Source organism: Corvus moneduloides, chromosome 2 (genome assembly GCF_009650955.1).
Source record: "Corvus moneduloides isolate bCorMon1 chromosome 2, bCorMon1.pri, whole genome shotgun sequence".
Taxonomy (NCBI): Eukaryota; Metazoa; Chordata; class Aves; order Passeriformes; family Corvidae; genus Corvus; species Corvus moneduloides.
Window position 1 is genome coordinate 98,609,287 of NC_045477.1, and position 71,657 is coordinate 98,680,943.

At 40.8% G+C, this 71,657-nt stretch overlaps 1 protein-coding gene across 2 annotated transcripts; it reads left to right on the forward strand.

Moving 5' to 3' along the window:
- The first annotated feature begins 383 nt into the window (after positions 1-383).
- Positions 384-37,918, forward strand: ANKRD10 (ankyrin repeat domain 10). Of its 2 annotated transcripts, none has more exons than XM_032100551.1 (6): positions 384-699; positions 6,594-6,746; positions 14,924-15,015; positions 29,549-29,784; positions 33,268-33,363; positions 36,267-37,918. In XM_032100551.1, exons 1-6 carry the CDS (start codon positions 499-501, stop codon positions 36,731-36,733), a joined length of 1,245 nt encoding a protein of 414 aa, XP_031956442.1. In that variant the 5' UTR covers positions 384-498; the 3' UTR covers positions 36,734-37,918. The 2 variants fall into 2 exon arrangements, with proteins under 2 accessions (XP_031956442.1, XP_031956441.1); XM_032100550.1 differs by having other exon boundaries at positions 396-699; positions 36,249-37,918.
- The last annotated feature ends 33,739 nt before the right edge of the window (positions 37,919-71,657 follow it).

Below are 71,657 nucleotides of genomic sequence, written 5' to 3' on the forward strand. Positions count from 1 at the left end.
CCCGGGCGCAGAGCGGAAGAGAAGGAGAGCGGAATGGAGGGAGCGGAGGGAGGGAAGGAGGGGAGGAGAGAGAAAGAGGGAGAGGGAGCGAGAAGAAAGAGAGGAGGAAACGGTGAGGGATGGAAAGGGGGTGCGGAGAGAGAAAGGAGAGAGAGAGAAGAACGACCGACAGAGGGAAGAAAAGACAGAACGAGGAGCAGGCGACGGAGGAGGAAGGAGCACGGGAGAGAGGGAGGGGGCGGCCGCACTCTCCCCACCGCGCCCCGCCTGGCGCCGACCCCTCCACCCCGGTCCGGGCTCCCTCAGGGCCCCCCAGCCCCGCCCGCCGGGGGGCGGAGCGTCGCGCGCGGCCCCGCCCGCTCCCTTTGTGCCGGGGCCGCGCGCGCCAGCCGCAGTCGTCGCCGCTTCCCGCCGGGGCAGCGCGCGCCCGCCCGCTCCTTTTCCCCCTTCTCCCTCCCCCATTCCTTCCCATTCCCTCTCGCCGTTCTCCCGCTCGCCATGTCGCTGGGAGCCGGCCCCGAGGCGGGCTTCTCTAGCGAGGAGCTGCTGACCCTGCGCTTCCCCCTGCACCGCGCCTGCCGCGATGGGGACCTGCCCGCCCTGTGCGCGCTGCTCCAGAGCTCGCCCCGCTCCGACCTGGCGGCCGAGGATTCCTTCTATGGCTGGACGCCCATCCACTGGGCCGCGCACTTCGGCAAGGTGGGGCCTGGCTGGGCTCAGCCGGCGGCGGGAGCGGGGGTGGGTACGGGAAGGAGAAGGGGAAGGGAACGCGATTCCCGCTCGCGCGCAACGCGGCGCCATCTTTGCCCTTAGCGCGCGCTGTGCTGGGAGGCGCCGCCGCCCCCCCCCCCCGCCCCCCCCCCCCACTTCCTCGCCGCCTCCTGCCGCTCCTCAGGGAATCGGGCGGGACGGGAGCGGACAGCCGTGGCCCTTGGCTCCGTTCCTGCCCCCGCGGTCAGCGAGGCGTGGGTGGCGCAGGTCACGGGGCTGGCGGCACCTGCTGTCTCCGCATCACTCATGCCATCCCCACTGCCGGCGGCAGCCGCACCTCTCCCTCCCCGCTGCTTTCCTGGGTGACAGCGGCGGCCCCGCGCCTCGCACCGGGGCTGCCAAACGGCGCCCGGGCCGCCGGCACCAGGAGCAAATGACGAGGAGCAGCTGATCCCCTCCGGACACCCCCGGCGGTCGCCGGCCGTGCGAGCTGGAGGCACCGCCGCGGCGCGACCCCTTCCACGCCCCGCGGCTGATCCTCCTTCCCTGCTGACCCTCCCTCCCGGGGCGCTTCTGCTTTGTCTGCGCGGTCTGTCCGCGATCCGTATCGTCCTCAGGCTCCGCACCTGGAGACCGCTGTGTTGTGGTGCCCGTGTTACGACAACCGGCTCGTTAGGAGTTCGGGCAGAAGGTGCTTGTTGTGCCTATAAGGCGCTCTTCTGTTGCCTTCAGTAGGAAAAATAAATTGCGGTTCACACGTATGGAATTTTCTGCTCTGGCGTCGTTGCATTGCAGAAAAGACCGAAACATAAGAGGTAGCTACACTAACTTCACATCTTGAGTGGTATTCTAATTTCTTGATTTTTATATATGCGTTTCCTGCTTCTGATGCAGTGAGTATCTCAGACTATGAAGGATTCCAGCCTAGAGGGTTGGGATCTGGATTTTTTCCTCATTGATTTGTCTGGGTTCAGAATTCGAGGGGCTTTTGTTCTTGTTCTCCCTCCCATTTCCCATATACTTCTATTTGTTTACTGGTTGTGTGCCAGAAGAGGAAGATTGCTGTACTTAGGCAGTTGTCATGGTTTATAAAAGGACATTAAGAGATGGTTTCTATATGTTATGTGATCTTACCTGCGGTTGCTTCTTTGAGAAGCTTTTAGAAGCATAGCTAAGTCGTCTTCAGGCTTAAAACAAACAAACAAAAACCCCTAAACCCACAAAATCTAAAATGTAGAACAGCCTTTTATCTGTTCAGAAAGAAACTAATAATCTGCACTCCGAAAAAAGTGGATTGCCTTTATTTTCCTTGTGAAGTACACTCGTAGAAAATACAAAGATACTAATCAGCCTCACAGTCTTCTGTTTCCTTTCTCTGTCTTGTAAGAATTTCTTTTCAGTATGAGCTTCTGGCAGTCTTGCTTTTGCAAGGTAGTGGATATTGGATTATTTGATAAAGATTTTGGATAGTGTATGTGTTTTGTTTTTTCCTGTAAGCATCTTCAGCCTTCTGCTAACCATCCTAGGTTGTGTGAGCTTTTGTGTGCATTCCAGTTTCTGTTGAAGAGACTGTTGCAGAAACAGCAAACAAAGGGAACAAGTTGGCCTGCAACATGTTGTGCTTGTATTTGCCATATTCCTTCTTAGGTATGGGCAGATTTGATGGGTGGTATTGTTACGTATGGGGGGGAATCTGACAAATGAAATGAGACTTGCAAAGGTGACATAGACCATAAACAGGTTTTAGAGAATTTTGTGTATATGTATTTTCCTGAAAGCCATCAGATCTAGGCAACAACTTATGGAAGTTACCTGCACACTTTATAGTCTAGTTGTGTTCCTTTCTCAGAGCCAAAGACTGCACAACACACTGAAAAAGTTAAGAGTAGTGTAATTGGATCCCAAACCTGGCTGGCTTTGTGTTTATGTGGCATAGTTACACTTTTCCCTTTCACTAGTCAACAGAGTGTTGCCAGCAGTGACACAAGAGCTGCTCAGATGCGTGTCTTACATTCACATTTATGGCTTTTTTGTTTCCCAAATTCACATTCATCTAAACAAAATGGAGAATTCTTCTGTTTCTCAAAGTACCCCAGTTTTCAAATGTTAATTTTTGAACTGTTCATTGACAGTTACTGAACAGGACTCTTCCTCTTCACTTCTTTGTTTTTCTAGATTTTGTGGAATTTTCACTTGTTTGGTTTTTTTCTTTTCCTCAAAGAAATTATGTGATGACAGAACTTCATGTCTGTCTGTCTGATATAGGGCCATTTAGCAACATGGTCCATCAGACATGTATTGGTTCTCGCTGCAGCTCTGTAGGAGGCTGAAAAGACAAAACTGATTTAGTTCCCTTCTGGAAGAAGTCCTTTCTGGAGCTACTCTAAGCTGTGAAGTCTAAGCCAGTTCATACATGTACACATGTGTGTGCCTGTGCACACAGCAAGAGTCCAGGTTTGGTGAACTTCAAAGAGAGGTTTCTTTCCTTTTACCTGTGGCACAGGCTGAACATGGAAGATGGCCCTCCCTGTATCAAAGGGCAGTACAAAAGAATTTTACAGTAAAGCTGTGTAGAACTACATTCTTGCATGCAGTTGTAGATATGCTTCAGTAAGGAAGTAGTAGCAGTGGTCGAGTTGGTTATAAATGAATATGTGAAAGAGGAAAGGTGGCTTATGGGGGGGAATACTGATGTAACACTAGTACCAGTAAAAATGGAGTCTCTTATGACCAAAAGTGAAAACACAGAGTTCTTGAATAACTTACCCCAAAACATACTTCTACAGCTTACAAGTAATACTTAAAATACCAGCAGAGTCAATAGGAGGTGATAGATATTATGGGTTGTGTTTTTGGTTGTAATATCTGGGTGTTTAATGACAGCATGGACCTCCTTTTAGAGATAGTAGCAAGTGCAAATTTACTTGCTATGTTGAGTACCTGTGGTGGAGTTCACGTTTTCAGGACATTCTCTGACTGCAGAAAAGTGCTTGTCTCCTGAGATGTAAATTAATTACCATTAGAGTTTCTGTATTTTAATTGGAGTTAATTATATCATGCCCTAAATTACCCTGGTATTCCATAGATTTCTGAGAAGATGGGTCAGAATATAAAAATGTTAACAATCTGAAAAAGCTACCAGAGAGGTAGAAAATACAGGACTTGCATAAAAAAATTGATTTTGGTCTTAATTTTAATTCACTTTGTTTTGGACTAACCTTAATTATCTTTTTAATCACTTGCATGTGAATTTTTATTTTCTCTGACCACATCTATTTGCTTGTGCTCTTCTCTGGCTTTTGTTTTTTGCTATTTGATTGTTTACGTTATAGGAACCAAAACAGTAGTAAATATAGTCTGTCTCTTTTGGAACAAAAGTAGTAGAGATAAAAATGCCTGTCTCTTCCTTGGTATTTTTGCCAGTGTTGTGGCCTATGTGGCGGCCTGTCTTTCTTTACTAAATCAATTTAACCTCTGCTTTAGGTTGGAAAATATCCACTGTATTAAATTTAGGTTATTTGATGAAAGTGGACTTGTGTGTCCTGATCTCAAGCATAAATGATCAAATGAGATACTGTTTTTTGTCATGTTGACTTTTCCTGTTCATGGATGTAATTCACCTCATTCTCCCATAATGTTGGAAGAAGCAGGTTTTTCTGACAGACATGATACAGAAGATCCATACTCAAGCTTTTAATGGGATGAAATGTTGTATTCATTGTTAAAGCCCTATGACTCTAAAGTCAGAGTATGCAAAGAAAAAGAAAAACCAGTGTTTAAAAATGAAGTTGTAGGGATAATCATAGTGTGTAGCCATCTTATAAAACAGATTTAAACAGTGCAGGATAGTGCTGGTGAATCAGTTTCTGTGTTTTTGTTGATGGGCTGGTAATGCCTGTCTAATTACGGAATTCTTTCAGCCCAGTGCCTGTGCAGGAAATATTATTCTTTCCTGAAGTTGTAATCCTTGTCTGGAAGTGTTTTCAAATTAACTCTATTAAAAGTCTATTGTTCTATAAACTGGCTGAAATTTATATTTGCTTTCAGTTACCACAGATGAACCTCTTGCTGTAGCTGGAGAGGTGGTTTCTTTCACATGACTTATTAATAATTACAATGTTACAATTTAATTAATAATCACTAAAGATTGACAGCAATATTACAGGTGCGAACGTGAACATCAAGGAAAGTCTAATATTGGCAAATACAAAATGTAGTACAGTAGTCTAGTGTTGGAGTTTAAAATAAATTTTAAACTTAAAATTTTTCTTACACCAGTTATTTGATGTAATTCTTTTTTCCAACAAAAGTGTTTGTTTTCTTTTGAAAAGGTGCTTTGGAAATGTTGATGTTTATGGAGCTAGAATCATTAATATGCAACATTCCAGGTGTCCTCACCTTTACTTCATGCAGTTAGTGAGTTCATGGTACAACTGTCTCCAGCCTTAACTCCATTACAGTCCAAAAAAATTACTTCTGCATATCGAGAAGGACAAGGTTCATATATGTTTGTTTGAATTATGTGGGGGAAGGAAACAAATGAAGTTCACAATGTGTTTGCAAAACTAATATAAAATACTTTATTACAGTGGTTGGTACTTTTATCTCATGTGTATAATTCAGCAAGATCAGGAATTTACAGATTGAGAGAGGGAGAAAGAAAGGCTGACATACAGCAGCAGAGAAGAATGTTATAATCCTGGTGTTGATGCTTCTATCTGAGTCAAGCTGCCAGCCTACATTCAGATGATTTTTAATTGTCCCTTTATGGACAGGCTATTCCACAGCTGTGGTGTGGCTGATGTTTTCTGTAACTGAGACACTGAGAGACCCATAGATTTGTTACATGTGGACCAATGCCTGAGCCAGTGTGAGGGTCTTTGTTTCGCTGTTGCATTTGTGTGCAGTGATATTTGTTTTCTACCCGCAATAAATGGATGCCTAGACTAAATTGTTTATTTCAGTGTAGTCAGTTCCTTTTCCTGTGAGCAAGAAGACAATGTTACTGTGTGACAGGAAAGAAGTGTTGTTTTGACTATTTTTGAAAGTTGAGGTCATCGTAGCTGTGGTTTGCCTAGTTTCTACAAATGAGAAGTTATGAACATTTAAAAATAGTATCTGGTTATCTGACACTTCTGGTTAGTATGTTAGAAAAAAAAGGTGGAATATAGTTTGACAAAATAATGCAATTTTTTACAACAAAAAGGGCTTTTATTGCCACAAACATGCAACCTGTTTTGTTTTGATCAGTTCCTCATCAGTAATAACAAGAAAGTGTTGAAATTAATTTATTCCTTTTATAGATTTAGCATATTATAGATATTGTTAAGTATTACTTTTCTTTACCAATCTTCTGTCACTCCAGGAATACATTAATGAAATGAAAAATCTTATGTTCTTCTGATTTAGCTTTCTGTAAACTCTCCTGCGAGTATGAGTGCATCTATGTATCTCCTAAGAACACTTTTTTTTTTTTGCAAATGTTATCTAATAATACCTGGTTAGTATCATGTTTGCTGGATCACAACCCCCTCTCTTTCTTTCCTGCCCTCCCACCCTCTTAACAAAAGTGAATTGGATATCTCTTGTAGTTAGGATTGAAGTACTTATGTCCTGTTTTCCTCTTTCCTGAAAATAAAGGTGAAATTCAGTTTTGGAGGTGAGAATTAAGTGCTTTTCGGGTATAGTCTATGACTAAATGAGGGAAAAGTGAAGGAGGAGGGAGGAAATCCCAGATTTCATATTCTGTCTTGTTTTTCATTTATGTGGTCTTACTAGAAAGTTTAGCTTTTTTAGGTTTTATATATTTATTTAGCACATGCTAATTGTCATAGCACATCTGTGTAACATTTTTGGTTTTATTTTCCCTCATGTCTTTAAAGCTGGAGTGCCTAATGCAGTTAGTAAGAGCTGGAGCTTCAGTAAATGCCAGTACAACACGTTTTGCTCAAACACCAGCCCACATTGCTGCTTTTGGAGGACATCCACAGTGCCTGAATTGGTTGATTCAAGTGGGGGCCAACATAAACAAACAGGTATGGATTCATGTTTATTTCACGTATGCATATAGTTTTGGAAGGAGTGTCTTGATCCCTTTTTATGACATGTATGATCCTTACATTAACATACAGACACTTTCTTTTTGACATCAGCTGAAGTCAGATAACTTAATGATCAGTTATAGACATTTTACATGGCAGTAGAGATAGGACTAATAAATGTTCTTTAAGCCCCTAGGGGTTTTGAGGACATTTGTTTTAGGAATTGACATCTCGCTACTTCTTGAACAAAATGGTAATGTTGCTTTGGTGTTGGCAGCATTAGCAAATACTCTGATATTGTAGTGCTGCTGTAGGGGCACGAAAAAGACTGGTGAGGAGCACAATGCTTACTAAATATGCTAAGAATTGAAAAATTTACAGTTACCCACAGAGCCATGAGACCTTTGTGGTGCTTCATGATTTACTCGTACATATAACTAGTAAGGTCTGCCTTGATTTATTTCAAGGTGCATCTGGTTTTATGTTTTCCTTTTAGATTATTTCTAAAGCTTTTCTAGTAACTTTCTGAAAACAGATCAGAAACATGTACTTTACTAAGAATGGGTGATTAAAAAAAATTTTTTTGCTTTCTTTTTACTATAATTTTCATTAGTTTTACTGTATGTAATTTATTTGGTAGCAGAGAGTGCATTAATATAGCAAAATTCCTGCAAAGGACTGTTGTACTCTGGTACAGTAACAGAATCAATGCTTAAAATCTATCATGTTTTTGAAGAAAATGTTTGAAGTACTGAATGAATCTGTTGTGTATGCTGGGCATACATAACGTCCTTTTTAATGGTAATCAAAAGTATTTTTAATATTCTATGAGAGTAATTAATACTACAGCATATGCTGTTATTAAAAGCTGTGATAAAGCACAGGTTCCATAAAATGTCTGGCCTGTTAAACCTTGCATCATACTTTCCTTAAAATATTTAAGGGCCAGACTGTGTTTTCTATGCAGTAGAGTTAAGCTAAGTCTGCTGAAGAACTTAAACATTTGCATTTCTAGAGTTTGGTTCTTTTTTTTTTTAAGCTGTGCAAAAATAAGAAATGGGGAAGTTTGTGTTGAGTTTTCAGAAAAGAAGTCTGGTGCATTGAGAACAGCTGTGAGACACCAGGAGAATTGTAGAAACAATGAAGGTGACTGGATGCAGAGGCTATAGATCGCATCTTCTCCTTGATACCTGACAAAAGTAACTTATGCAATAAGTTATTGCTGCATAGTGGTAGAATCTTCAGAAGAGAAAATACAAGAACTATAAATGCATCTGGAGACCAGGTAAGAATGTAAAGAAACGGTGATTAGAGAGGAAACATGGCATGCACAGAATAAAGATACACAAATAACTGCTAAATGAGAAGAGAAGAATGAATGAAAGTGAATGAATGAGAAGAATGAAAGTTTCCAGCTATGAGGATAAAGAGAAGAACTGACCAGTGAGGTTGAAATGGAGTTGAAGAACAAGCTTGATGTCCTGGAACATGATGAGGGGGAAAAAATCACATGTAGTAGATGAGGGAGGTTGTAGCAAAGAAGAAAGTAGCAGCTAGCTCCCAGAAGAAGAGGAGAAGAGTGTGGAGAGGTCTCTCCATGGGCTGAGGGCAGCATGCAGATGACTAAAAGAAAGCAGAAGGAGTATAATATGCAGTGTTAAAAATGGGCAGGAGACTCATCCAGCTTAAAGAAGTCACTAAGGCAAGCCAGTGACTCAGGAGTCTATGTTGATGGCTTGTTGCCAGAGCAAATGGTCCTCCACATTGTCAAGTTTTCAGATAGTGGTGATAGTATCCTATAGACTTCTAAGGGCAGGTAATGATAGACCACAGATACAAATATAGATGGGTACACTGAGGGTTGACACTGTGAGTGCTGTGTATGTATTTCATGGTAGGCTCAAGTTACACATGAATGTAGTAACTTTTTTTTGTCCCCACAAAATACTAATTGAACATACTACAAGAGATATTTTAGACTCAGTTCAGTGATAAAATAAGATACCTCTGGTTAATTGAAATGGTAGTGGAAACAAAATAGTCTCTTAAGTTCTTAGGATGCAACTGGTCAGTCACACATCAATTTTCAAATGCACAGGCACTGAAAGCTAGGCAGTGTGCCTTGGTGATAACTAAAGCAGAAAACTTATCCCACAGATAGTTGGAATGTTTCATAAATGGCTATGTAAAGCACAGTGCATGCTTTGCTCTCCCTACTTCCCTCAGCTGTTTATTGAATTGCAGTCAAATTCTACTGTTCTTGTTTGATATGAACTCCTTAAATGACCTCGGTTCCTTATTTAACTTGCCAGCACTTTTAGGTGATCATCTAGGGCTTCCACCCACACTTTTGAGCTTTTGGAGCACTATTTCCTGATGTGTATTTTGTTTATTCCTTCCAGCTCGCTGACTGATGCTGTACTCCAAACAGACATAGTCACTGGCTAATGCTTGTGTGAGGACAAGTGTTCCATGGACACTGGATACAAAACACATGCTGAGAAAGATCTGGGAATGCTTGATATTTAAACTAGTAAACTTTTCCTTCCAAACTGACTTCTGGTCATTGGCTACAGACTAACCCTTCACTTCTGGAAAAAGAAAAGGATAGCTTCTGAAAAGGAATCCACTCAAGTCTCTCAGTTTTACTGTAAACCTCCGGTACTCAGTAGAATTTGCATGCATGCTTTCTCATATCTGCCCTGAGGTATTGTATTGTAGCTCATGCTGCCTGCCCTGAAGTTTAGGAAAACTTTAAAATGTCTTATCTCGTTGCTGGTGACAGTTGCCCAGGACACTTCTCAGGCAACAGCAGTGAAGGACAAATGCTGAAAACTGCTTGTCCCAACTGTACTTTGCTCCCCAAATAAATTCTGTGAGTATATCCTGTGATGCCCAGCCCTCTTATATAACTGTATGTGCTGGCTAGAATCATATCTCTCTCTCATCAGTGGGCAGTTCTTTCCCCCCAGGATTGCCATATAGAAATGCACAGGAGGAAAGATGACGTGCCAAGCAATGGTCTCTCTGTTTCTACCCAGCAGTGGATTCAAGAGAGTGTTGTACTGTTTCTGATTTTTCTTTTTTTTTTTACCTCAGCGGGCAGTGCCTGCTAATAGTTCTTAGTAATGTGACTCAGGACCTGCATTTGGCTGCCTGCCTGCTCTAGTTCACTGTAACAGTGCAAAGCAATTATCCTGCTACTTTTCCTGAGGATTTTTTTCTGATGTTTATCCTTGTCACAACACAGATTGGTTCTGGTCTGTTGTACATATTAATGTCAGATAATAACAAGTACTTTCTGATTTAGAAAACTATTAACTTCATTTAAGTATATTTCCGCTCTAGCCTCAGGCTATTAAACATTTCTATTGTATGTTGCCTTTGTTGATTGGCCAAAATAAGTGTTGTGTGGCCTGTCATAAAGAGGAGGGAAAAGAAATACTGCACCCTTGCAGGGGATGCAACTTATTATTCATGCAGTTACCATCACCTGGCAGTGGTGGCAGATAGTTTTAGGATGGTTAGACTGCCCATAGTAGCAAGAACTGTGAACAGGCTGATAACCTTGGTGGGGAGGAAGAAAACATACTTTTAGTGTATTACAGTTTTTATTTTAATCAACAATTAGGACTAAATCCAGATCAAAAGATTCCATCAGTTCTCATGTGCTCTCAAAAGCCTTTTTAGCAAAGGAGGAAAAGTACTCAGTGTTCTTTAGTTTCTACTTCCTAGCTTCTGAAAGGGTTAGGGTACTGGTTCTAAGAAATGTAAGAAATGAGTAGTGTTTGGAAATGTGATCATGTAATAGAGCTTGAAATTCAGTCAGTTGAGTTAAGGAATGGAGTTCGTTTATATTTCTTATCAAGTAAAATAGGGCTTCTGTGTCTTAGTCAGGTGTCAATACTAGAAGTATTTCGGAAGTGTTTGCATAGTGCTGAGGTTTAACCCCAGTAGACACGTAAGTACCACACAGCTACTTCCTTGTTCCCCCCACCGAGTGAGGTGAGGGCGAGAATCAGAAGGGAAGTGTGAGAACTCAGGGGTTGAAAGACAGTTTAAGAGGTAAAAAAGGAAACATCCTGGCAAACTTCTCCCCCTGCCCCAGTTTTACTTGCTGAGCATGATGTCATATGGTATGGGATAATCCTCTGGTCCATTTGGGTCAGTGGTTCCAGCTGTGCCACATCCCAGCACACTCCTAGCTAGAACATTGGTGTATTAAAAACACTTTGCTGGTCACAAATCCAAAACATCTTACCAGGTGCTATGAAGAAAATTAACTGTCCCAGCCAAAACAGTACACACAGTTCAAAGCTTTCAGTGTAAATGTGTGTGGGAGCTTTTTATCTTAAAAATAAATACCTGTAAGTAAGTTGGTTTTGGTTGGGTGTTTGGGGTTTTTTTTTTTTGTTTTGGGTTGTTTTGTTGTTGTTGTTTTGGCTGTGTTGTTTTGTCTTTTGGGGGTTTTTTTGGGTTGTTTTTGTTTTGTTCTGTTTTTTTGATAAATGGAAGGAATGTAAAGGTACCAGTGAGTGAAATCAATTGAATCATATCCAGGGACTTGGAAGTTGGAGAATGAAATAGGAAATGTACTCTGAATTCAACTGGACTATCCTCAAGCCAACAGAACTTGGGGTCCCAAAAAGACAGACAGAGTAAAAAATTGCTTTAGACTGAATTGAAAAAATACCCATGCATGAAAGAGGCCTTGGAAGGGAGTTTGAGCAGAGTCTTTAATCAGTAGAGGAAATGTCTTTTGAGGTTAAGCAGCATAGTGAGGAACTGCAAACTGATTAATCAAGCTGAGATAGATTTACTGATTAAAGCCAAAAAGAAAAAGACTCTTCAGCCACATAAATAAAAAGAGAATAAGAAAGGAAGCTAGATGTTTATTCAGTAAAATGGAATAGAAGTCAAAGGTAATCTAGTCATGACCCCAAGCTAGAGAGGACTGCCCTTGTCTGTGTGAAAGGGGTAGCCATTCTTTCCAAGGGGTAGGAGGAAGGCATTCAGCAGTGAGTTGCAAAAACTAAATGTGTCTGTGATGCTTCACGAATTTTTTGCCATTTCTTCGAGAGCACTGAGCAGAAAATATTTAGTAGCCACAGAAGCAATCAAATGTATTATATTGAATGCTAAATTAATGATACTTAATTTGAGTTTCTACTAATTTATTTATAATGCGTCCTCTAGATTGTGAGACAAGTTTGGGCTGTTGGTGCAGTGTTGCAACAGAGGGACAAGTTCTGCTCTAGTTGTGAAAGGCCAGTACAAGTTATTGATGCTTCCTTTCCTGGCATATTACTACAAAAGGCACAAGCACAGATGGGAAGTGTGAACAATTTAAAGGATTATGAGGTGTTATCAAGGATAATCAGGAATTTGTAGATCCTCTCAAAATAAAATAACTTCCTTTGCTCCACATAGCTAAAAAGGGATAGGGAAGAGGTATCTTACACATGAAAATGTGTTGGCGGGCTAGACCCTGAAGAGCTCTCAGAAGCTTCTTGGAAAAAAATGTTACTTTGTTTTTCTGTTGGTCACATTCATTCCAGTTGTTGAATCAAAACAGAACTGTTCTGCGATTCGGAGTACTTTTTGTTTTTTCTGTATGCATGGTTTTGGATGCATTGAAAAATAAGTAAATTTAAAAGCCATCTTTCAGTGGGATATTTTTTTTTTCCTTTCAGTCTAGCTCATAATCCAGAGAGAATTTCTGAGGGGAGCTAGGAAACTGTTTCAGTGCAAATATATTTGGCCCCTTAAGAGAATTTCAAAGCAACATGATAGTAATGGTGACTGAAATTTAAGTGCTGTAATTAAAAGGAATGCCATAAAAATCTAAATCTATGTATTCTGGCATTTTCTAAGTATTTTCTGAACTCCTTAGCTTTAGGCACATGCTTTCCTGGGCCAGTGATTAAAAGCAGCCCTTCTCAAGATATATATTCTCTTCTGAAATACTAACCTCTTCTGTTTGGTGATGGAAGTGGTAGCTGCTATAAGCTTAGCTCATTCTTCTAATGCAGTGTTAAGGAGTCCTTTTGCAAAGGTCTTCTCTCATCCTTTTTGTGTTTCCCCACAGCAAGACATCATAATTTAGTTCTCTAGGTCCTACTGTGGGCAGTGTGCCAGGTTTATGGGCTAGGGAGATTTTGTTATCTTTGTCATATGCATGGCCAACTAACCCTAAACTGAGCTTCATATTGAGTTATTATCTTTTAACTTAGGGTTGACCTTGTAGATACGAATGCTAACCAAAAGAGGCAAATCACTTACTTTCTATACTTTCACCACTTTAACAAAAGGGGGGAGGGGAGGAAACTGTAACAGAATGATGAATTGAAGACAGCTTCTATGATTAAAAAATTTATTACACAAAGAATTTTTTTCTGGATAAATTAGTGTCAAATGAATTTCCATGTATGATAGTTAACAAAATTGTATCCTCTCTTAAACTTCTCTCTGTTCCTGTTACTTCAGGGAGAGTTATAAATAGAAAAAATTGCATAAACTTCATTGGAAAGCAGTCTTCTATTCATCAGCTGATGGCATCCACTTTGGAAGAAAGGCTGTAAAGCCCTTTTCTAATCTCTAAGGCATTTGCTGCTCTTTTCTGTCTCCAAACTTTGTCAGCCTCAACAATTTTCCTTAGTTTATAAGAAAGTAAACTTTGGTGCCATTATTGTTCCCTCCTGGGTGGCTAGGTAGTTCAGTGTTTGGTTGAATATATGTCTTAAGCACTGGTAAGCTGGTTTACCCTCAGTGAATTTGTAACTTCTTGTAAAGATATTTTACCATGAAATAAAATTGTCAAGTAGAAAATTGAGAATACATACCTCATAATCCAAAATTCACTTTCAAGTTATACTTACATGGTCTAAAAGATAGGATTAAATTTCTCAAAAGCTTGGCAGACAATTTAGGACACTTAGTAGCTTCTAGGTAGTATGATAAGATAACATTTTGAATATATTCACATTTCAAGTAGAGATGAAGTGCGGAGATAGGTTGTGTGTAAACACTGGTGAATCAGTAAAGGTGCTGTGTTAAATTTAGTAGCTAGTGTTGATATTTTAATAAAAGGAACAGGGAAACTAAACTGAGGCACATACAGTTAGAACATGTTTAATATCTGGAACAGACTAGTGAAGTCCATCAAAAGTTTGGAGAGAAAGAGAAGGGGGAAGAAAATGAAACAAAAAAAAACCGTTGCTACACTGGAAGTGTTGAGGACTGAATCACATTAACAAACTAGTAACAACATTTACTTGTACTCCAAGGCAATGTTTCATTACAGATTCTTTGTGATTCTTAATACTGATGGTTAATTGCAAGTACTGAATTTCCTCTACAGCCTGTAGATCATGATGCATGAATTTACCTGCTGCTTGCTTGGATTTGTAAAATAGATGTAGATTCTCTCTGTTACCTAAGACAGCTAGTGGGGAGGAGTTGCTTGAAAAGCAATATACTACCCCGTGTATGTTTGCACATTATGCAAAAAAATTAAATTATTGGATGTGCTGGTTAATAATAATGGAGTATGAATGGACAAAGAAAATTTAAAAAGACAAGTATATAGGATGTGAATCAATGTGTTTGAGTTGGGAGAGATCTGGCCTGTCCTATAAACACGGGGCACACCTCTGTTACAGCAGAGCTCTGTGTATGTGCTCCTCTCCTGCCGAGTACTGATGGTGCAACACTCAAGGACTGAGTCAGTGTGTCAGCAAGATCTGAAAGCAGCACAGTCCCACAGATTCAGCCTTGCTGCTCTCAGGTTCAAGAGGACTTGCTCAGCCCAATGTATTGGGGAACAAAAGTGCCAGGAAGTGAAGGTGTTAGAATAAGTAATGTGTTATGGTGGTATATGTTGGGAGGGTTAACCAGTTTTGCTGAATATGAGTCTGCTGATTGCCTAGTTATTGGATAAGGCTTACCATGTGAGTTAAATGCCTTTAGCATTATTTCTTGCTAAATGCCTAATGTACCTGACAGCCAACCACAGACTTTAAAGTAATGATAAAGTACCTGATGTCTTTGCTAGCTAGTAATAAATGCTGCTTTTATATATATCTGCTTTCTTAATTAAAGTCAGTAATGTAATTACAAGATTTTAATTTTTAAAAAGATTATGCTTGACAAAATGTAGTTTGTCTTTGCAGGATTATGTTGGTGAAACTCCTATTCATAAAGCAGCACGGTCTGGTAGTATGGATTCCATAAGTGCCCTTGTGGCTCATGGTGCGCAAATAGAGTAAGTGAGGTATTTTTTTTTGTTGTTGATTGTTGTGTGTGTAGCTGACTAACTTAGATTGGTAAACATAGGTACTAATTTCAGAAAGAAAAGTCAAAACAGCAGACACATGATCAAAATAATAATGACAGCTAGACATGTTTAACTGTAATGAAACCTAAGATGCTTAGCATGTCTAGCAGTAAAGTTTATTTTCTTTAAATGATACCATTGTGCTACATAAGTATTGCACTTATATCTGATATGTTAAAATATTTATCATGCTTCTGTCAGATGACCCCGAACTGTACACTTTATTCAGCATGTAGTTATTTTTTACAAGAAATCTACACCTTGCACTGGTGAATAAATATAGAAAACAATGCAAAAGCAACATCAAGTGCAAAACAGCAATCCACACACTCTTCAGCATTAGTTTAATACTGTTTGTTAGTGTATTGTGTATTTGCCTTGTTAACTTTTTTCTTTAAAGGTTTATGTACTGCAAAAACATTCAGAAAAGCTCACAAACTTTTGCAACTTACAGCATGGACAAAATGGATGCAGTTTTCACCTAGAAATGTTGAGTATAAGCTCTATGGCTTATAAATAATATCAATACTTTAGCAATTTGTTTTAATTAGAACTAGCTTTATTATCTTAAATGGTAACTAGTTACTGTATTTTAACCTGCAATATGAAACTTTGAAATTGTAAGTGAAATAAGATCATGTAGTTAATTTCTTGTTTTACCCTTTGGTTTCCATCTTACTGTTTTTGTAATGCTGCCTTGATAAATCTGATATAGAATTTAACTCTTTTAGTGGTATCATAGAGTATTTGGGAAATATATTACCTTTTAAGTTAACAGTAGTGAACAACTTGCTTTGTATGAAGAGATTGCTTCATAGAAAAACTAAATAAGCTGTCTCAGTTATTGACAAGCCCATTAAACCAGTCATAAATGTATAACTTCCCATTTTTTCACTCACTTTTGGATATTTTTAAGATAAACTTGGAATTAAATTTACTGTGGAATTGAGCAAACCTTAATTATCATCATCAATTAGTATGTAATCTTGTGGTTTTTGCAAAGCAGCCAACCAAAAGAGAAGTTGTGGAACTGCATAAACAATGTGAAATGGGTGATATCTGTCTTTGACCAAAGCTATTTGCAGTAGTAGCAGTGTAGATTTGTAGCAGTTTAGTGAATGGGAAATACTTTGAATTCTCAGTTTTCTAACTTTGAATTCCATCTATGTTTTAGTAGATTTGTCACAAGTTTTATAGGTAATTAAACATCAGGTCCTATCATGGGAATGGTAAAGTCAGGGATGCAAATGCAATAGGCTTGTGGAGCAACCCATGTTTAATCATTTAGAGGATAAAGACTTGGCCTTGTTACCTGAGGGAGTTAGCTATTGACTGATAGGGGTGAGGATTTTTTTCCTTAAGAGTCCAGTTTCCAGGTTCAATATGTTAAATTAAGCCAAATCCATATATGCTTTTGACACTGGTTAATTTTGGGTCATCTGGTTTTGAAAGCTGGCCCCTATTAATGGTTATGTCGATTCCCTGGTTTTTGTAAAAACTTGAAAATGGAGATGCTCTGAAAGTTTTGATTCCTTTATTTTATGGCTTCAGTTAGAAAAAAAGGAGAGGGGTTTTAGCCATATATTTGAGTTCTAATTTGTATATATTAACTGAGATGATAATTGACTGTATAAGACCAAGGCAAGGATTTTATGAAATACAGAACTAAGCACTAACTAGAACTGAAGTGCTGATCTGTACTGAGGATGAGTAAGTGCTTTTTATTTTTACCGGGATTAGATCTTCTAATCTGTTTTTTCTTTATTTCTTCGTATAGTTCATGGTATTCAAGTCTAGTTTCATAAGGACGAATGGAATACCCTTTGTGACTTCAAGTAGTCAAATATACTACTTATACATGATATTTATAATATAAGTCCAGAATGGTATCACCCCTAGTTTTTTATGGCAAGTAGAACAGGGATACTAAGATTTCATTATTACACAAGCACTAGTAACCAATAATGTAATATTGCAAGAAATGTATTTTTGTTAATGAGTGGTTATTGAGATACTGCTGTTAAAATGAAGTAACTTGGGCTAGTGTAATCTTGTTATTAGTGTTTACCACGTTTCTACTTTATTACCTTCTTTGGTTATATTGAAAGCCAAAGAATATTGATAATAGTCAAGTTAAGGATCAAAGTAAGAATTTTAGTTTTAATAAAGTAGCCTCACTTGAATTTTTCGAGTTTACTATATTTCAGGCTTGTTAGTGTATTGCTTTTACAGAGAAAAACAGTATGTTTCAGTCTGTAAATCTCATTAAGCTGTTGCATTGTTTTCCTAATTGATGAGAGAGAATTTGGGTCTCTATTCCTGTGTAAATTTTTAATATTAAAAAATAATAATTGTACCCTAGTGAAAATATTTTGATTTTTTTTGTGGTATTTACCTTCTCATTTTAGCTGAAGCATATTCTGTGCACAGTATGTCCTACAGCCATAAAAATGGTTGCTCCACTAACTATGGTATTCATGGACCCTTGAAGAGGGGGAAGCAGGTGGTCACAATGTCCTCATATGAGTGAAAAGGTTTGCTGTGTAACTGACTTTTTAATGTGGATAGTACCTTTTAAAGTATCCATAATAACTGCTGGATTTTCACTAAAAGGCATATTTATGCAATTTCTGTATGGTTAATTGTGTATTATTTATCTTGGTGACAGACAAGTGTTCACAGCTCTTTGTGGAGGAAAAGCCTTCTTGGTGCCATGTTTTGTTTTGCTTTTTTGCACTGTTACGTAAATGCTGTGTATTATTGTAGTTACATAAATTGTATCACAGCATATATAAAAATACAAAATTCATCTGTAAACACAGGACACTGTTGAATCAAAAAAAAAAGAAGCAAATGCAAGCGTTGATTATCCTGACTTGAACCTCTTTGTTTCATGTCCATTTGCATGTGGTGCACTTGTGCATTGTGTCCACTTATTTCTGAATAAAAATTCTTCTGCAGCTGTCGTTTAAGCAGTTGTGTATTCCTTAATGTCTTGATTTAGAGCTAAGAGGGAAGTTTCAAACACTATATTATCCTGGGATAGAGAGAGGTGTAACTTGTGGAATGGGGTGTGTGTGGCTTGGTCTGCACCCATCCAATTGAGCTTAAATTCTTGTTTGCTTAAGAGTTTTATTGATCATGATATTTGAATAGTAGTGTAGAAAAACTTTTTATTTGCCTGCCAGAAATCTTCCGGTTTTAGATAAAATTGGGTTGTATACCATGGCAGAATGTTATGAGACCCTAAAGATATAATTTCCTTTCTAGTTTAATATACTCTGGTATCGAGGTTTGAGTAGAAGAACTGACATGCTGGGATAAATATACCAGTACATCTGTTTCTACCAGATGACAGATTCATGCTGGGATGTTGATTTCGTTCAGGCAGACACTTCAGCCACTTTCTCATTAAAGCTGTCTGGCATTCATCTGAGTGTGTAAATTCAATGCCAGAAGTGTCCTATCGCTGATATTAAGTTTTTCAGCAAGACTTCTATTCTCATTCTTTGACAGGGACTTAATTTTATTTCTTTTCAAATTCATCTGTTACAAACTGCCTTGTGTTGTTTAAAAAGGCAACATGAATTTCTTTTTTCTTCACAACTGCTCTCCATCCTTCATAACAGAAGTCTGTACACTGTGGTTTTTTTTAGTGCTGCTACATTAGCCCTTTGTGAAATTCTTGTAATATATTTCTATTTCAAGTGACCATTCTTCTGCTAGCTCAGCTTTTACTCTTCTCGTACTTTTGAGATTTCTTGACTTTCTGAAAATCAGTCACCTCCAGTGAAGAGACAGAAGAGGAGCGATGTGTCATTTTGATGACAACACAGAAATTGGCCAACACAGAAACTGGCCATTCCTTAGTGATGCAAACCCTCGGTTCCTTTTCAGACTGGAGGGGAAGCTTACATGGCCTGTTCTCTTCAAGGATCTCAGGGTTCAGAAATCTCCTGCCTTAGTTTCTGGATATCTTCCTGATTTCTTAAAATCTTAGGAGCTGAGGGTTTGTAATGTGTGCTTATTTTTCTTGCCTAGCAAACTTAACTACCAAACTTGTAATACTGAACTGCAGTCCATTTCTGGTGTTTACCTACTTGTGAAGTGCCACGACTGTTCATCTTTTTACTTCAGAAGCTGTATAATGGCATGGATTCAGTGTAGAAGAACCACTTCTTCTTTCCTACAGTCATTAAATTAACCTCATCTTGAGAATAATGCTTCAGGTTCTTACTGATCATTTGGATTTAGGTGCTTTTTCAACAGAGAGGTTCTTATCTGTTAATTAGTATATTTATTAATGCTTGTATAATCTGTTTCCAAACTCAGAACACTTCATATGCATTCTTTTTGTAAACCTGATTGCCTCCAGATAGCAGTTAAACTGCTGGATTAATTGCTATTGCTGCATTATTAGGCATTGCTGTATAGTTAAGGGAAAAAATGTGGCAGTTCTTGTTTAATTGTATGTAACAAGCATTTTAAGGGCCATCACTGTAGTACTCTTGCATTGACCATTTTTCAGTGTAGAGGATACACATGTTGGAATTTATTCTGCCTTTCTCATTTAATATAAATTCTTATGGAACCGCAAATTCAAAGTGGCATGTACATTTCAGTGGTAAAATACTAAATCTCCTTCAAAAAAAATCTGCAAGTAAAGTTTGGTAATTTCTTCCATGTTTGGTTTCCTGTTTGGTTGCTATGGTTGTAGAAGTGCTTGAGGTGGTTTGTAGGAGCTTGTGGTTGTGAAGTAAGGCAGTAGTTTGGACTTAGTCTGAAGAAAAGATCTGGAAATACCAAAGCAGAATGTATATGCATGGATACCTGATAAAAAATGAGAGAGGCTCAGTCTTAGAGTAAACCAGTGTGGAAAAGGGTTGTTCTCATGGATACAGTCATTCCAAATAATTGCAGGAAGCTGAGGCAAACTCGTACCACTGAATTCCTGTTCAGTTTGAATGCAGATTATTGGCGGTGGAATAACAACCGTGATTAGTGACATCAGTTTGAAAATAGAGCAGAATATGAGAGGTTCTGCTTTTTATGAGTAAAGTAAAATCCATCATTAAAGCAGTGATACTTAAGACCTTTCTGGAGCATAAAGAGGAAGTTCACAAGATACATGTGAGGTTGATAGGGTAGCTTATTCATTAGTGAGAAGCCTTATAGCGCTGGTTTCTTGGCTTTTCTTCAGTCTAAGAGAGCTGGGTAAAGAATATGGAAGTGTTACCAAGACTTTTATATGCAGATAGCTCAGATTTCTGACAGGAATGTTTGGGGTTTTTTGTTGGGATTGATCTGTCTTCACTTAAGATATTGTGCTAATGTTCACATTAATGTGTGCATTTTCCCTTCAGATAGAGATTTTTTTCTCTCTCTCTTTTTTTTTTTTTTTTTCTCCTGCAAGATAAGCTATTCTGTTGCTATTCCGGCAACAGAAGCTTGGGTACAGTTAAGTCAGGTGGAGAAACCAAAATGTTACAAAGTGGAGCTTGGCCAGAGTTAAATACAGTGAAAGAACCAATTATATCCCAAATATAATAGTCTGATTCGTTCCGATGGTTAGTCCAGATGTCAGTGGTGGTGATCTGTAGGGGTGCTGTGCTTGATCAGGCAGTAGTTTTTGACTAGATATGTGATGAGAGGATTGTTTATTGCAATGTGTGCTCTAGCCTGCTGTGTTGATTTGGTTTTGTGTGCTGATCTAGTTGGTGTCTTTTCAGTATAGTTGTTCATAGGTCAACTAGTACCTAGTAGCATCTGGACAAAAAAACCCAGGAGGTAGTTGTGGCATAGCCCAGAACATGTTCAGGTTGGTCCGAAGAGTTTTCTAATATGTGTCAAGAACTATTGGTTACAAGATGTATATCATTGCATGGAGGCTTAACAAACCCTGGAAGAGCTTTGATAATTATAACTTAGAGAAAATATCACTCTTCAGCTTCATTCTGTTTTGCTTGATTATGCTTGTATGAGATAAATTTTCTTATAAAGGGAGAAAAATCTATCTGAGTTGGAAAAACTTTTTTGTGAAGTGCATTTAAACTGGTTTTATGCACTTCAGCAGTTCCTTAATCCAAAAGATTTTGTTTGCTTGAGTAAACACATCAAGTTATTTTTGACACCAAAAAAAAAGTGTAGTTTGATAGTGTCCCTCTCTGTGCCCATTATGGGAAAATAATGAAACCATCTTATACCTATAGTCCTTTCGTTCTTGATTTTTTTTCCCTGCTTTTGGCACAAAAATACCTTAAAATTAATTTACCTCTTTACTTAAGTTTTATTTCCAAACTTTCACTGTCCATGCTTTTTGTACTGAATAGCTTGAACTTTCTTCCAAGTTTGGCACATTGGAGAGAAGCTTGCTTCCTTCATTTCTCTAATTCTAAGCTATCTTTGGGTTTCAGTTGCTGTGTTGAGGAGAAATAATGTCATATTATTTGCTACTAGAGTCCTCTTGGTAGAACTCTTGTGTTGCAAGCTGTTTTGTCTTTTCAAGTCAGAGTTTGCACTGAACCTGTCCTCAGTAGTTATCCATTACGCTTTCTTCATTGTTAGCAACTTTATTTGCAATTCTTGCTCTGTTTCTAGAAACATGAAAGCAACAGCAGTGATAGTTCTCATTGCCACAAGGCTGGCGAAGTAACTCTTACATTCTCTTTGTATTTAAAGTGGCTGCAGTACTGTAAAGACACTTATTCGGAATTTCATTTTGCTAGTGATCTAGGAAATATTTTCATTTTAATAGGAAAGGTCTTTCCTGTTATGCTGTATTGCAGTCAGACTGTTGTTCCAAGAGTCACCATGATCTTCCATACCTTCCCTTTGTGAAGGGTTTTTAGGAATCACTTCTTAAATAATGAAATATGAATTTAAAAATATTGTTGCTCGTACCATGCCAAGTCAGGCCTATCTTGTTCAGGGAAAAGTTTACTTGGAAATGCAAATATTTTTTACAAAAGATGCTGAAAATGAAGTGGACTGTTTGAAGTCTTTAGTAAAGCATATAAACAGGAATACAGGTACAACAAAAAATCCTGATGGTGATGTTTGTGGTAATTGCAACATCGCCTACCATGGTTAATGAGTTCTTTCTTCTGCCAGTGTTTGCTCAGTCAGGAGTTGAAGTATCGAGGAGCTAATTACAGCTGCATAATTCAGAGTGAACCTTGATTTTTATGTGGAAAAAGTGGCTTCACAAAGCAGAGTCCTTCTGTCCAGTATGTTCCTCTTGTTATGATTTTGGACGATGTTCACAGGAACTCTACCACTGGTTTTAAAAGTGTAAAATAATTTCAGCTGCCAAATGCTTTGTTGTGAAATAAAAACTTGGCACCAACTTGTGCTTTTGTAGATGCCCAGTATGTAATTCTAGCATGAATTTGTATAGCTGTCCCCAGCAGTAACACACATTTGTTTAGTTAAGATTATTTTTCTCTTGGTATCTGGAAAAAAAAAAGTTTGAAACAATTTTATAACTTCCGTATTTGGACACCAAAGGGTTAAAACACTTAAAGTTTAGTATTTTAAAATAATTTTGCTTTAGAAATTTTAGACTAGTATACTACTGTTTATATAGGAAACAATTTTTCTCACTGTGGGCATTTTAGTGTTCTGATCTTTTTTTTTCTCTTTCTTCTTTTGTTTTGTTTTAATCCTTGTATCTGCTGAGTTTTGTATAGGAATAGCTACTAATTCTTTTGAGATACAGCCTACTAAATTTAAAGTAATTGAAGCCATGAGTTGACCGGTAACTTTAATCCATTCTATATAAATTTCAGTGAAGAACTGAAAAATTGGTTTCAGGATGAAAGTTATAATGCTTTTAAAGGCATAAAAGGCTTAGTATCTTGTTGTTAAGGTGGTCACATGACAATGGCTTACATATTGAATAATGTGCTACCGCACTTTATGTATGTTAATGTACTTTTAATCTTAATGTTGCCTGCAAATATGTGATCCCTTATGATATAAGTTTCCTGTTTATGCACCATTGCCCGTTTAAATCAAACAGAAGATTCTGAAACTGTAAAAACTACACATGTCAATGTTTTACAGCTACGTAATTCGAATTGACTTGATTTTTTCAAGTAATCCTAGAAAGGGGGAGCATTCCATATAGAAACTGCTGAAACTGCCACAGGTGCTTCTCCGAAAACCTTACAGTTGTGGCATTGAATGTTCAGTATCGCTTCCTTTCTGCACACAAGGCATACTGTTGAGGTATTTGTTGCGGTGATTGGTTTTAATGCTAATCTAGGAATTCAGATATAGAATCTATAGATTTGCATGCTTTGCTTACCCTAATTTACAATTATCTACATTTTTATTTGTAAACTAACAATAGATAAGTTGAGATCAGTAATTTTTAACAGATTTTACATTGATATACGAAAACTGTGGTTTATTTTCTTAGATTGTCGCATGGCATTAACAAAAACACAGTAAGCTGTAGGTGCTGTAATCACTATTTCAAATTAAGCATTTAGGAGATTTTTTTTTTCGTATATGATTTTCAACAAGATTTATTGCTGACTTTTTGTAGCAAATGTTTGTTTTGTTTTTCAAGGTATGTGACATTATAAGTTGAAGATAGTGTATTTCTATGTTAAAAAGACGTAGAAATCTACTTGCCTTTTTTCTGCCAATGAGTATGAAAAATTAACAACTAAAGCAACTTAGAAGCAATTTTTTTTAAAGTAAATTCAATAGCATTTATAATTCTATATGAGAAGCACAAGTCTTTGTTTTCTTTCCACAGATCTTTCAAAGAGTAAATTTTGTAAGTTACGCTGAAGTAAATCTTCCTTGCACAAAATCATTTTTAATCAATTCTAGATTTTGAGTTGGTTTCTTTCTTTTTTGCTTTCTATGGCTTAGCCATAGTGGAAGTGTCTTGAATATTTTTTAAAAGCTTGCCTTAAATTTTTTCCTTCCTTTAGTAAACTTCTTAAATTAGATTGAAATAATAAACATTTCCTCCTAAATAAAGCGAATCTGAAAGTTAACTTCATGTTTCTGTACACCAATCCTGTTTGGCCAGATAATGCACTTGTCTCTTGGTTTTGAGCAACAATTGAATTACACTAACAGCCAACATTTTTGAAAAAGCATTTCAGAAGAAGGAAATACCTAAACTCATGCTTCATCAGTGTCCTCTTTATAGCTGCTTTAACTGGATACCAGGACTCTCAGATGAACTGGGCATTTAGAATGGGAGTTCAGATGATGTCAACCAGAGGGAGAAAAATGGATACTAAAAAAAAGTCCTCTTCATGCCAAGATTAGTCGGTTTTGAAGACTGCCTGTGGACATCACTTGACGGAAGAAGAAAAACATGTTTTAAGTGTTGTTTTAAGCACTGTAGGTCTGTGAATAAATGCATATGCAAAAGTCAGAGCATTAATATATCAGTGTGCATTTTGAGTTTATTTATAAAACACTTGTTACTACAGAACAATGCAAGTGTCATATGTCAAGAAACTTCACAATCACGTACTCATCCCTATTCAGAATTTCACCAGCTTTTCTTGTGGATTTTTTCTATCTAGAATAACTTTATAATATGAAAATATATCCTTCCTTACATTTGGCTTTCTTCTTTTGCCTTGGAGTTAGCATCTTATACTTCTGTACTTTGTAGAAAACAAGATGTTTTTGTTCCCATCTCCTGGATTTTAGCCTACAAGAAGGCTGAGGGTAAATAATACCATGCTTCATGATTTAAATTCATTTCTAGTAATAATGGAAACAGTGGATAAACTATATAGCAAAAAAATTTTAAAATGCTGCTAAGTGAAAAAAACCTGAACAGGACTCAGTCATTTTTCAAATACTTGAATTGCCTTGGAAAGGATGCAAGGTATGTGTTTTCTAAACGTGGAGTGAACTGATTTTCGGACAACTGCCTTTAGCCCTGGGCAATGTTAAGTAAGGAATTTTTCTTCTGTTTGTCAGTTCATGCTTTCATGTATGTTCCTGTCTGGAGCAGGTGCCAAAAAAGAAATTATATTTTCAGAGCTTCTGTTTTCAGTGTCCTTTCTTCAGTTTTTCAACCCGTTCGTGCAGCTGGAGTGACCTTGAGAGTTGTCTTTAGTTTTTGACTTTTTTCTTTTTTACTGGAGAGAGAAAGAATTTTTTGGAGCACTGCTGTCTGATTTGACAGTAACTATGCCACCCTTTAGAAAATTCTGCACTAAGTCAATACTGTTTAATAAAGGCTGACGAAACATAAAACACATCACTTTTCAGGACTTACTCTGCTTTTCTTATTTATGTCTTCATTCCGTCCTTACACACCTTCCTTGCTGCTGGCTTTTTCCTTCATAAGGAATACATTTGAAAAATGCAGTGTTTGTAACTTGTTCTTTGGCTTGTTTCAGTTAGAAGCCTAGCCTAGAGACAAACCTTGAATAGAAACATAAGTTTGTCCTTAAGTTTGGCATCTATGACATGAAACAAGAAGTTTTTAAAAAAGAGCTAACAACAACAAAAGCCCATACAAAACAAAATGTAAAACCTGCTAGAACTTTCTGTACTCATTTTTTAATTCTGAGTAATGCAGTTGCAGAAATAGAGCTGTCATATTTGCTGTATGATTAGCAGTAACAAAAGGACAGTTTGCCTGAAGATTTAATATCAGTGTGTTTTGAGTTTCTTTGGAGCTTCCACTCTTTCAAGATGTTTAGGATAAAAGATCAAAGCTGGTACCAAAGGGACTTTTAACTTTTTTAAGAAGTGGAGGATGGGTGGAAAAGATTGGTTTTTTTTCAAGACATAACAGTGAGGTAATTCTGTCCATGCTGTCCACTGGTTTACTTTTTTTTCCAGTGTTTTTCTTTCACAGCCCAGGTCTTGAAGTTACTTTCAGTTATAATATCCTTTACCAATATTTTTCCTTTATGTCAGCAGGTACGATAAATGAAGTACCTTTCAAGGGACACAATAACTGAAATAGTTGAAAATTTACTTGAATATAGTGATTATCTTTGAGTTTTCTCCTTGTTGATTTTTGTTTCATTTTCTTTCATGTCATAGCCATTTGACACTTTGTAGCCAAATGAATCACATACTATTTCTCCTCCTTTTAACTTGATAGTCAGTTCACATATAATTGCAGTTCATAGCCAAGGGCTGACCTAGGGGTTGCACATCAGAGGTTGAACTCCTCTTAAGTCTTATGTGTGGTCGGAACAGTGAACCATTTCTATTTTCATCTATATAATCTAGTCTCTCTACAGTAATGACACTTAAATTCTTAGCTCCTGGGATAAGCTGAGGCAGACGCTTCACTGTCAGACATGGGCAGCATTTGAGGTAGATCATACACTGCAGGTTTAGTATTAGATGTATTCTCAGTTCCTTGTAATTACAGCTATAACAGGGTGGTTCCACTCCAAGTCCAGATTAACACTTTTAAAGAATGGTCTAGTAGCTATCCAGCTTTTTAATTTATTCAAGTACTCCAGGGTTTCTGGAAGGACTGTATGACACTTTTTCTGTTACAGACTCAGAATCTGACAATATGTCTAAATTACTTTGAAAATACATAAAACTATTCCAGTCTGGTTAAACTCTGTGATACCTGTTAAGAGCATTTTCTTTCCTATTTTGTTCCTACTTACATTAGCCTTTTTTTTTTTTTTTGATTGCTTGCATTTTGTTATGATAGGCTGATATAGCACAGCTAGTTCTTGCTGCCTTTTGTGTTCCCACTGACAGATTTTTTCTTCCTAGAAAAAGCTAGAAAAATCAGCTAAAGAAGTAGGTCTTTTTTATCTTTCTAGCCTGCTTTTGAGAAAGTGACAGAAGGTTTCTGCAAAATTTGTCAGCTTTTCTTTTTCTTCTTCCTGTTAATACTGGAATGCAAGCCAGTTTAATGGAAATTTGAAAGTATATGAAAGTCCAATAATCATGCTTTGATTAATTGACAAATGGATATAGAAAAGATACTCAAATTAGTGTTCCCACTGTAAGTGAGCAGGGAGAACTTAACAACTGTGTTATCTTCCATAACATTTGTGCAAAAAGTTTCTAGTAATCTAGAGCCTATAATCTTATTTTATTAAGCTTCTTTTCTTTTTTTTTTTTCATTGCTAACTTGATAGGCTAAATTCAGATTCGCACATTTAAGAGGGGTGTTTCTAAACTCACAGAAGCAAGAATGTTATATCCAATAGTCTTGAGTCCCTTGGAAACCCTATGCAGTGCTTCCAGAATATTTCTGTAGAACAAGCACATCTTTGTTTACCTGTTTAGAGTAATTTGTTCAGGAAGAGGTTAGGAATGGGAGAGATCTATGAATAGTGAAGATCATTGCATTTTAAAATTTGGCAAACTCTTTTTTCATTTCTGGGAAATTTAGTTTTTCTTTCCCAGAGTTTGGTCGTGTAGCTTTACACGCTTTGATCTTTGTTTGTACATCTCCAAATGCCTCTGGCATCTTATATTGATGTTCCTTTGGAAAATGGTGACTTAACTGTAGTCTTTTACAGTCAACTTTTCAAAGCAGAGTTAGTGTTCAGTAGTACTTGCTAAATAATAGAATTACTGACTCCTTGAACTTCTATTAAATTAGGTGGCCATTCAATACTGTATTGGTTTTGTCATTTTTATCTTTGTGTAACTTTATTTATTTTGCTATTACTTAGATTTCTTTTACTGTTCTTTTGGGGCTCGCAAATTTAAGAAAGGTATCGGAGAACTTGAGCTTTTCTTTTTGACCAGAACAGATCTGTTAAAATTTCTATTTCCTAAGCTGTAGTTTCATTGTTCTACATCCTTACGCTGCACAAGTAAATTAGAATTACTAAAGGAGTATCAAATGTTGCTTAGCAGCAACTTCAGCAGGTCATCCAGTTCAGCAGGGGAAAGATTTGACTGTAGAATTTCTGATATCATAGACCACTCTTAAAATGAGGGGAAGAGACCCCTCTCAAGATTCAGCAACTTTTATACTCCGAAACTTTCTCCTGATGCTAACTTTAATTATCCTTTGTTCATATTAATCCCATTTGTATACTGCCTGCATTGGATGCACAGAACAGATTATTCACTTTGCAGCTCTTCTGACTGATACCACCACCTCAAAGTTTCACTTCTTTTGACTAACTAGGTTTTTCAGTGTTCTGAAGTCTTACTTTCTAGACTGCTCTTGACTGGTGTTCTGTGGATTTTCACTAGAGGTCCAAGTAAATAGTGACTTAGAATAGTGTAATATGGAATGAAATTACCCTGGTTTAGGTTGTGGGTTTTGTGACTGTAGTATTTTGACTTAGCAATTTATGGAAGTAGTCTTGCTGTAATAGTTTCTAAAGATTTTCTTATAGCAAATAAGTTACAGTGACCTAGGAAGCAAATCTGGGCTTTGTTCCTTGATTTCTTCTCATGAGCTGGAGTTTGAAGAGAATCAGGTCTATCAATCTTCTGAATTCGTATTCTGTTAGCTGTTCTGTTTCTGGATTTTTAAGTAATGGTCTTGTCTAAACGACTGAAGCCAAGAAACAAAAATTCCATTTTTCTGACTAGTTATGTCTGTCTGGAAAAATAATAGGAAAGATTAATTGGCATCTTTTGCTTCACCATCTAGTTTCGTCATTCCTGGCCCTCTTGTCTCCACTTCTGTGCTGTTCCTTATGAAGTTAGCCTAAATTGCTAAGCATAAGGTATCCTGTATGTTTGTGTAAGTGCATGTGATACAGCACTTTCTCAAATTAAACTCTACATCTCTACATATCCTCCCTGATTTCATTCCTAACCTCCTTGATACACTAGAATATGCAAAATCCAGTGCCATTCTCTTGTGCACAGAAAAGTCTTAGTTGAAATTACCAAAGCAAGTCCTAGTACTTATGATGTCACACACTTTGAAATGAGAAACAAACCAGAAACAAAAGTATAAGCAAAGCATACCTAAGTATAGCATCTTTATCTATCTATCTTTTACTATATATGTATATATTTTGTTGTTAGGAAGAATGGTGATGTTGTTGTTACCTTAGAAACCAGAATGCCATGGACAATTGCCAAGTCATGTTAAGTTTGTTTTGAGTATTTGATCTCTTGCTCAAGTTAAAGCAATAGATTTCAGAATAAACTGCAGAAGATGGTAAAATTCGACACTTAAATTAGTCTGAAGTTTATGTAAAGGTCAGCTACTTCAGACTATTTTAGAATAAAGCATTTTGAGAAGTTTAAATAGGAAGATGGTTTAAGGCACATAGTATATTGATTTTATTTAAAAGTGTATTGTCTCCCAAATTTTGCTTAGAAGTGAGATATATGTGCAAAAAGTTAAGTTAGTTATAAAACTAAGATTGATAACTAATTTCTTAATGGAAAATTTGCTAAGTGTATGTTTTCTCTCATCACCAGCAGATAGATAGTCAGTAAGGGCAGCAGCAGCAGCCAGCTAGCCTGATGAATGAGTGTAATCCAGTTTCTTTGTATTGTACAGCTTGAGAAATGCCAGTGGCCTGACAGCAGCAGACCTTGCACATACCCAGGGCTTCCAAGAATGTGCCCAGTTTCTCTTGAACCTCCAGAACTGTCACCTGAATCGTTTCTATAGCAATGGCACCTTAAATGGGGTTCATCAGAATGCAGGTCCCAATCCATTCAGTGGTGGGACAAGTCGAAAGAGATCCTTTGAAGATACGGAGTCTGCTGGAGTAAAGAAGGCTAGAACAGAAGGTGAGACCCCAGAGGTAAAAGGGATGGGTTGATACTGTTGCTGAGAAAGGAAAATAAACGTTTTAAAGCCTTTTGGAGTGGATGTTGAGTATTATTGACAAACTCACATATCTAAATTACATATTAATACAAGCAGCAGATTAATACAATTATTCCATGCTGCAAGATCCCAGTTTTTCCTATCATCATCTTGGCGTGTTCAGAAATTTCTATTTCCAGAAAGTGCTAAAGCTGTATGATGCCAAGAATATTTACGCAGAGGAGTAGGAGCTGAAATTAGCTTCTACTCCTTCCTCAGTTTCTTCAGCTTTAGGAGAGTCAAATAACATTCCATGGATTCACAGAGATGCCCAGATGTTCTGATAATTTTCTGTTCAGGGATTAATTCACAGTTCAGAAACTGCTAGGTAGGGTGGATGGAAGAAATTGAATGCAGAAAGGTTTCTCAAATCTAGAGGGGTTATGTCTGTAAGTTAACATTCTTTAAGTTTCCAGGATTGTTTTCCAAGGGGAACTGCTATCTTACCAGAAGGGTGTTAGACTAGAATGAACCTTAAGGTTTCCTATCCAGCCTTGAATTGAGGATACTGCTTCTTTGCCAGGAATAATGGAGTAGTATAACCTAAAGATACCTTTTGGTAGCTCTATGTAGAAATTGTTTTTTACATCTTAGGAACACCTTGAGTAACATGATTAAGGAGAATTATCTTCTTCCTTTCTATTGGTCATCCCACTAAATTCTTATTAAAAACAAGGGAGTAGTTCTGAACTCAAACCTCCTTTTTCCTAATGATGCTAAAGGATGCTTTTCTTTAGCATCAGGAAAGGGACTTTGTAGGTCTTCATTGAAGACGCTTTCTAACATATGTGACTTTCAGTGAGCCAAATAGAATGGGCTTTAACAGTGCTTAATTCCAGATAGCAAGGGCAATTGAGACCTAAACCATGTTTTTAAATATGACCTGGGTAACATAAATCACATTGATATCTACTCTAGTATTTGTTCAGTACTTGCTATCCAGATGCCATTTTGCCTATAGCAGGATCAGAGACCATAACTGGGTACTCCATTGCCAGTCATAAACAGGATATGTTGCTTCATGTAGCTAGTCTAAATGATAAATTTCATTATGGAGAAGAGTCCCTGTGCAGTTAAATATAAGACTTCAGGAGTAAGTATTTCCCAGGTCTCTACATAGGATAAGAGAACTTGCACTTACAAGTGCCCATAACAACTACAGAAAGGTGTTTTCAGTCCATTGATCTGCTACCAGGAGGCACTACCTGAAGTCAGGTTAATTTATCTTGCATTTTGAAGAGCTGCTCCATCTGAATGTTCCTAAGCAGCTGTCTCTTTCAGTCGATAGGCAGCATTTCCCCACCCCAGGAGGGGTGGCACTGGGCTACACATGTTCTCTCTTTTGCCATGAAGTAGCAGTATCTGCATTACCTTTCGCTGTACAGAGCTGGTCCAGTACCTAAATTAGATTGAGCAAATGGACAATGCTTGAAGTGAATGAGTGCTCCTGAGCAATTACAGAAATGTTGGAAAAGGAATTGGAGTTGGTAATTTTTGAAAGTGTTACCAGTATGACTTCTTAAGACCTTCACAAACAAATGCAGAAGCTTTGCTGCTTTTGCTTGAAGGTGTTTGGAGTAACTAAGAGACGCATCCCAGCTGCGGAAGCTGCAGTTTCTAATCTGACGTGTTTGCCCTCAAAGACATCAGCATCAGTAATAACTATTGCATCGATGTAAAAAGTCTGTTGCACTGAGAATGAGTCACTGTTCCTGAGGCTTTTTGGTAAACAACAGAGCTGAGTAATGAGGTGGTATCAGTACATCTTTGTGCTTAGCTGGCCTTTGTAAAGAATAAGCCCAATTTTGTGTTAATTTTAAACTTACTAAAACCACACTGGTCTGTTGTCCTTCAAAGTCTATTTGCACAGGAGATTCCAGATGTTCAGAGAGTGAAGGCAACCTGTATTTGCAGGAAGGAGTCAGATTTTGATGGCCATACCCCAAATCAGAACAATTCACTGCTTTGAAAAAAACTACTTGCTGTGACAACATACGTCCCTTACAAGAACCTGTAAGCACTAGAGTTGAGAGAAGATAAATGCTTAAGGTGTGCTGTGCCCTGGAATAACTAAACTGGGCAGTGGATAAACATTACTTGCAATTGTTTATATGCACACAGGTCTATCTCCTAACAAGTCCATAGTATTAAAAAAAGGCTTAAACCTCAAAATTAGACAACGCTGATACACTGTACACTGTGATAAAAACTAATTACTCAAGTGTAATTAACAGAAGTAAATTGGTGAGCACTCTCAGGATATATGCCAAATAATTTTTAATTTTGACTTAAAAACATAAACTGGATTTTATGTTCATTTTTCTGAAATCAATTTCAGAAATTTCATCCTGCTTCCTGGGCGGGTCAGCAGAGGGTGGTGCGCAGGTTCAGAGATGGTGATGATGATGATGCACACTGGGCCAACTGGACACACAGCTGTATTCATGTCAGTCCTGATCCTGGCCCCTCTAGTCCAGCCCTCAGCAGGTTGACTTGTGCTCTGTGCTGTGTGTGCTGCTCACAACCAGTGTCTCAGTGTCACGAGCCTCAGCACAGATGCTTTGGGTGTTCTGTGTGAGGTGTGATGGAGGGCGTTCCTGGAATTGCACCGTGGAAGTGACCAAAATGAAACTGCACTTTCATACTCGTCTAGGTAACTAAAAGAAAATGTCTTTCCCTTCCTGGTTTAGGGTAATTTGAAGCCTGCTGATCCAAGGGCCCTGATGTGATTTAGGCCCTCAGTGATCTCTTTGGCCCTGGAACACTTCAGAGCTTAAGGTTCTTTAAAAATGAGTGGTTTATGAAAATTTTGGTCATGCCCAAGGTAATGGGAGCTGAATTGCAATCCACCAAAGCAGGCATTTATAATATTACGAGTGTGTGCAGTGTGTGCAGGAAAGCGTGTTAATGTCAGCGTGAGAGCCGGGCAGGGCCTGCTGGGATGATACTGGAGCAGTGCTCTGGGTAGATACAAGAAGCAGTAGTGAAGTCAAGCCCATCGTGCTTATTAAAGCATTCCCTCCAGCAGTCTAACCACTTGTCAGCTTCTCTCAGAAGACAGATCTGCTTGTTCAGCTCTATGAAGAGATCCCTGGAGCAGTCTGGTATGGATAGGGGTGGGTTACTGGGACCTGACCCTTGGGAGTGAAAAAGAGAGCAGTTTAGACTTACAGTAGACAAATGTGAGTTGGGCACATCACCTGTAAAGCCTAAATATGAGTAACTTAAATTTCTATTTATTAACCTATTTGTACATCAGACTAGGAACTTTGATATGTGGGTGCAAAGTCTAATAGGTACCCTGGTAATTCTCTCTTTTGCTTTAATAATGGAAGTACTCATCTTTTTGTTGGCTGAGTTTTCAAGTGGGAACTAATGGCTAAACATGACTCTCTTTTTGTCAGCTTACAGTTTCGATGGCTCAATACCCATGCTGAATGGAGGAGTTGAGGACGATGCTGACAATATGCACGTTGATAGAGAGTTTGCTGTTGTATCAGGTGGGAGTGGACAGTTTCCTGTTAACTACAACAACATTCAAATGGTTGAAGACACCAAACAACAGGAGAGTACTTCTGTTGGACCAAAAGAAATTGAAATATACACTGTTTCTGCAATGCAAACTCCTTGTCGTTGCAAGAATCAATATGCGTTTTATTTTTAATTTAAGTATAAAACTTAGTCCTTTATTTTTGCACATTGTTGTCTGGAGTCTTGAAAACTATTGTATTGCTGTTAACACCCATTATATTGGGGGTTTAGTAGGTATTGAAAATTAGCTGTTTCATGCAATGTATTGTAATGGTGAAAGAGAAGTTTATTAGTCATTTCTTAATATTTCAGGTAAACAGAAGTCCATGATGGCTGTTCACTTTTAACCTGAGGCTTGTATTACGTTGTGCCTTGCTTCTAGTTACTATAATTTTGGGTTAAAGGAAGTTCAGAAATAAGTTAAATTATTCATTTAATTTTGATTGAGTAGATAGTAAGAAGACTTGATAGGGAAACATCCTAGCTTTGAAAATAACGTGTTGTGACAAAACTATATTCAAAACAGTGCAACAAATACTAGAGAATAGTCTGGACATATATCCTGTGTTCAGAATTTGTTTAGACACAATGACATAAGTGCAGGATCCTGCTATGGGATTTTTTAATGTAAATTGAAGATTAGACATCACAGTTTTAATCTTACTATTTGGAACTAGTGTACCTTGGAAAACAGATTTTGTGTTTTGTACCAATCATCATGAAACAGTCAAAAATGTTGCTAGGATTGGTCAATATTAATGCTCTAGATTTTTTAAGGGCTGCTTAATCAAGATGCTTTTGGTAACCCCAGGATGTGTATGGAGTTCGATTTAAACTGTCTGGGGTCAGCTTTTTTTGCACTTTGTAGGTTAAGACATGGTGTTACTACAATAGTGCGTTACTACATTCAGAAATGAATTTCCTATTTATCAATTTTTTTCTGCCAGAAGTATGTTTATGCTTTGTACCACAGATCCAATTCAACAAAGGGAATGATAATTAATAGATTTTAATATATTAGGAATAAATATATATGCATATATATATAATCAATACTTTAGAAGTAGACTATGATATTTTCCAGTGATAATTACTAAGTGTTCTTACTTATGAAAAATTATTTTTTTTTCATAAATATACTCTATTACTCTATTACTATAGGTGCTCATTTTTAACCAATGATAACATTCTATAATTATCACTAGAACTATTCGTTACCTACTTTTGCATATTAACTAATAGAAGTGCCAGATTTATTCAATTTGATTTGGCAAAACCAGCCTATAAGGGTTTATTTTTAAACAGTTAAAATTTTGCACTTTTCAGTTAATAAACACAATATGAAACTCCTTCTGTGCGTTTTCATCACTGAAGTATTAACTTTGAAGTCTTGATGGGTTTGTGGGGGTTTTTTTCCACTTTTAATGAGAATTCATGGTTAGTGAGTTTAGCTGATGTGGTTATTTTAACTGATGTAGGGACTAAACAGGAAACTCCAGTTAGTACTTCCAGGGAGTTACAAATTGGACACATTTCTTGTGTTACCTATTGGTGTCTGTGGAGTATCAGTGCTGTAATTTGTATTTCAAATAATAGCCATGCAAAAGACTGAGAGAGAACCAAAACTCCAGATTTTTCCTTGTCAGACAGTGGTACTCATTACGTGTCACTTAAATGGGAACCCAGTGTTTTACAAATGTGGGAAGTTGCCAACAGACTAAATTAGCTGAATTAATTTGTATACATGCAGTAAATGCAATCCTGTTTTGCACATGGGTTTATGCATTCATGGAGACGTAAACATATGTGCATGTATCCAAGGATAATCACAGAATGTAAAATCTTTAAATGTAACCACATAGCTCTGTAGTTGCTATGTTTGCCTTGCTCATCTTTACCAATATAGACATAAATTATATTTTTAAGGTGGAACATATCATGCATTTTTTGTGCTAGTACTTTTGAGTACCACTGCAAAAACATGCATTTCAGACAGACTGATGAAATCTGTTCATGGAAACAAAACCTATTGTACTAATTACTAACGTCAAAGGGGAAATTGCTTCAAAACAGTTGTCAGTGATTTTTGCATGCACATTTTTAGAATTTTGTTTCCTACTACTAGTATTTTTTAGTCTTCTGTGCACTCTGCTGTTGCTATTGTATGGCATTTTGCATGTGGATTGTACACATGCTATTATAAATGTAGAATTAAATACAAACCTGCCCAGTATGTTATCTAGCAAGCTGCTAGGTACATTGAAGTACTTTCTGAATAAAGGAACTTAAAAACATTTTATATTAGCACCCCAATGTACCATTTCTCTGTTTGACTTACTTCAGTGCATACTGTACTGTGAGAGTTACAACTAAAAAAAAAAAAAGCCACAGTTATATCACAGCTGAAAAATAAAAAAAAAACCAACTCTTCACCCTCTCACAGATACTCACTTCTTGTATGTACATAGTCTTCCATCCCAAGAGGGCATTACAGTTAAGGTGGAAAGATGCCTTTTATTCCACCCTTGAATACGCTGCCCAGAATGTTGTCTGCTGCACTTATTTCATACAGTTAAATGAAAAAAAAAAAAAATTCGGAGAATTTCACATTGTCTTTGCAAAGACTAACATAGGCATATTTTCAAAACAGATGTAGATAGATAGTTGCATTTTCAACATAAGAATCCATGCCACAAACTTACTGGTCAGATCTCATTACTTGGAACTACCTGCATTGTTATAAAGAAAGGATAGATTTATTTTCAAAGTTGTGTATGGAAACATTTTTTAAGTAAGTGAAGTATAGTGGAGACATTTTGATGTATTTCAATCTATTCTTAATTGTTGGTGACAGGTGTATTTCTTAATGCAGATATGAATAGCAGTAGCTCCATATTGAATGCACTGACAAATGGATGTGCCATCAATGGACATTTGGATTTCACCGCCGCACAACAGCTCAGTGGGATGGATGCCAGGCGTGAGGAGTGCTTAGCATTAACACCTAACGGAGTCATTCCTGGAGTAACTTCTCCCAGTAGGCATCGAATTCATGCCAGTAACGGCACCGAGGAACCGGAAAAAGCCATGAGTAATTCCACCGATATGTGTGGATCTCTCCACCTGAATGGAAGCCCGAGTAGCTGTGTTTCTAACCGGCCCTCATGGGTGGAAGACCCTGGAGATACTTTGCACTATGGACACTATCATGGTTTTGGGGATACTGCTGAGAGCATCCCCGAACTCAGTAGTGTTGTTGAGCATTCCAATTCTGTCAAGGTCGAGCAGAGATATGACAATACTGTCCTAGGCACAATGTATTTGTACCACGGTTCCTAGGTGAATGACATTTATATCAAATGCATATTGAAATTGCTACCAAATGATACTAGGGGGACAGAATCCTCACATAGCATTAAATTTGAAGATTGCAACTTGTTGCTATTTTTACACTTTGTTTATATGAAAAGTAAACCTTTAATTTGACGGCCTTATACAATAGTTGTAGTTTGTTGCATGTATGGGGCTTATTTAGTGATAAAATAGGTGCTGTCATGATGGAATGTTTATTGTTTTCATTTTTTTATTATGGAATGTTCCGGTTTTGTATTTTTTTCCTAAGCTTGTGAACACTATCTTTCCCTTTTTAGAGCTGTTTCCCTTTTATTAAGTTTAACTGAATTTTGTGAAGAAAATGTTACGTATGTGCATCACTTAGAGGTAAAGATTTTTCTTTTCCGTATCTTCTGCTGAAGCTATGGTAGCAATATCAATGCCAGCTCTCACTATGCAAGGTTGAAAGTGGCAATCTTCTGGAGCTTCTCTGACTTTATAGTTTGTACATTTGTTTGGTATAATTAGATGTTCATCTTTAAATTTTACAAACAAGTTTGTTTAAAAATGCAGAGACAAATTTGGAAGAAGTTGCTGTTTCACTTTCTGTAGCGTAGAAGTGCTTTCTGTTGTTGTTGGGCTCTTTGCATTACAGAGTGGGAAAGTGGGCTGCCTTTGTTTGGTCGCAGTTGGGTGTGCCTCAGGTTAGCTCTGTGGTGGGTTTCTTTGGCTTCTCTCCTTTATGTGTGTGCTTGATATTTTACCATAGCTCGCAGACTGGAGGCATGTTGGCACTGTTCTGCTTTGTACGCAGTTGAAAATTGCTGTTACTCGTTATAGAATTTGCCAAGTCAAAATATTTGAGTTTGACTGTCTTGGATATACATTTATTGTCTTTTTTTTTTAACATATGCTTTGAAAATGTAATGTTGTGTACTCTTTGGGCTATGCTCACAGAAAATACGTTGTATTTAATGCTTAATACACAAATCAAAATTCATATAAGTGCACTATATGAGCACTAATACTATAAGTTGCTGCTTGTGTTATAAGTGAAGAGTGGGGAAGAATATGATAAATGAGATAAGCCCTCTGAATTGTGTTGATTTTTTTTGTTCTTGTTTTGTTTAAAAAGGGACCTTTACAAATTGGATTTTAAAAAAAAAATAAACATATTACATTGTATCTGAATATTTTGTTCAGATGTTATTATTTAGCGGCAAGTCAAGAAAGCATTAAGTAAGTTATTTGTCACAATTCTCATAATCTTTCTCAGTGCTGCTGAGGAATTTCTCTTTGTCAGTATATGAAAGCAAATGGAAACAGCCCAACAAGTTGTCCTTGACTGAATTACAGAAACACAAACTGGGTATTTGGTGTATGACAGTCATATCAGCCTTCAGCTCAAAAAATACCGGGTTAAAATATTGCCTGTTTATAAATAAAAAATAAAATATGTATAGTCTCATTCAAACATTTTTAAGCAAAATGCTACTGACTGCAGGGAAGTCAGTGTTTGAAATAGCCTTTACACTCCACGTGGTTCACTACACACAAGATGCTCACAGTGTATTCAGGTTGAAAGTAGCACTGACAGGAAAATTGACCAATTCTTTTGCAGATAGTTGGCCAGACCAGCAAAACTCCTCAGTGCCTTCTGGAGACAAAAGAAAAAAGACCATTAGTGAAAGCTGAGTGTCACCTGAGTTGAGATCTCTGGCATGCATATTAACCACTTGCTTGTGCTTGGACGACTGCACCCAGGCCCTGTTTTTAGATGGTTTAATTTGCTGGTGTAGTGCCCAGAGGAGCGTGTGCCATTGCCATTGAACTGGCACAAGACAGCGACTCTCATTTGCTGTAGAATTTGGGTTTGGGGATCTTAGTATTTGCTGAGTTTGCTCCACATGCTTTCTTGTATTTTTTCAAATAAATCAAAGCAACTCATAGTAAGTGCTGCCATCTTCCCTTCATGGCTGTAAACTGATCCCTAGAGGGCTCGCTTGGGGTACAACTAAATTGGCATATGAGGGTGTAATGTTAGGTACATAATTTTAGCATGGTAAGATTTATACTCTGTTCATAAGGCAAGATTTATAAAATCTGTGTACATTTGGTTTTCATTCACTTGCTCTTCACATGTTTTCACCTAAAAATACCTTGGAAGACATTGTACTTCAAATTCAAAGGGAGAACTTGCAGCTTTATTTTAAAAAGCACTTGTGTGCCTGTGTGTTCAGCCACGTGCTGATAGACAGATTCCAAGGTCTGTATCTGTTGTCAGGCCCCATTAAATCAACTGGTAAATTATGATTAAGTGGAGAAGACCAGTGAGGGCCGTAAGATGTAGATGCACTGTGTGTGTCCCCTGGGTGTGTCTTCATCTACAGTTAATGTTGCAAAAGTAGAACTCTGTGACAGAGTATGACTCAGGTAAGAGCTGAGGTGTCTCAATTTTAAAACATCAAATAAGGATAAGAATTCCAGGATGGCACTTTTGCAGGTGCTCTTCGAGACAATGTATTTACTTACTGCAAAGGCCATCTAAAGTCTTTTTTTAAAATTATCCCATAAATTTTCAATAGAACATGAAATAGGGAATCACAGAATCCCCATGTGGTTGAGGCTGGTGAATACATACCCAAGTGTATGCTGCTGTTGAGAGCCCATACCACACTCACAGGAAAAATATTTTCTCATGCTTACTTGGAATTTTCTGGTTTTCAGTTTGTCCTGTAATTTGAGATACATATGAGCAATGAAGTTATAAAAGTAATGAGCTCAGCAGATCCAGCTGCACTTCTGTGCTGAACTGGTAAGTACAGAATTGTCAAGCACAGAATGAGTTCTGCCAGGTGTGGCTGCATCTTTCTGTATCACAGAATCATAGAACGGCCTGGGTTAGAAGTGACTTTAAAAGTCATTTACGTCCAATCCCCTGCCGTGGGCAGGCACATGTACCTGTTGATGATGCTGAGGCCTTGTTTTTAAATATCTTGCTGTTAAAATACAGAAGACTTCCTTGGGGTTGCTGTGCTAGACCAGCTGAGGTAGTTGGAGAAGCCTAGCAGAGCTCACAAACCCTCCGCAGGCCTGAGTTACCAAGTCTCAGATTCTGCTGACAACAGTGCTGAGCCATTAAGCTGTGCTTTGCAATTCCTGAAAAGACTGCTGGGTTTTAAACACCTGCAGTTAAAGTCTCACAAGCTTTTTGTCTGGCAAGGGCGGTAGTATTGAAGGACTGTTCATACTTGGGCCTTTTGTCCAAGTCTAGAATTTTCAAGGCTTTCATCAAGCGAACACTGTTTTAGATGTTGCTTTGTTTTACTGTTATCTTGGTTCTGGAAATGGCTGTCCAAAACAAAGTTTTCTTTCTATCTGCCAGATGTAACTCGATAGCACCACTGCGAATGTCATATGGAATTCACTAACCAGTTATTCTCACCATCTTCCTCATTATCTCTTGACTCTCAGTTTTGTATGAACTTTCAGTTTATTTCTTTCTGGCTGATGCAGATGTTTTTGCCCTAATTCCCCCTCAGTGTAGCTCCTTTCCTATTTTGTTTTTCAAAACCATTTGCAGAGTTTTGGCAGAAATACAAGTCAGTACAGATTCAGGCCGTGTTTTGATACAGAGTACTTCTGACTGAGTAGTTAAAATTAGCAGCACTGCAAGAGGGAAAGGGAAGTGTTACACTACTTCTTACGTAGTTACAGTCTTTAATATTTTTAACAATCCCCCGATTCCAAATAAAATCTAGTCCAAACTTCTAACAGTGAAGGAAGAAGGCTTTCATTTGGGATACGTATTAGATTAAGATGAGATGCTGCTTGGCTTCAAGAGCCAAATACTTTCACACCCTTTGAACTTTCCTGATTGCTAGTCTTGTATCTTACTGATCAAATCCTGATGCTTGATCAGGCTCTCGTTCTGTAAGCTAGCAAAAGACACTCTGTAATACAGTGTATTTCACTGCTTTAACAAACTCTCATCCTCCTGCAGTCTGAAATTGAACCTCACCTTCGTCTTTATATCCAAGTTACAAATCACTACGGAGCTTCTTGGCATTCCGATTTACAAATGTAATACATCCAAAAGAGCTGCCTCACAACACATGGAAATAAGTCCTGAGCACAAAACACACCTAGATGGAAAAGGATTCCTTGCTGTCCCCCGCACTAGAGCCGACCTACAGTACAGCTGTTATCAGTAGCGCACACTCTGAACTACAGCCTTGCACACACCTCCACCTGTTTTGTGTACTGCCACTCTCTCCCAGCCAGTGAAAAACCACCTTCCCCCGGCACAGAACTGCCCAGTTTGTGTTTCCATGCTGACACAGCCAGTGCAGTATGTCCTTTATGTCCCCTAGTTTGGGAATGTGGGGCAGCAGCAGCAGAGGGTGAAGTAGCTGGACCACTCCTCCCTTGCTGTGCCATTACATGTGACACATGCTGCAACTTCCCACTAGTGTATTCAAACCCTGATCTATTTTCTCCAGGCTGGTTACTAACCTGGTGAAATTCTTTTAAATTGTGCTTTTAGGGGGCTTTGTGACAAAAAATCCCATACCTTCTCTGCCGCTCTAATAAGTGATTTTTTAAGTTTGGGGTATTTTGTAGTTTTTTGTTGTTGTTGTTGTTATTTGCCCCTAAATCCCAAATATGACTTCCTGTCAAGGTACAGCTAAAATTAATTTCTTAATGTTGCAGGGGGTGGAAGTCCTGGATGCCATGTTTGGGGTCAGGTAGCCTGGGGATGGAGCAGTGTTGTGGGTGTCCTACAGGGACAAAAAGGAATGGAAGTGGCATCTTCCTGTGCTGGACAGTGCTGTGCAGCAATTAGGCTGAAGCATAAGAGGCAGGAGTGGAAGGTGGTACCCTGGGAGCATCCCTTTTGCTGCTGCTGCTGGACTGGGGAATGCAGATTCACAGAGCAGGAAATCCTTGGGACCCAGCTGAATCAGGGAAAAGGGGGGGGAAAAAAGAGTCTTGTGTAAGCAGGATTTACTATTCCTGGCAACTGGTAACTACATTTCTGCTGCACTGCTTAATGACTCCCAGACATTTCACACCTCTCCTTCCTTTCCCAGAGTTTCCTGTCTCATATTGGTGCCTAGTTGTTCACAGGCAAGGATCAAAAGAACTCTGGTTTAAGGCAGATGGTTTATTTTAAAAGCATATCTGGCTGTAAAATTTTTTTAATACACTGCAATGAATTATAAAAGAGCTATCTACTTGGCTCTGTTATGAACATTATTAATACCCAATTTGAAAGCTTTGCCACACTCACATCGTACCCCACCCCCCAGAAAGGATAATGACTGTTACCTGTGGTATGAGAATGAAAGCTGGGCATCATCTCTCTTACCAAAAAGTGTTACTGAGTAACTTCTCTTTGTTTCCTTGAGATGGAGCTGCACATACAGGACTTGATAACCATTTCCAAAGCAGTAGGAATTAGCCTCAACTGACTGAAGTGCAATCAGGGGAGACACATATTTGACACTGAGGACAAGTGCCCTGGCTCCATCACTGATCTGAGCAGTGTTCCACAAGGGAAATAACCAAGTACTTGAAGCTGAACGCAAAACTAATTTGTGTAGTCTTAATTACATTTCTTCTTGCCAGCTAAAACTGTGAGCTAAAGGAGAAAGATAAGTTTGTCTGAGTTTCTTTCGCTTCAAAGGCAGGATGTAACCTTACTACAGAGGAAATACCATGTATTAGTAGAGTTCTCCTTTCGATGTCACTGAAAGGTCAAGCGCTTTTTGTAAGTGCTAGCTGGCAGCTCAATCTCACCAAAGATACTTGTGCTCTCCTGTGGCAACCACAAACTTCTTAGTGTCTGCAGTTTTGGCAGGTCTTGTATGGGGAGGAGAAGTGGAGATTTGTTTCTTTAATTTTATTCTCATTGTTTCTAAAAGGTGTTGGGAGTTGAATCAAGTGTCAGTAATATTAGCTATGTAGCTTAGAACCTGAGTTTATTCTACTTTATATTTGACATACAGTATAATACAAATATTTTCTAAAAATCAGTACCAAAAATAAAAATTATGAAAGTCAAGTAGGTACACAGTGTAAAAAGAACCAAGCAAAAAGTATATGCATGATGTAGAGAAGCACTTACTTAAATGGTAGTTCCTGAGGTCAAGCAATTCTTCCTACTCTAAGATGTCCAACCAGAAAATTCTATAAATTCCAGGAAGTGAAAAATTCTTAGGATTTTTTTATATACAACACATCTGATAAAATGCCTAGGGATTTATTTATTGGACTATATTCATACTAATATTTCAAGTCTGCATTTTCAGCTGAAATTCTAGTCTTGATAAATCACAGATGTGTTTTCCATTAGCTGATGGGTTGGACACTGTTACACTTAAACTGTCACCATTTGCCAGATAGATCTTCAGTCTTCATCTTGGAGCATCATCCTGCAGGGACAGGTTAGCATTGTGACAGTGATCAAGTACAACGTGGTTGATCACCCCTTTTTTGAATGCACAGCGATTTTCTACATGAGCAGAGCTGCCTCCATCAATGGGGCAGTTGTCCTGTACATCTGGTAGATGGCAGTTTTACAGGAGGTAGGAGTATTCCAGCTGCTGTTTTAGAGCTGAAGAATCACCATTATCCATGCTGATGTGAAATGGAACAAGGATCTGAACTACAGTGGCAGCACCCACCTTTACATTTTCAAGGTGTCTGCAAATCCAGCTTTTCCTATCACGGGCAGCCCCTGCCCATCAGCAGGGTAGAATTGTTGTGCCAGACCTGTCATGTGGCCTGCAGGGGCAAAGGGGTGGAGGATGCAAGGTTCCAGATAGAAGTAAAGCAGCAGTGGCAGAGTGGCCCTCACCCCTGGCAGATCCCTCTCCACACCAGGACCAGCAGCCCTCACAGTCCCCGGAGCCATGCCTGCCCTGCTGGGAATGGCACAGACTGGGTGGGCACATTGGCTGCAACACGTTGTTAATAAGCTGCTCTGACCAGCACTGTGCAGCCCCAGCCAGATGTGTGCCAGCTGGATAGCTCTATAACCAGGTTAGCGTGGCACCAAGCCCAAAATAACAAGCCCTATTTTTTGGGTCTTTGGTAGTCTGCCTGAGGTTAAGCCTGTCATGACCCCAATAGTAAAAGGCAGAACAGCTGAGGGAATAATCCTGCTGAATCCAGAGACTGGAGAATAAGATCACCCCTTGGACTCAATTTGCAGAGTGAAAGAACTGACTTATGCACAGGTGACCTCTTGGACCGGTCAGCTGGCCAGTGTGAGACTGAAGACAGCAAACATGAGCATGGTTGCCTCTTTTCATCCTGAAAGAAGTTCAGAAAACAGCAGCTCCAACATGGAGTGGCAGTAATACTGAGATGTCATTTCTCCTTTTCTACATGTTCTCCCATAGGAACCTATTTGAAAATATCAGATACTCTGAATGTTACAGATTGTGTCCCACTGTGATTATTTGCTAGAAAAGTTTGATTTATTATACATTTAAGAACAGTCTTTTTCCACATCTTGCTCCTGTAATGTGTCAGTCTGAAAAAAAATCCTTTCTTTACCTCAGATTTCATTTTAAGACCCCCTTCTGGCTTCTCAGTCAACACAAATGTGTAGGATTCCCCACGCATCATTACACTATTTCCAGCTCTGCTCTCACCCCACCCTGGATTCTCTGCTTCTCCCTGAGGGTGTGCAGAGCTTGGGCAATACCCTAGAACTGAAAGTGAAGAGGCACCAGCAAAGTGAGGGAGAGAGAGAAACCAAAACTGATTATTCCAAATCTGCTAGGAAAAAAAACCCAAACCAAAACAAGGAGAAACAATACATAGGATATCAAACTGCAGCGATGGAGGTGCATAGCTCACAGGAGGAGGAAGGATGGGAAGGAGGTCTCAGTCCTGGAGAGGGCTTCCTTGCTTTGTGGAAGCCTAAACGCTGCAGGAAGATTGGAGTGAGAAGCAGATTCCACATCCGATTTCCCACCTGAAAAAGATTAACTGGATCAAACAGGACTGAAATAGAGGACAACCAGCTAAGAGGTTGGAAGAACCCTTCCAACAGCTGCTTTGTTCCTCTGTCCCTTCCCTGTGTCTGAACCCAAAGGTGAGCAGAACAGAACCATTGGCTCTTCCTAGCAAGATGCAGCACAGCTCCTTCGTCACTGTTGCCTGCAGCAAGCAGATGTTCCCCCACCCTGCCTGGGGCTGCTAACAAGGGGCAGCTCCCCTACCCAGCAGAAGCCACGGCTGCCAGGAGAGAGTAGGTGGTTTTTTGTGGCAGATCAAAAGCAAGCTCCAGTCACTCCCGTAATTTCCACTACCGAGGGTTTCAAGGAGGTGTGCTGGTGCAGTGAGAACAAAGTCCCCTCTCAAATGGCGAGGGGAGTAAATTGGGAGACAGTTGTGAGAACTGATGTTTGACACAGAATAAAAATGGGAAAGGACAAAAGCAAAGTGGGGAAGGCATTTAATGAAGCCCCAGCAAACACTTCATGCACTCCCACACAATCCCTTGTCTGCTCCAAATGGCTAGATGTGGGTTTCAGTGTACTTAGGAACCTCTAAAGGAGTCTAATCATTGCACATTGCAGGAAGGGGAGCTCAGCATGTGCCTTGTGTAGCATCTAAAATGTGGGAGGTTTCTATCTTGCAGATTATTACACGTTGAGTGTACTGGTTGAGTTGGTCTCTGGTTGCACCTGTATTTCTGCTGTGCACATCAGCTCTGGTGCCCTCTTGAGAACCTTCTCCCTGAGACTGCTTTGTACTGTAAATGGGAAAGACATCGTGCCAAGGAGTGTGTTTTGGCTTGCACAAGGGACTACAGAGCACTTTTTCCAAATAGTGATTTGCTATGCTTTAGAGCACATGGGCTGTGGAAACATATGGGCCTCTCTGCACAATTTAGTTGTTAGGAAAACAAGCCTTTGTAAGGAAAGAAATGGTATTGTATATGCAAAGAGACAGACTGAGTACTATGCCAGATCCTGGGTCAGAGCTATAGAACTAGGAAGTTACTGATAGATCTGAAACCAAAGTGAAATGGGGAGAGAGAAACTATCAATAAAAACCCAAGCAAACAAACAAACAAACAAAACAACAACAAAAAAAGGAAAGAACAAAAAAAGACAGAATCTCATCAAATACAGACTCAATAGATAAAAACAGCAAGTGTCAATTGGGGTGCACAATAAAAGCCAAATCCAGAGAGAAATAAACCACTATTAGCTGAGGAGTCTGAAGACAGAAGCCACAGGCATTGAGGTCGACCTGCCCAACACCATGGGAGGAGCGATCCTGCCTGCTTGGTGACCTGCCAGGGGATGGGGTGGGCAGGAGCAGTGAAAACACCACAGCAGCTCGGTCCCCACGTGCAAGCTGTAGAGATAGATCACTGGAGCTCAGGAGAGCTGACTCAGGAGAGCTGTCTCTCACTTTCACAACCCTCATACAGCTCTAATGAAAGCCTGAATCATTGTTACTCTCTGCCGTGATTAAGCGAACAAAAGCAGCAGAAAGCTCCTTGGGGATCTCTGTGGATTACTGACTGCTCTACCCATCCTCTGACAGGTGGCTGTAGTAAAGCATCAGAGAAATATTCTTGCCTGTTCAGTAAGCTACTGACTCAACTGGCTGAATTAACAAATGTCCCAGAGTCCAATCACAAATCTCTGCTACGCTAAGTGAGGGCCATGTACCACCTCACTCCCTGAACCCCTTATTGTTACATGGGCAGTTTAAATTAGTGCTTGTTGTAATGAATTTATGGGCATTTTTTGCCACCTTTCCCCTTTTGAATATATGGTGTTGCACATGTGGAACACTATAGCCAAATGGTCACCTCAGTCCTGTGTTTATTCTCAGGAGGGATAGAGTGCAAGTACTGGCAGATTGCGTTGTCCTCCAGTCTTTCATGACACCTGTCCCAGAGCAACCAGAGACTGTACAGATCATCCCAGTCTCAGCTCCAAGGAAGTCATTGACCTGCAGTTCCTTCAGCCCTCTGTCCGTACCTCATGTTCATCGTAAGCCCTGTCCTTCTCCACCTCTTCTATTACTCGGTGAAGACGAGACGGAGATAAATATCAGCCCACAGCAGCTAATGATGAGCCCTTCTTGGGTTTCACTACCACACCAGCTACTGCTGCAAATTAAAGTGAATAAATTTTTATTGAAGTTTTTTTTATTGAAGGTTTTGAACTCTGACATTCAGCACTCCAGTCCCTCCTGCGGCTGGACTAGGGCAGCTGCTGGAACCAAAGGAGATGACCCAAACAAAAGCCCACTTGTGTAGCTTTCATGTGTTATGAGTATCTCTTGCCGAACTGCCTTAGTCAATTCAAAAGTAATGGAGACAAAAACCAGCTTCTAAAACCTCTATAGAAAAAATAGAGCCTGAAATGCATTTTTGTTACCAGGTGTATACATTTTCTGGGGAGAAAGTTGTATGTGAATTGAAGACTTGAAAGAAATTAAATTACTTGAGAGAGTACTGTAATTGAAAAGAAGAGAAACGTGTGTGTTTGAAACAAATTTATTTTCTACCACAGGAGAACTGTAATTGAAAAGAAGAGAAACTTGTTGAGTGAAGCTCAACTGATTTGAGAGGGAAAGAAAGTATAGGGCTCCTGCACTCTGAAATTAATTTCTTGCTTGATTTGTAGCATCAAACTTTGGAAATATCTATATCAATTAATATGAAAGGGTGATGTCTTGCCCTAGGAAATCAGGCATTGCTGTTCAGGGATAGAAAAATATGATGCTTTAAGCCTGTTCCTCAGCTCTTACACAAAGTGGAACAAGGCATTGATTAGGATGCAACCAATGGTGTCCCAGTCTGGGGTCCTCAGTACAAAGGAGACATGAGGCTCCGGGAGTTGGTCCAGTGGAGGACTACAGAGATGATTAAGGGACGGGAGCATCTCTCTTATGAGGAAAGGCTGAGGGAGCTGGGCCTGTTCGGCCTCAAGCAGAGACAACTGAGAGGTGACCTCATCGACCTCTGTCAGTATCTGAAGGGAGGGTGTCAGAGGATGGACCAGGCTCTGCTCAGCAGTGCCAAGCAAGAGGCAATGGGCACAAACTGGTGCACGGGAAGTTCCTGAACATAAGGAAGAAATTATTTACATGAAGGTGATAGTGCACAGGAACAGATTGCCCAGAGAGGTTGTGGAGTTTCCCTCACTGGAGATATTCAAGAACTGCCTGGATACACTCCTGTGCCATGTGCTCTGGGATGGCCCTGCTTGAGCAGGGAGGTTGGATGAGATGACCACTGTGGTCCCTTCTAACCTGACCCATTCTGTGACTCTGTGATTCTGTGATGGCAGTGCTAGGTCTAGATTTCAGATGCAATGTCACCAAGGTTTTCTTCTCTGCCCAGGAAAGCCCACTTGTGCCTAAAATTTACCTGAGGGTAAAATGAATATGCATCATGAAATGACTCATGAACACACATCTATCTTGAAACAACACTGTTTGCCAGCATCTGCCTAGTACTTGATGGAGGAGTTGATTTGTCCTTCTTATAAAAAGCTAAAAAGATATAAAGATAAAAAGATGGATGTTGCTGAACACCACAGAGATTTCTCTGTAACCAAGAAATGGCTGGGAATGTCTCTCACACTGTTCCCACGCCGCAGCCCATGCAGCAACTGTTCTGCACCAGGTGAGCTGCAGCCTCCCAGCACCATGGACATTTGTGAAACATCACCCTGGGACTTCCAAGAGACCAACAGCTCTTTCACTGTAGTTTCCACTTGCAATCCTTTCAGGAATTCACTCAGTACCAAAACATGGGCTGAAATCAGGTGAGAAATGGCCTTGTGTGAAATTAAGTGAAAAACACCCCTGTGTTTTCTGCACTACAGATCCAGTAGCTCGGGTCACTCTGGAAAACACCTGTGCTATGTCTTCTCAGCCACAAAACCTGCAAACTCAGCCTAGGAACACAGGTCTGAGCTTGTTTTTATCTCTGCCTGACACACCACTGAGTGCATTCAGGACCATGCAGGGTACTGAAGGCTTTCATTGACACCTCTGCAGCCACAGGGCAGGAGTGATTGATTGGCTGAGTAATAGGAACTTGCAAAAGGAACCAGCTGAAGATGTACAAGACAGAGTGGATGCCTTAAACTACTTTCTCTTCCTTGAAATAGCTCCGTAGGGTAGACATGAATCAACTGCAGTTACAGTTTCATATTGTCATAAGGCTCAGGTCACTGTCAGGCTTCAGGGCTTCTCCTCATGTGCTCTATTATGCCCAGAGTTGTGCTCCATTTTTTATAAAATTTACTTTTTTTTTTTTCTTACTGTCTACATTTACTTCTTTGTACAAACACATTAAAAATAAACAGATACATTGAGTTCAAATCAGGGGAATCTTGTTCGATATAATATTTTCCCCCATATATCTTTCTGACCTCTGACAATTTCTCCCTAAAGGAATTAGGATTAGAGAATCAGAGGATAAGAGGATAAGATCACTGGGAAATTCAGGCTGGAGGGGACCTCAGGAGGTGCCTCATGCATCACTGCTCCAAGCAGGGCCAGCTGTGAGGTCAGACCAGGTTGCTCAGGGCTTTGCCCAGCCAGGTTTCATAATCCCCCAAGGATGGAGCCTGCCCAGCCTCCCCGTGCAGGACCTGCTTGTCCTCACGGAAAAGGTTTCAGCGCCCAGCCTGAAGCCCTCTCATTCCAGTCCCTGCTGCCTTGTCCACGCTGGCTGGGAAGGGCCTGGCTGCCTCCTCTCGCTCCCCTCCGCACGGGCTCCGGGCTGTCTGTGCGGTGCCCCCGAGGCCGTCTCTGCCCAGGCTGGACCAGCCCAGCCTCTGCTCAGGGGCCAGCTCCAGCCCTGAGCACTGCAGGGGTGACCTCACGCCGGGTTATCGACGTCTTTCTGCGCTGGGGCACCAAACGGCTGCTGCCCAAATGTGCTCTGACAACAAGTGCTGGCCACAGGGGACCTGCCCCAAGCTCCTCATTGTGCTCCTGCTGTGGCAGCCCCCGATGCTGCTGCCTGGCTTTGCTATCAGCTCCTGCCCAGCTCGCTGGTCCAGTCAGAGTGTGTCTCTGCACACCAGTTTTCCATATCTCTTGACTTCCTCCTCTCCATCAGTTTGTCTCATTACTTTTGAACCTCCTCATAATTTTGACTACTAGAATATCCTTTGCCAATGAGCTCAAAAAAATCAGTATTTCGTGAAAATTCAATTTTCATGAAAAAGTGCTCCTTTTCATTTGCTGTCTCTGGTGGCTTCATTTGGTGACCCACAGTTCTGTGAGAAGCAGTGAATAAATTTTCTTATGCAGCACACAGTTTTGTAGAGAAACATCATATTTCTCCTCATGACTTTCTATAATCATCCAATTTCCAAGCAGAAGAATCACGTTCTGTTCAGTACTTTTTTGAAGTGGATCTATACCGCAAATTCTTGTTATTTCCTGCACTTCTTTTCCATTTCCATGATAACCTTTTGAGATGAGATGACAGTATATGAAAAGAGGATGCATCATAAATTTACAGTGTAACGATGCATGCTGATTTGTGCTCCCTTATTTTCCTAGTATTTACCAAGAGTCTCTCTACTACTTAACACTGAAATGGTGTTCTCAAGGCACTACCAGATAATTCTTACGCGTTTAGAGGAGATAGAGAGCCCACCAATACCTGTGTGTACATAGTTAAGATTGTTTTCCTTATGTGACCTATCGTGAATGCAGTAACAGCAGCTTTCACCTCTGCCTTTATTTCCAGTTAATTGGTACCTTGAGCTCTTCTGCAACCGTCTGCAGCTGGTCACAGGTTAATTTTGCAGATGTGGCCTTAGGGACATGGTTTAGTGGTGGACATGGCGTGCTGCTTTAACAGGTGAGCTCATGATCTGAGACGTCTTTTCCAACCTGAACAAACCCATGATTGACCAACAAACCCTCCCACCTCATGATGGATGCTTTCCTTCCTACATCACTTACAAGTATTTTGAATAATGTAGGTCACAACACAAATTTCTCTCAGACTTCACCCATATCCTCTCTTCAGCTGCTTATTTATCTCTACTTTTATATCCCTACTTCTAAAGGTACTGTTAAAGCTTTTCTGTATCCTTGTTTCCTCAAAGATCTTAGATAAAGGGGCCTAGAGGAGGAAGGGCAGCATTGTCCACTGGCCTGAACTGACCTTTCAGAAAATGGTCAGTCTGCACCAGAAGGTGGCCACAATCTAAAATCTGCACCAGTTGTTAGGTAGGAAACTACATGGAGCTGGCCCTTCTCAAATAATGCAAGCTCTAAACAAATATTTAGCAGAAGGTCACTTCTACCAGGATAGGTAAGTGGTATTACATCGGTGGCCCTGCTAGGAGGAGAGCTGGGCGTTTCCCTTCAGGCAGGACAAAGTCTCCTTTGAGAAAGCTGTGCCTGAGTGAGCTACAGGCTGTGCTGCCACACGGTTATCGCAGCTGAGAAGGGGTGGGCTCCTGCTCGCTGGGTCTGCAAGGGGAAACAGTCTCATCCCTGAGAGAGGAGGACCATTCCTACTGCTTTGTGGAGACTCCAGGCTGCCCAGCTCTGTACTGGGAGGCACCACGGCCAGTCTCACCACATGCCTCTTTGCAGGCAGAGTTACAGCTTTGTTAGGAAAGAGGAAGAGCCTCTGCCTGGAGCAAACCCAGCATTTTTCCATAACCTTCCTGAAATGAAGTGGACCTGGTGTAAGTGTGTCACCTGTATGCCTTTTGCTGTAACATTTGAGAAATGCTTTTACACCTGGGGAGATTCTCTTAACAGGGAGACTGTGCATGTTTTAATGGAAAGCCATCAGGAGAACTCACCTAGAAAAGCCCTGAAAGCCCGAAGAAGACAGCAACAGCTGCTCACTGACACGGGCCAGGACTGTGTGGTTATCACCCTGAGGGTCATCAGCCTGACAGGTGATTCCTCTTTATGAGCAGAGCAGGAGGACTGGGGGAGTCAAGGGAGATGGAGAGTTGGAAATGCTGGAGCTGAGGCCATCCCCCTTTGAGCCACAACACCTCTACACTGTCAGCCCCAATAACCCGTGGTGGCCTTGCCAGTCTTCTGCCGTGAAACCCCAAAGGTGGCACTTGAGGGAGGACAGTGCACTGGTTCCACGGCAGCACAGAGCACCCTGTGAGGGCAGACATGCCACAGAAGCTCGTGTTTGTGCACACACGAGGTCAGTCAGACCCCCATCCTTTCTGCAGCTGTGGCCTAAGAAACACACGTGAGAGAGCTGAGACAGACGTGAGAGGGGACTGCTCAGAAATGTCTGCCACAGCTTCGCAGTGTCACTGGTCCAAGGGCAGCCTGATCAGAGATGGGGTGGAACCCGGAGAAGCACATTACCCACTAAATGGACTCTCCTGCAAGCCCACCTCCCCCATATGCCTCCTGGGCTGTCAGGATAAAGGGAGGAACCCCTTGCTTCTTCAGGCAGGATGTGCAGGACACAGATACCAATGGTCCTGTTCCTCCAGCTCTTGACTCACCACAGGGCGTGGAGACCAGCTCTCCATAAGGCAGGACCTCTAGGTGTTTCCAGCCCAGAGCAAATATGGCATCTCCATCCTGTACACATCATACACCGCTTGCTCCTGGACCCGGCTGGTGTGCAGCACTGAGACAGAAAACGTGTCTGTGGCCCATACCTGGTCTTGCATGTCCAGTGCTGGGGGAACACTTGAAGCATGAGGCATTTCTTGAGCTACTCTCACTTGGATGAAGCCACCAAGTGAGTAAGGAAACTGCTGTTAACCCTGTGTCTGTCACAGCACAGACAGACCAGCTTGCCCACTCCTGGGGTTTTTTGCCTGTTGTTTCTCCTACAGCCTAATCTGAGGGCTAGAGAACTCAATTCTGAACTCAGTAGTCGATATAAGACAGAGGTCTGCAGATCCTTCAATTTTTATTACTTTAGCGGGAATGATTATTGTGCAAGAGGGACAAAAATCCCTTTAAATAAAAAATAGTTTTACTTTTTTTGTTCACTAGCCTCAAACCATGTTAGCATTGAATTTTAAAGGTCAGGGCTGGAGTAATACAACTCACCAGTTAGGTCTTCACTAGCCTATTATTGCACCAATTTCAGAAGGAGAAATCTGAAAAAATTGCCAAGGGAGATCAAGATCAGACTGGTGACAAAAAGCTGAAATGAAACAATGAGGCTCATTGTGTTGGTGACTTCATTAGTTTCTCTACTTTCTCCTGAAGTGTGCTTCTCTCACAAAACTTAAACACCAGTGCTCTGCCAGAGAATCCCCCGGCACTTGGCCTGTTGGGTCAGACATCTGTGACACCACAGTCATGTGCAGCCCCTGCAGATACTGAGGGCACCACACGAACCACACTAATAGAAGTGTGTCAAAGTCAGGCATTTTAGACTCTGTAAGTGGCAAATTTTCATGCAGCTCACAAAAAGGTTCCCATCGTCTCTGAGAAGACAAAAAAGTGCTGTCCCCAAGGTCTCCTTCTGTATGTGTGATTTGTAAAATGTTAGGAAGTCAGCTGATGGTTGCAAATTGCTTGACACTCAAGAGAAAGGGTAAATAGATGAAAAACTGGGAGATCAAGGACTCTCTACTCAAACAGCTCACATTTAAAAGATACTTAATTAGTATCAACATATCAACACAACATGGAGGTACTCCACTTTTGTAAAGCCACATGCTTTGGCACTTCAAGAGAAAACATAAAATGTCCCCGTGCAAACAGGAATAAAAAAGTTAAGAAAAGGATTCCTTGCTAAAAATACATTGTTTGAAGTAAAGCTGTGCCAAGCGGGGGGAGCAGTTAAAGAGAAAAGAGCAGCTAAAACACAGGATGGGCAGCAGGTATAGTCTTTAGTAAGCAGGCTAGCACTTTACACTTGTTTAACATTTTACTTTAAAATAAATAAAAATAAACCTGGTTTATTTCCATTTTGAGTCTTGTCTAGCAATAAAGTGATCTCAAAGCAAGCCAGGAGGTGATGATGTTCCTTACAGAAATAGCAAATTGCTGAACAGGATGCCTTGGGACAGGCTAACAGTGCATACACTTCAGCAAGTGTGTTGGAGGATGCCAGGCACAGTGATGTTTCTCTCATAAGTCATCTGGCAAGTGTAAGAGCTAGTAATATCAAGTGATAGCCAAAGGAGAAATATTTTCTCTAACAGCGTCTTTGGCAAAAATCTGCAGCTTTTCCACAGCTGAGAAGAGTATGCTCAATGCTCAGTGAGTAATAAATAAGTGAGGGGCACATGAAATGGGAGTCCTGATACACATGGAGGACTTCAGTGCCTGAACCTGCGTGTGCAGTGCCTTCACCCACAAACTCTGTTCACCCTCTGCTCAGGCATTGCCTAGCAAAGAAGTCCTGGCAGCCAGCCCTTGGCCCTTGGAAATGCCTCTGATGGAGAGTGACTTGCCATGGAGGGCTTTGTCATTTAAGGAGACCATTTATTACCTCCTTGACTCTACTCAGGTTGATTTATGCCACTGAAGGATTTGGACCACGTACATGTCGGAAAAGTGTTTGCAATACCTCTGACTTTATGATGGTTATTAGCCTGACCTTGCTGACCTTGATATCCACACTAGGGACTGTGATACACTCAAAGTGCTTGAGCATTTGGGGGGATTTGGGGTAGTTATTTTAGAAGCCCTGGTAGACTGCAGAAATATCACAGCTTTGGATTTTCCTGCCTTATGTCAGATAGCTTTTGCACTCCAGTGCTAACAAAATTCTGCACTGCCCCTTCTGAACTTCAGCTTTACTACTACAATGTAGTAGAGAAAATCAGAGCTGTGCAACATCTCCTGGAGGTGGGTTCATGTTGCAATATTAGTGTCATGTAATTCTTTCTAGGTCAACTTTGAATGGCATTTGTGCATTTGTAATGAAGGAACAGCCGGCTGAAAACAACGTCCTAGACTTTCAAACGACTTGGCATGGCCTTCTGGGCCTGAATGTCAAGTCTAGCTAAATACATCTTCAGGGGTCAGATTTGAGTTTTCAGTCTTCAAAAACATATTGTGGTATCAATATTCCTTATGGTGTTGCTTCCTGGGGAGCTTGGAATGATCAGGCTTTGTCAGTGTGATATTTAACCTCCTAAAAATTTTGAGAAGTCATTCCATCAAAAGCAATGTTATTGTTGTTGGAGGGGGTTTAAATTTTTTTTTGTTTGATTACCTCTGAGCCTTATACTGTACTTGCTCACCATGTGTGGACCACACTGCAAAGTGACACAGAATCCACTTAATGTATGGTTCAAATGTTAACTTTGAAATTCCATCCAATCTTTCCAGACCCAAGTGTCTTATTAATTAATTCTCATTTTCAAATCCTAAATACATTTGTACCTACCTTAGCAGGCCACAGGTTTCCTGACACTGGGATGAATGAAATTACCTGATTTACTGCTTGGGAATTGTGAACATACCCTATGATATCTCTGAATGTCACCATTCATTTTAAAATGCTCTAAGCTAATGGCACTCTGAGGACTAATTACTGTGCTGTGATTCTAGGTGTGCTACATCAGTCTTAATAATTACATGCTTGATTTAAGATTAACATATTGTGAAACATGCTTGTATTAAGATATTGTTTGTGGCAAATGGGGCATCAAATACAACAACAGTTCTCTCCACAGTGTTAGAAGAATCTTTTCTCCTTTTCCCTACAGGCCATACTAAATCACCATTTTCCTCAGTGCTGAAGTTTTCTGACGTTGTTGGGAAGTCAGAGGGCAGCAGGGTTGCATGGAGAAATGTGTGGATTGAATGGAATAGATAGAAATGGTATGAGTTAATCCAGCCAGGATGGATCTTCATATGAGAAAGGATATGCCAGTGCCTTCACAGGTTTAGCCTGGATTAAAAAGAAAACAGCTGGGTAGGTCTCTCTTTTCCCTGGAGAGAAAGTTATTTTGCTTACAAGAATTAAAATGAATACTTCAGGGTCCAGACATAAGAAAAGTATTTTTCAAAGCTTCAGCACCCTGCTTCTGTGCTAGTTTTGTCTGGAGAAGCTTTCCTCTTTTTGCGTGACTGAGTCTGTAATAGCAAATAGCACCGTCCTGCCAAAAGGGAGGGCTTGAAATTCTCCCTGGCATTTCTCCTGCGAGCATGGGCACCTGGCACCCTCACACAGCACACAGCGTGTGTCTGCCTGAACCCGAGGGCTCTTCCCTTCTGCTTCGAGAGAGCACTTGCAGAAAGAAAGCTGAGCTGCTGCTTGCAGCTGAAGCTGGATGCCCAGCTGAGCCGGCAGAGCTGCCCATGGCTGAGAAAAGGGAGTCGGTCCCACTTCTGCTGGCCCCACTACCCCACCACTTCCCTTGCATGCCTAGCACCTACTTAGACCCTCTCCTGTGCCCATTCACCTACCAAAATGGCAAAACCCGGCCACTGCTTTTGCTCAGAGAGGAGCCTGGTGCATGACATCCCTGGCAGAGGCGGTGGTAGGAACTTCGGCCAGGGGCTGGGATGGGAACCACCCCCTTCTGGCAGCAGGGGGCTGTCTTATGAAACCTTACGCCAAGACAGCTGCAAAAGGAGGAACAGCAGAAACAGGAGCCTGGAAAGGAGGCAAAGCAGCTTCTTCCACCTCAGCCTGACCTTTCCCCTGTGGCAGTTGGCTTTAAGAAGCTGGCAAGGGGGCAGGAGTAGAAAGATCAACAGTAGTGGAAACAGCTGCCCAATAAAGGTGTAGCATGAAGGCAAAGAGCAGATTGAAGCCCTGTGTGCCTTCTCTAGTGGTGTGTCTTTTTAGAAACAAGCTATTCATATCCAGGACTAAAATATAACTTCCCATAAGGAGAGGAAAGCACAAAGATAAGTTCTCTGGGTGACCAAGAGCTCATGGGACTGGCCAGGACAGCATCCCTGCTGCCAGGGCCATGTGCGGATGCGTGGTCTTCTTCTTCCCCCTTCATAAACTGCAGACTCTTGGTACCCCGGAAAACAGCCCGTGAGACATCCATGAATATAAGGGCAGTGTGCAGGTCTGGGGCTGGTTCCCAAACTGCTCCACAGAAGTTAAGGGACAAAACCTCAAGTCAGATTTAAAAGTCCCTTAAGACACAAGGGATATTGATGGTAGATTTACTCATACTCCTTTACTCTCCCTCTCCATCCCCCTGATATTTCTTCAGTTGATATTGATCCATTTAAGATGTATAAAGCAAATAACTGTATTTAACAGCCCTAGTTGTGAGCAATCAGAGAGCTCTTAGGAGATCTCAGAATGTGAATCTACAATGTTTACCCTCAGGCAGGAATTCCATTAATAATTTAAGATGTCTGTGTGCCATTGAACATTAATGGTAATTTTCAGCTACAAGGGATCAATCTAACAGTGTATTCCAGACGTCTGTATGCTGTGGAAAGAGGTCTTCTCTGGGTAAATGTCATCTTTATATACAGTGAGCTCTGAAAAATTACAGTCATTTTTCTCTATGGTTCCTTTACAAAGCTTTCCTGAATCCCAGGAAAAGTCCTTACAATGTGACCCTCAGTTTGCACACGTGTCATTGCCTTGCACAGCCAGCAGAGTTGCTGCTGCCTTGCCCTGCAAGTCCAATGCTTCTTAAGTGTCCAAAGCCTCAGAAGTGAATCACAGAATCATAGAATACACTGAGCTGGAAGGGGCTCACAAGGATCATAAGTCTAAATTCTGTCCTTACATAAGACAGCATGAAGAATCACACCATGTGCCTGAGAGCATTAAGCAGGGGGCACTGGCTTCAGTGTGCCTTCCTGAGCAGCAGCACTGGATCCACCTGGAGCTGGATCAGCTGCTGGCTCAACCCAGGGCACAATCACACATCGGATGCATGAGGTCAAAGGGTGCAGTTATGTATCAGACAATGTGCTGTTTCTACAAGAAAACATCTATCAGTAGGATGCCTGGCTATCAGCCTGGTTTCACAGTGGGATCCAAGGGCAAAAATCCATGGTGTGTCTGCCCACAGGGTCAGCAGCTCCATGCCAGCCTGGTGTGGGCTCCTTGCTCATGTGGAGGTCTGGTCGCATAGGTACAGAAAAGGCTCCATCAAGACCAGGGTGTAAACCTCTGCAAAAATATTTTCAGGAGGGGCAACAACTGAGAAACCAAGGAAGGAATATATCAGTGCAAGTAAATTCCACATGAAAGCAACAGTTGTAAGAACATCCAGCCAGGCACCTCTTTGTCTGGAGGCTCCTAAAATCTCTGGTGACATGGTTTCCCACAGGTGGGCAGTGCAACCCCTGAGGTACTGTAAATAAAATTCCGTAACACCACTCTGGAAGGAGTACACCATAAACTAAGCTTTGGTCCAAGGTCTCTGCTGTCTTCCTCCAGCTGGAGGATGGTGCCCAAGCTTGTCTTCACCCTCCTTCAGAAGCTGCCAAAAGCTTTCCATGCTGGCTGTCCCTACTGACGGCCTTTGAGCTATGGAAATTTTACCAGCTGTGGTTGGCACTGTAAAAACAAAAACTAGCCTGACAGTCAAGGCTAATCGTGGGGGAGGGGTAAAATAATCAGTTTTTACCAGACTTTTCTGAATTCAGCCTCCCTCAACAAGGATGATTATAACTAATTAGGCAGAACATGGTAACAACACTCACATTTGGATGTGTGGTGTCTCGATGGAAGAGGAAATTAAGTAGGATGCGATCAGAGAGCTGCAGACAAAGAGAAAATGAGGCCAGTCCAAACAAGTAGCTTTTCATCAGAGAATAGATGGATAGATTAGTCAATTTATTTTGTTGTACCTAGAACATTAATAAGCATTACATAGTATTGTAATTTGCCATTCAAGGAAGCATCTGACATGCCATCCTTGAGGACATCTTTTCCCTCCTGCCCTGAGCAGACACACACACACGAGACCCTCTTCACCAAGAGTCCTGGCGAAATGTATTTGTTAAGTGCTCAGGATTGTCACCCTGGAAGGATGCCAGGGCTCAGCAAACTGAGGAACAAAATAAGGATTACAGATTCATTAAGGCTGGAAAAGCCTCTTGAGATTAAATCCACTGAGGAGGTGCAAGGTGGACCAGGTGACTGGGTCCAGTGAAGGTACTGGCAGCTTTGGCATAACTCAGAGACACCTAGAAAAAATTCTGGATGTCTTTTGATATAGTAAAGGAGACTTGTGCTGCTTGGTTGCTAGAAGGTGTGATCCCAGCTCTGAGACACACAGCTCTGCTCTGACCATCCTGCAAAACTACATCCCCAAGCTTGTAGCCACTCTTGAAAATGTAGATCTCCAGTCAAAAGTCTTTTTTACATTACTCTACCATATAAAAACTGGGAAGCATATATATCTTGAGCTGGCAGTACTTTTTTCTTGCCTGCTGTTGGCTGTGCTCCCAGTGTGGTCAGAGACATGAAGTAACCTGAGGGGAAGCAGGAATCAGCTCTGTCATCCTCCTCAGCATGAGCAAACAGCAGGATTGCACCTAGTGGTCACTGTTTGCAGTCATGGTCGAACACCAAACACCTGTCCATGTGCTGCTAATGCAGAAAGCAAGGGATTGAAAAATTCTTGCTGATTAAAGGTAATGTCGAGGGAAATCCCTCGGGCTATGAATTCTGCACAGCACAGATAGGGGAATTTCACCTGGCAATTCCTGCTTCACACTCTCCCCCTACCAAAATTGCATCACACTTTCAAGCTGGGCACTTGGCTCTGAACATCCTTTTGGGACAGTGATTTTCTCTCTCCTATGAGCTGAAAGAACAAAATCACAAACAAGTATATGAGAAAATTATTGCCTCAGCAATAACCTCTCCATAACCTAGTGGGGAGGAATAATGTGCAAAAGAGAATTTGCAGTAAGATACAACAGTTGCCAATAAAAGCTTCAGGCCATGTCACTGAAGCTGTATATTATCCATGCAATTTACTGAATCTATTCTAATTTAGCCACTTTCTCAAGAATATGAAAGAGGCAAATAAAAGGCTTCATAGGAGCAGAAACAAAAGTGAAGCTACGGAGGTGTCCGAGTAGGGACTGGCAGCTCAGGCTTCAGGCAAATAACCCAAGACCCAGAGCCCAGCAGCGTGTGGTTTCTCCCAGGTGCCCCCTACTGCAGCATCACTCCTTGCAGGAGAGCCACAGCCACAGGAGGAGGGCAGGTGATGGCTGCCTGTATGGGTAAGGCTAGGCAGTGTGCATGGAGAAACTGTCCCCAAACTGAGGGACAGGGCATCGCTCCCTAGGGCTGCCAGCCACCCCTGTCCATAAGTGTCCTGATTGCTAAACAGTGTTTTAAATAATAAAAAAACAGAGTTGAAATTTAGCCAACCTTAAGATAAAGAGGAATAGTAACCACAGCCCCATTTAAGGATACATTGGCTGCCAAAATGTCACCTTCTGCTCTGCCCTCCTCAGAACGTGCTACAAGTTCCCAGTTTGCTCCATCCATGCTTTCCATCAGCTTGCTGTGACACTTGAACCCATTGATACCTCCTGTCTCCTTCAGCCTTCACTTTCACATAGGGATGGTGTGACAAACTTGTTTCTGCAGACCACACTGGAAATTCTCAAATAACAACTTGTTGGTCTTTAAAAGCAAGTATTGATATTTTTCAACTCTTCTAAAAATACAGATTTCAATTTTTCTAACTGGTGCTATTTTTAAAATTTTATTTTCCAAGCACTTTTCAGAGAAGACTTAGTGTGAGAAGCTGCTTGAGCAAAGATGGACTGAGAACATCAGTGTTCAAAGGGGGACCGGTTCATTTAAACCTCGACCTATTCACATTCTATTAAAGCACCCCTTCTAATACTGCATGTTTGCTGATTTGCTTATTTCTAAGAGAGAAAAAACTTACATAATACCTAGTACAGACAAAAAAAAAACCTAAACAAAAACCCCTGTACAAAAAATTTACGGGTCTACAACAGTAGCCAACAACTACATCATGGAAAGCTGGCCTGCAATTAATTAGCTTACCTGTTGCACTGCCCAGCTGAACCAGGCTCCAGTCAGTACATGTACTCATTTGGATCAATGGTTATCCCAGGTTGCAGAGATCCCACATGACACCAGCATCCTGGTGTCAACTTTCCACTCATAGAGACCTTTTTTTAAATCTCCCTTTGTTTCCTTCTCTTCCTCTGCTACAAGCTGCTAGCTGTCTCTTTTATTTCATATCTCCCTTAAGGCTGAGCAAGACATAACCCTTGTAGATCTCATTCCTGCACCATGGGGAGGAGAGACCACGCGAGTGCTACTACCCTAGCTCCTGATGCCATTCCTTCACTGTCTTGCCAAAAGGATCAGCTCATCATCTGCAAGATAAACACAGGGTCTGCTGGGGAAGTGACAAGAAAATGTGTAATAGGGCTTGTAGTCACCATGCCTCACCTACACTTACTCATCTGGCTCCTGCAAAGCAGAGCGTGGGTGGCCCCATGAGAAGGGACTGGGGGCAGCCAAAAGCTTTTCCTTTTGGGTGTCTCCAGACTCTCTTTGTGTGTGAATGGGGACTTCCATGGGCCCAGCATGGACTGCAGGCAAATCTGCTCTGGACAGAGGTCTGGCTTTGAGCTGCAAACTTCAGCAGAGGGGTAGCTGCCATTCCCTGGATGGCATCATGGGAAAAGGTGTGGGATTCCCTGAGCAGCATGGCTCAGGTCAGGTCAGTGTCTGGTCTTTCAGGGTGAAAATTTAGGTCTTGGATCACAACATGGTGATAACTGGAGAGGTGTTGATGCTGATCCTGGAAGTGGATCTGATGTAAGGCAGGTGAATGCAGACAGGTCTTTGCTCGAGTGGGTAACACGACACAGGAGCAGAGAAGTGTTTTGATATGAGTGTCTCAAGGTTTCTATCCATATTACTTCAATCTCTGCTTCTGTCCTTTTGTAAACAGTCACATTTTCAAAGGGCCACCATCCTATAACATAAATATTTTTAACATTTTAACAAGCAATTTCAACTTACAGACACCAATTTATTTTCCTTGTTGGTCTGTTTAGCAGATTTCTTTTACTTTCCCCATAGTATGATTAGAAAATCTGCACTTATCCAGTTATTGTGAGCAAGACATTTCATGATGACAGAGGGAATCATAAGGACCAATTTAATGTGTCCAATCTCATAAAAGCCCAGCAACATTTGCATTGTGAAAAATCAAGATATGCTAATACAACAAAATGAATTCCCAGTTGTACTGAACCTTGTGAAAACAAGACTTCTACTTAAAATATAATATAAAACATATTGTAAATTCCAGTTGGCTTTGGTGAAAACTGTAGGAATTTATTTGACAGCAGATTTGGTCACAGAAGATGGAAAGGATAGCAACGACAGGGTGACAAGACACTGTGTGTATAGATAGTAGAGATGTAAGATATTAAATCAGTAGGAATTGTGCTTGTGCATATGAATGACAGTTTAGTCCCAATTCCCAGTCTTCTACAGCAGCATCTGTTCTTTGGGTTCATTTATGTTCATCTTCACTCTTGATTCTTACAGTAGGCTTCCAGTATACACAAGAGAACTAGCTGGTCTTGCTTTGGGCTAAATAAATTCAAAATTTGCAGAAACAGCTCTCTATTAGCATAAAGCAGATAAGTTGCAGCAAACCAATAAACTGTGGCTTCACAGGCACACTACCACAATCAAGAAAAACACCCCTTGAAGGTCTACATGTTCTCTGGGGCTGGACATGACCCCTTGACCCTCTGGAGCACCTGCCCCATGTCCTTCCAGGGCATACAAAGGGACAGGGACTTGCTCATTCCATCCTTGGCTCATGCTAACCCTCCACAAGGCTCAAAGCTGCTACTTTTGCAACAGGATTAAAGTCTCCTGCTCCATGACTTTGCCAGACACTTGCACCTCTCTTCTGGCATCCTGAAGCAAAAGTGAGACATAATGTCAGGAACATCTTGCTGCTACAGAGGGCTATTTCCCAAACCAGTCCCAAACACAACTGTGCACCTAAATAAACCTGCTGTATGGGACCCCCTCCCCAACTTCTCAGACACACTTTGGAACACAAAAGTGGACATGCATCACCAGTGCTTGAGTCTTTCAGGTCCCAGGACATGAAGCCTTGTGCACTTAAGCAAGTGGCATCCCATAGATGTCTCTTGGACCAGGTTCAGCTCCATTGGAAAAATTTCATTTTTTCCTGTAGCCTATAACATCACCGTAGTTTGGGTAGGAGTGGTGGTGCTGCTGTGCCCACCATACACCTCCAGACATCACAGAGGCAGCCAGCACAGCCATTTCAGGCTGGGAATTCACACCTTGCACAGAGGGCAGAGTGGCAGAGGCATCAGCTCACAATCCACAATATAGGCCTGTGTGCAATTCTATGCTGTCTTCTCTAACCCTTTTCATGAAAAATTTCACCTTCCTTTCTGATAAATATGGTATCTTCGCTGGAAATCTCCTGTTTCCTAAGTTACAGGATATATAGAAAGAAAATTGCAAAGGTGAAAACACCACTCCAAGACCAGACAAGTACCGTGTTGCTCCAGTCGTATGGATGGCTAAACTCAGAAAATCCCATTGCTGTGGAATTTTATTTAAGAAACTCAGAAGTAGTCTTCTGGCATGGAACTTCTTGTTACCACTGTGAGCATTTCAAACAGCTCTGTTCACTTCCAGGTGCTGAAGTAGTAACAAAAATACAGCAGCCTGAAATAGTTGTCAAGTTTTAAATTTGTCTAAAATTTATCATAAACAAGATGTGGGGAGCTGTGAACTTGCCTGAGGCACAGCAAAACTAAAACATAAATACTTACATAATGAATTACATAATCCAGGGATTCCCTTCTCCTTCATCCCAATTAAGGAAAAGGTTTAGAAAAGCTGGTGATATATTTTCATCCATTTGTATTTGACAGAAATCACCATGGAATATCTTTGTCCAAGGGAGAAACCAAACGAGGCATTTTGCAGAGCTGTAAACTTGTGTCAGGACCATTTAAGCGTGGGCTAATGGGGTTACTCTGCTTATTTGCTTTTTCTTTATGGTGCTGATCCCCACGGATGGAATAACAAGCTTGTCTCCAGTGCTTCAATGGATTCTTATCTCTGAAATAAGAGTTAGCACGTGTTTCCCTGTGGACTTCTGGAGAGCCGCATGAATTCAGCTGTCCTTGTTGAACTGTGCAAGATTCCTGCCTGACGCCCACGCCGGCCTGTCCAGGTCCCTCTGGATGGCAGCATCGAACCTATTGATGGTACCACCATTCCAGCTCGGTGACACTGGCAGCCTTGTCAAGGTAAAGGGCTCTTCATCACTTCCTCCAGGGTAATGGTGTCAAACAGGACAGGTCACAGCACAGACCTGCAGCGCTCCACTCGTGACCGGCTCCCAGGAAGAAGGTATATGACTCATTAACCATGGTCCTCTGAGCCCAGCCATCCAAAGAACTGCTTACCCGTCTAGATTCCCACCCATTCAGACTACAAATTCCAAATTTAGATGCATGAATATGATGGGAGACAACATTAAAAGCCTTGCTAAAGTTTACACGAACTGCACCCACATCATTAAAGCTGAAGTAAATGAGATCCAGTGCTCTCCCTACATTCACAGTTGTGGTCATTTTATCACAGAAGGCAAACAGGCTGGGTGGGTATGATTTGCCTGTACAACGCTGTGCTGAGGGCTCTCATTCTTCTTCATGTGCCCAGAAATGGACTCTGTGATTTTCCCAGAGACTGAAACAAGGCTGATTTGCCAATCATTCCCCAAATTTTGCTTCTGGCTTTTTTTAAGACAATAATATATAACAGCCTCTTCCACATGCTGCTACATACAAACAGTCATCTGCACACCTGGCACAGTTTATGTAAAATCCTTTCATCTCTCTCCTGTGGTCATCTTTTTGATTATCCCAGTTTACCTAAAATTATTTGGGGGGAGCAGAGGCGTGGAATGAGAAATGCTCATGTCCCTTTGAAGGGAAATGCTCCTTCAGACAGCTGGGAATTCCAATCCTATAACAATCCTTTCTGCTCCTAGTGAAGAAACCCAACCCTGTCCCCTAAAGTCTGTCCAAGTTCAGTAGTGCTGGACAAGGAGAAGTGGCTCTGTTGTTACCGTCATCTCATGCTGCAAGCATGTACAGAATTTGCCAATCCACAGTGTGCATCCACTGCCACAGACTGTCCACCAGAAGCAACTGACAGGTAAGGAGAAAGATAAGCTTTCAAAGGTTCATTCAGTATACTGCAGAAAATGAAACACATCCACTCATCTTGTCTACGACATCCCTCTGACACACACACCCGCACACACACACAGAGTGAAAAAAAGAGTGTGTGTGAGATCCTTGTCTACCTACCAGGAGGATGTGTCCTAATTGGTTTCCATAAAAGTACAGAGATCCCAGACAAAACCAAACTTTGTTGACCAATGTTTTCATGGTACTAATAAAACAGTCTCCAGCAGCTGCTTGCTACAGAGTAGAGATGCCTGACCTATATTTTCACTGGGGGAAATCTCAGCTGTCCAAGAACATTCAGGTGAAGGCCCAGCATAGAAAGGAGCCACCCACACTGATAGCATATCTGAGTCTGTGGCTCTAGTTTTTACTTCAAGCAAGAAATTGATCTAAAAAGCCCTGTGTTAGAAAGGAAGGGGCAATGAACCCTCCTAAAGTTAGATGAAACCTAAAATAATATTTACATCAGTTTTACAAATAAAGATACACCTGTTCTTTCTAACCTTTTGTACAAACCTTTTCAACTTGTCCTCCAGAAGTTCCTTTGTTTTCATCTTTTATCACTAATAGCATTAGATAACAGATCTCTTCACCTACTATTTCCAGAAATACAAGTGTCTGACATTTGCCTCAGTCACCTATAGAAAACATGAACAGTTTACTCATGGAAGTTAATATTTGTGCTTTTTTGAGAACCTTGCTTAGCTATGGCTTGACAGTGAGTTGTCAAATATAATTTTGCCTGTTTCTGCTCTGTCAGACAGAATAAGACAGCCCTTGGCCTCTGACTTGAACAGTGAAGGTTCCTTGGCTCCCCTTGAAATCTCCAAGGATGTGAGTGCTACCTTCTGGCCAATGGTGCCTTCCATAAAATAACAACTATAGATGGTAGGACACCCTGGAAACCCACTTCCAACAGTTCCTCAGTATCCTCTTGTGCAGCATGACACAATTCTGGCTTTGCAAAATGTCACTACTGCCCTGACATGTAACAGCCTCCAGTCCCTTCATCAAAGCTAGCAGGAGTGTCACGTAATTTGTGTTTATCTTTTTTTTGTAAATTCGATGTTCTATTTCCCTTGAAGCCATTTAGATAGAATTCCTTTGAATCTATTATAGCCCAGGGAGGATTACTTTTGATAGCAAAGTGCCACTGTTTACCTTGGTATTGTAGCCTTACTTCCGCTCTTTACAAGTCTCTCCCTTTTGTAGGAGTTCCTTTGTGCTGATTCTAAGGGCTCAGCATTAAGGAGCTCTCACCACATCTTCTACATTCCCAGAAAAAAAAAAATATTAGTGTGGATAACAAAGATTGAGAGCAGTATCAGTAATTTTAATTTAAAAATAGTACTTTTGTCTTCTTGAAGCTGTCTCCAATCCAAGCAGAATAGGGTCAGCAGATAAAAAATTGAGACAAAACATAAAATAAATAAAATCCTGATAAAGCATGGAAATGAAAAATCAGGGCATTCCAAAAATCATATTACTCTTCTGCAGTGACACTATGCCAAAATGATGTGATCACGATCAAAGTTTTAAAGTAACTCTGACCATAGATTAGAGTTGATTAAAGTTTAAGACATGTTACATTTATTTCCCTCTACTTCCAGTGTCCTCCAAAGACACCTACAAACTGAAGCATTCAAACTCAGGGGACTTTCCTGAAAGGATTGCCCTTAATCTTTTAGCTGTTAAATAAAATCACTGTGTGGAACATGAATCTAACAATTCATCTTTTACTGATAGGGCTCTCTCTAAATTGTCTGTTCCCAAAGTTATGAGACTGAAGAAGCTATTATGAGAACAGAGCATTTTATTTCAGACATAACCACACAAATCTCAAGGAGAGAGGAGGCTGGCAGAAAGAACAGTCCCCTGATATATATCTTTTAATTAACATTGCAAAACATTCCTTTCTATGTGCAGGTGAATAATTTACGCACAATTCACTTGTATTTCTAATCCTTATCACTAAATACCTTTTTTTCTTCCAAGTTTGATTTATTTTGAAAAAAAAATCGAACTAGTGGAGTGTATTGTATGATGAGGGCGTTCAGGATGTATACCACTGAGGGGACAACAGCCACCTAAATTGCACTAATTCTTCCACAAAGTGAGAGCATAAAGGTGATTCTATCTGTCTTGCCCACGTTTTGCATTATTCACTTAATGGATTCAAGTTTATTTTAAGGTTTTTGGGGTTTTTTGGTTTTGGTTTTTTCCCTAATGCTGAGCTATGAGCTTGGGATATGTCAACCTTTTAGGGCCCCACTTGTCAGCAAGCCAAATGCAAGAGTCAACTCCCTATTCTTTGCATCAGAATCCTTTCCTCAGAGCAAGAAGCACAAGCAGAAGTTCAGGTCCAGTTCAGCCAGCATCAATGTGGGCAACAGATGTACCACCATCATGAGGGCACCTACTGCCTGCATCCCCTGTGGACCCCACAGAGTGTGTTCCAGCCCTCAGTCTCAGCTAATGGCCACAGAAGAAGGCTGACTTATTAAAGTAAGCTATGGAAAATAAAACCAATAACTTAAAGCAGCTTAAAAGTTGGTGTTACTGTTACTGTCCATAGGACTACATGGAGGAATTGCCTTCAAACATTTTTTGAAGGGGACAGACTCAGTGCACAGGCACATATAAACTCAAATTACTGTACTGCAAGGAATTCTGACATTTCAGACACATCTTTTGCTCCCTACATCACTGGTTTCCTAAAATTTGGATGGAGGTTAGATTTTCACCCTGACAACTGAAAAGAATTTTGGCTTCTGCCAAGTGTCCATCCATCTGGGTGGGATTAATTTTACACTCTCTGTTACTGCAGTATCTGTAGGAGTCATCTACTGTGACTACATGTATAGTATGCAAGTTCTTTAAAATGGTTACCCTGAGCTATCAAGGTATTGGAGAGGACAGCAAAGCCAACAGTCCTTCTCAAGGGTGTGTAGGGGATTGACCCAGGCTGGATGCCAGGTGTGCCCACCAAGCCACTCTATCACACACCCCCTTCTCAGCTGAACAGGGGAGAGAAAATAAGATGGAAAACCATTCATAGGTTGAGACAAGGCAGTTTACTAAAGCCAAATAAAAGGCGGTGTGCATACAAGCAAATGCAAAAACCCCAAAGATTTTATTCTCTACTTCCCATCAGCAAGTGATGTCTGGCCACTTCTCAGGAAGCAGGGCTTCTTCATATGTACAGGTTGTTCTGGAAGGCAAACGTTGTAAATAACGAATGCCCCCCGCTTCCTCCTCCTTTTCTTAGTTTTCATATCTGAGTAGGCATCATATGGTATGGAATATCCCTTTGGTCAGTTTGGGTCAGCTGGCCTAGTTGTGTCCCCTCCCAAGATCTTGCCCACTCTCAGCCTACTGATGTGGGGGACAGAATGTTGGAGAGACAGCACTGAGGCTGTGCCAGCTCTGCTCAGCAGCAGCCAAAACACTGGAGTGTTATCAGCTCCTTTCTAGCTCCCAATGCAATGGGGAAAATGAACTCCATCTCAGCCAGACTGAATACAATCTCCACCCCTTATCCCATACCATTTGTGTCATACTCAGATCCCACAAAATTTAATCTTCTAACTATTCCACTGTATTTACTTCTCATTACTGAAATCCCTTTTTACCAACACTTACACCTTAAACCACAACCTTAAACCATCTTTATACCCAACATACAACTTCATACATTTTCATTAACTATTATCCCCAGTCCTTTCACAGGTACGTATCATTTTCCCATTCCACGGGCTTCCTCTGCCCCTCCAGATGTTCAGAAACAGTCCATGACTTGGATTCCTCTCCCTCAGGATGGGTGCTCAGGACAGGAGAAGCAGCACACTTGATCACTGGGCACCAACACCAGCCTGGCTCGGGTTGTTGTCGCACTCGCTCCCCGCAAAATTCACTCTTCACCAGTTCATGTCACTCCTGCTGCTTTACCTTCTGCAACATACAACTCACACCACAGATTATTTTTCCCCCAAGGTCAAATCTCCCTGAGGCAGACACCAGCTCTCCCCATCCTCCCGCATCACCCACCAAGTACACCCAGGTCCTTGGGCAAAGACAATCCCATGAATGGGTTTGCCTTTTCCCATGGGAGGAGAAATCCACCCTGACTTCCCCAGCCACTTCCCTGTGTGTAGTACAGGGACCTTATCTCCTCCCACAGTGTGTATGGGTTTAGCTTGGGCAGGACCAGGGCGGTTAGCAGATCCCCTAGTGTCAACCAGCCAAGTGGCTTCTGCTAAATTTGCATCCCAGTGCTTCCATGCCCCGTTGCCCAACACTCTCAACATAGTCTTCAGCAGTCCATTATACTTCTCAATCTTTACAGAGGCTTGTGGGTGATAGGGAATGTGATATACCCATGACAGATAATCGGATTGGTTTCCACCCCCTGGGGCAGTCAATTCCAGGTTTATTTGACACTCTCCACAGTTGGAGTTCTAACATGTCTGATTCAGCAGCACTCAGGGGTGCTTTGACTTCATTTAGGCCACAATAGCCTATGCTAACCTCCATTCTCCATCAGACTTTTGCACTGCCATATGGGACTGTTACAAGGTGATCGAGGCTTGCTGCTGGCTCCTTGGCTCTCCAGTTGATGAATCAGCTCATGGATGGGAGCCAGGGAATCTCAGTTGGTGCGATACTGCTGCTGGTGCACTGTCTTAGCAACTGGCACCTGCTGTTCTTCACCTTGCAGCAATCCCACGAGGAAGGGATGTTCTAAGAGGCCAGGCGGGGTGGACAACGGTTTGATCTTCTCTGTGTTCACTGTAGCTACACCAAAAAGCCATTGGTACCCCTTTAGGTCCCTGAAGTACCCTCTCCTGAGGCAGTGAATTCCAAGGATACAAGGAGCCTCTGGGCTAGTCACAATGGGGCACTTTTCCCACTTGTCCCCTTTTAAGCTCCCTTCAGCCTCCAAAACAGACAATTCTTGGCATCCCCTATCAATCCAGAGATCCAAATGGGTTCTGAACCCCAATGGCACCAGCATACACTATGCACCAGTATCTACCAAAGCCTTATATACTTCTGTGGGTCTGATGTGCCAGGCTAGCAAATCCAATATACTCAGTCATCCCTTTCCTCCTCCTGGCAGAAGGGAGGGACCCTCTATTCCTGCTCCTGGTTAGAGCATTCACTGTCTGACCCTCGCAGTGCCAGACCAGAAGTCTTCTCACCAGGATCAAGAGAGGTAATGTCAGTTCTTCTATGTCTGGGAGGTTGCTGATTGCTGTCTTGTATCTGCAGAAAGTAAACTCACAACTTTCTTGGGTGGCCCCTTTGTAACAGCCCTCTTCTCTCTCAGTTCACGGGCACGGGCTTCCAGCTTAAAGGTGGGTTCACCATCCCACTTCCTCATGTCCTCCCCCTGATCACACAGAAAGAACCAGAGTGCACCACGTGTCATGTGTCTGGGGATCTCTTTCCCTCTGATGAGGGCAGGAGAAGACTGATTTCTTGGACTACCCTTGACAGCTGAGGTGCTGGCCTGTAGGGATGAGGAGGTACAAAGAGTTTCTTCTAAGTTTTGGAGCCAGAAAGACACTCTCTCTACAGTTGGTGTATCCATTTCGGGGTAATACATTGCTGCCAAGCTGTTAGAATATGATGCAGGGGCACTTTGAATTACCTTCCTCCACATGGCCATTGTGCAAGGGACATCCTCTGGATCTTTAGAGATGTTATCATTTTTTAGATCACTATAGATGATTTCCAGCACTGCTAATTCTCTCAGGTACTGGATACCTTCATCTGCCGTGGTCCACTTTCCTGGGGAGTTCACAAGATCTTCCTTAAATGGATGTCTTGCCTTCACACCTGAGAGGAGTCTTCGCCAGAGACTGCAAATTGCTGTCTCTTTTCCAATTCCTCTTTCAATTCCCCGATCTCTAGCAAGGGATCCCAGCAGTTGGGCTTCCCTACCTACCAGTAGGTGACCATCAGCCCCATAATCCCAGCATCGAAGCAGCCAGGCTGAAATCCGCTCATCTGGCTGGCAACTGTAATTTTTCTGCAAGTCTTGAAGTTCTGATGATGTCAGAGACCGGATAATTTCTGTTTCTTGTTTGAATTCTTTCACTCCTTTCTTTGATTTATTTGTTGAAGGACTGGTTTCTTGATCAGACCCTTCCTTTCCTGATGATTCTTCTCCTTTTTCTTCTTCCTTTTCTTCTTTTTCTTTATCTTCTTTTTCTTCTTTTTCTTTTTCTTCTTCCTTTTCTTCTTTTTCTTCTTCCTCTTCTTTTTTTTCTTCTTCCTTCTCTTCTTTTTCTTCTTTTTCTTTTTCTTCTTCCTCTTCTTTTTTTTCTTCCTCTTCTTCCTCCCTTTCTAATTGATGATAAGGACTTGTAATTATCCTTGTCCACTTTTTCTTTTCCATTACAGGCACAGTTACAGTAATTGTTGTGGTCTGGGTCCCTATCTCAACCATCATGTCCTCGAACACAGTTTGTGTCCCTGCCTCAGTCACAGTCCTCTGAGAGTACTGAACTATGGCTCGGTAGGCACAGGCCAGGCCCCAGCACAGGGCGAGAAGCTGCTGGTTTTCACTGGGTTGGGCAAGGCACCCCTCTATCAGCTGATGGGTCAGTTTGTCAGGGTTGATCACCTGCTCAGGTGTAAAGTCCCAGGCAACGGGAGGTGATAACTGCCCTAGGAACCTGCCCAAATCCTTCCATGCACCGTGCCACCCAGGAACTGACCTCTTCAG

Coding starts and splice junctions, on each gene's coding strand:
- ANKRD10 (XM_032100550.1), top strand. CDS start 499: ATGTCGCTGGGAGCCGGCCCCGAGGCGGGCTTCTCTAGCGAGGAGCTG. Junction 700..6,593: donor GGGCCGCGCACTTCGGCAAG/GTGGGGCCTGGC, acceptor ATGTCTTTAAAG/CTGGAGTGCCTAATGCAGTT. Junction 29,785..33,267: donor AAAGAAGGCTAGAACAGAAG/GTGAGACCCCAG, acceptor TCTTTTTGTCAG/CTTACAGTTTCGATGGCTCA.